Below are 72,089 nucleotides of genomic sequence, written 5' to 3' on the forward strand. Positions count from 1 at the left end.
GTTTCAAATGAGATGGAAGAGTACTGTAAATTTAGGGGTATTGTGCATAAAAGATGTTCCTTGTATCATCCTGAGGGTAATGGGACAGTAGAAAGATTCAATAAGTGCAGAAAGGAATGTATACAGTTGGAAGTTGCAGCTGGCAGGAATTGGAAAGATGGTCTTAAGAATTTTCTCCATGCATATAGATTTTCTCCTCACGTCACTACAGGGAAGGTACCGTTTAAAATTTTCAGGGGACGGAAAGCTAACACACGTTTGGCACCAGGTTGGGGGCGTTGGGGTAAGAATGAGTGTGTTACAAGGTGTGACGGAAATAGGGAGGAAAGGGCGAAAGAGGAAAAGTGCTTAGTGAAAAGAAAGGAAAACTTTGATAGGAGGAAAAGCACATGCAATGTTGAGGTGAAAGTGGGTGATAAGATTTTGATTAGAAACCCCAGAATTAGCAAGTCTGGAAGTAAGTTTATGGGTCCTTTTAAAGTGGTCAAACTCTTCAGGAATGCAGTGAGAATTAAAGATGGTAGAGTCTGGAATCTCAACCGTGTGGTTGTTTCAAAGAAAATGTAAACCAATTTTATTCCAGTTTACAGTTTGTTGTTTTGGTATTATATTTTCTTCCTGTATATAGTTTCTTTTGTTCTCATGGGTTTTGTAATTGTTCTAGAAAAAAGAGGAAGATGTGTGGTAGAGTGTAATGATAGAATGCAGCATTAGAATGTGAGGGATCTCATCTCTCTTTGGCACTGATGTGGCACTGATGTCATATCTGACATCAGAGTAGAGTGTGAGAGAGAAGGGATTCCGAGGAAGCGGTTGGAGCTGACTGTTGGCTTGACCAGATCTGTATGTGGCTAAGATACTCCTATTAAAGAAGCTACATTTTGTACCATCAAGATTCATCTTTATTACAGGGGGAAGCTCTGTGGTGGCCTGTGCCAGTGTGAGGGGAACGGACAGTCCCGAGGTCCCCGATGGGCCAGGCTGGTCATCTAGATCCAGTTGGACAGAGGTGCTGTCATCACTGTGGGCCTCTTCTGTTGGTGGTGTGGACATGTGTGGACCCTCCTGTCTGGTGACGTTGGGTAGGGGTCCTGCAGGGGTATAAAAGGATGTTTATTACATCTGTGTGTACCATGGTGTGCAATGGGTGGGTGACCGTGTACCCCAGTGCTTGCATTCCTGTGTGGGACCTTGTGTGATGATGGTTTAGTGGGGTGTATGGGTATGTGCAGTGGCCATGCTTTGGTGATGGATGTCCATGCTTTGGTGTTACATGCAGGGCTTGGGTTTGGGATGTGTGGTTTGTGATATTGGGACATACGTGAGGAGTTGGAGTGATGGAAGTGAGGGCAAGGGTGGGGGTATGTGATAGCATGCAGGTGGGTGGGGGATGAAGTAATGAAAGATTTGACTTACCAGAGTCCATTTCTCCAGCTACTCCTGCGAGGCCCTCAGGATGCAGTATAACCAAGACCTGCTCCTCCCATGTTGTTAGTTCTGGGGGAGGAGGTGGGGGTCCGCCGCCAGTCCTCTGTACCGCTATGTGGTGTCTTGAGACCACGGAACGCACCTTACCCCATAGGTCGTTCCACCTCTTCCTGATGTCATCCCTAGTTCTTGGGTGCTGTCCCACTGCGTTGACCCTTTCCCCGATTCTGCGCCATAGCTCCATCTTCCTAGCTATGGTGGTGTGCTGTACCTGTGATCCGAATAGCTGTGGCTCTACCCGGATGATTTCCTCCACCATGACCCTGAGCTCCTCCTCAGAGAACCTGGGGTGTCTTTGTGGGGCCATGGGGTGGTGTGGGTGATGTGTGTGGTGGTGTGTGTTGTGATGTGTGGGGTGATATTTAGAGGTGTGTTGTGTGAGGTGCGTGGATATTGTGTGAGTGATGGTGTAGAGTGCCTGTGGATGCTATTGTTCTTTTGGTCTCTCTCTGGCCTTCTGTCGCAATTGTGGTCGTAATGGTTTGTGGGTGATGTGGGTGTGTGTTTTATATTGTATTGGGTGTGTGGGAGTGGTGTGTGTATGTGTATCAGGTGTGTGTATTTGGAATTGTCCAATGTGGTTGTGTTTTGTAAATGTGTGTGTATTTTGAGTGCGGCGGTGTGTACTGCCAATGGAATACCGCGGTTGAAAGACCGCCGCGTGGATTTGTGGGTCGTGATAGTGTGGGCGTATTCCTGTTGGCGTGACGGTGGAGGTTTTGTTATCGCCAGTTTATCACTGACCTTTGGTGTGGCGGACTTGTGTGGGTGTCTGGATTTTGGCAGATTCCGAGCTGTGGGTCATAATGACTGTGGCGGAATTCCACGGCCGCGACGGTATGTTGGCGGTCTTCTGCACGGCGGTAAGTGGCTTTTACCACCAATGTTGTAATGACCCCCTATATGTCCTACCTTAACCATACACTGCACTCTGCCCTCAGGGCTAACTAGGGCCTACTGTAGGGGTTCCTTACACGTAAGAAAAGGGAAGGTTTAGGCCTGGCAAGTGGGTACACTTGCCAAGTTAAATTTACAGTTAAAACTGCACACACAGACACTGCAGTGGCAGGTCTGAGACATGATTACAGAGCCAGTGCTGCAGGCCCACTAGTAGCATTTGATTTACAGGCCCTGGGCACCTCTAGGGACTTACTAATAAATCAAATATGCCAATCATGGATAAACCAATTACATACACATTCTGTAAAGGAGCACTTGCACTTTAGCACTGGTTAACAGTGGTAAAGTGCCCAGAGTAACAGACACAGCAAAATCACAGTCCAGCACACATCAACAACCTGGGACACAGATGCAAAAAGTTAAGGGAGACCATTCCAAGGATGAAAAGTCTAACAATTACCTACTGGAAGTCACCAGTAGGTAGTTAGGATCTACTTTCCTTTGGAAATTCATTTTTTTGACATGGCTATATCTTTGTAACAGTTTGGTGAAGCTTCATAACATTTTCCAAAAACAATGTTCCTATAGGGCTTGTTGCACATGGGAAGTTTTGGGGTGATCCGTCAGATAGGGTTTGAGGCAAAGAGGGTGCGGGGATGAGAAAAGTGTGTTTCTCATGTTAATTCCAATAGGGTCTTTAGGCACGTCTACAGCTCGAACCACTGAAAGGAATTACACCAAATCAGCAGGAAGCTAGATCTTGGCACACAGCTCTTGCTTTGTGTGATTTGGTGTTATCCGTTCAGTAGTTTTAGAGATGTAAAAGGAAAAGATATATATATATATATTTAGCACCCGGGTGGTTCAGATCCTAGGAGCATACTAAATATAAAAAGAAAGGAGGGGGTGCACGGGCACCCCTCATAGGGCTCTTAAGAGCCCTTGGTACCACCACCTCCACAGTGCTTCATATATGAAATGTACAGGGCGGCCGTGTGGAACCACCTGGGTCTCGGGGACCACCACCTCCAGGGGCTTAAATGGAGGGGGACACATAGCCCCCCCCCCATCCCCCCCCCCTTGGGCTGTATGAAGCCCTTGAGACCTCCACCTACCCGGAGGCAAAAAACAAAATAGGCACCTCTCCAGGCCCATTGACATTTTATCAAAAGGGAGGGGGGCACATGCCCCCCCCGGGGCATTTACGGCCCCTGGTACCACCCCCTCCTTGGGGCTGGTCAACCCCAACAGGCTTGGGTGGTTGTAGGGGGTAGCTGCAAGGCGTGGCTGTAGGCCAGGCCCTGCAGGCAACACCCACTGCAGACAGCCAAAGGCTGTGAGCGGAGGTGACTGGATTAACGCAAAGTAATTAAAATTACTTAACATAAAACAAAATTATAGGAACTGCCCCAAAAAAAAAACAATGGAAATACTCTGTGACACACTATATTCTACAAATATAGAGTGCTAAAGTGTATTTTCAATCTTTTTATATATCATCATCATATTACCTTAATTTCGATCACCAAGATCATAAATATGAACAAACATAAATCCATCACAGGGTGTGACATGGAAATTTTAAAACCAATAAGATCATTATACAAAATGGACAAAACGTGTTCCCACACAGTCACTTCTTGGTAAACTAAAATTGTTCTAGAAACCCTGATTCAACACAGCAATTAGTACGTTTCATTTACTCAGTTGGATAAACCATTTCAATAGTTAAAAACCTGAATAAAAAAACTTCAATATTAAAAAAGACTTACATAATTTATTCTTTTGTGAGCCTTACAGAGCTTCGGAAAACAAAAAGGTCACATTCAACATTGAACAATAGATTAATGCAAGCTCCTGATAATGTACAATACGAAAACACTGATATAATCAAAATAGGGTGGAACATGAATTTTCCTCAAACCAACTTCCTTATTCGAAAAGTGTAAAGGTGGAAAAGGCAGTAAAGTGCGATCACAATTAAAAACGATTTTCCAAATGGGGTTTTCCAATCTAAAAAATCACAACTGGCACAACATATGCCAAGGGTGGTAAATGAATTTCCAACAACACAACTCACTTATTACTAATATATGAAAATGGAAAATGCTGTAAAATGCAATTACAGTTTATGAAAAATTTCTAAATGGGGTTTTCTGGGCTAAAAAAACACAGTTCATACAACATATACCAAAGTTTAGAGGCACAAGTTAGAAGGGTTCGACCCATGGTCTATAGAGTTTTCAAAACAGTAGATCAAAGAGCCAGCTTCATTAAGTACTTAGGTGCAACAACTGCTCACTGTCTTGGATACACTTGCATCCTCTATTCCATACTGACAACAAAAATTTAGCAATGGAGTAGTCCACCACTATACTGGTGCCACCGCTAAGGATCCTAAACTCCTCCATGTACCGTCTGGTACCCAAGTTCCTTCACTGAAGAACTATCTGTTTTGGGCTCTGTATACAATAACCTAGACAGAAAAATAGGATTTGGGTTAGGGATTCCGGAGTCCCTGCACAAGCAGGGCAAATATCATCCCCAGAACAGTCAATGACTACTTACTATAGTACCTTTCAGTTGGGAGAGTCTTGTATCTGAACAGGATGTACAATTACGTGCAAGAGCTTGTAGGAGGCTGGCCTGGATTGTAGTGGGTACCAGAGGTACTTACACCTTGTGCCAGGTCCAGTTATCTCTTATTAGTGTAGAACAGGTGTTTCTAGCAGCTTAGGCTGATAGAAGCTAGCTATGGCAAAGCAGCTTAGGCTGAACTAGGAGACATGTAAAGCTCCTACTATACCACTGGTGTCATATGCACAATACCATAAGAAAACACAATACACAGAAGTACTAAACATAAAGGTACTTTATTTTTATGACAATATGCCAAAAGTATCTCAGTGAGTACCCTCAGTATGAGGATAAGTTATATACACAAGATATATGTACACAAACCAAACTTAGGTAAGTAATAGCAAGAAAAGTAATGCAAGCTGTGTAAAATTACAGTAGATTGCAATAGGAGCACATAGGTATAGGGGCAACACAAACCATATACTCCAAAAGTGGAATGCGAACCACGAATGGACCCAAACCTATGTGAGCTTGTAGAGGGTCGCTGGGTCTGTAAGAAAACAGTGAGGGTTAGAAAAATAGCCCACCCGAAGTGCACCTACCACCTCCAGAGAGCACAGAGGTCGTGATAGGGGGATTCTGCAGGAAGAACCAATGCCAGCAATGCAACAACAGTGGATTTCCAGACCTGAGTACCTGTAAGACAAGGGGACCAGTGTCGAGAGTGGGCAGGAGCCCAGGAAATGCCAGCTGAGGGTGCAAGGAAGCTGCCACCTGTTGGAAGAAGCTTGGAGTTCTGCAAGAAAGAAGAGGACTAGGAACTTCTCCTTTGGAAGATGGATGTCACACGTTGCGATGAAGCTTGCAGAGGTGTTCCCACGCAGAAAGACTGCAAACAAGCCTTGCTAGCTGCAAGGGTTGGGGTAGAGGTTTTTGGGTGCTTCTGTGGCCCACGAGGGACCAGGATGTCGCCACTTGGAGGAGGAGACCGAGGAGGCACCCAGCAACTCAAGGAGCCCTCACAGAAGCAGGCAGCACCCACAAAAGTACCTGAACAGGCACTTAAAAGAAAAGTGAACTGGAGTCCACTCGAAGTCACAAAAGGGAGTCCCACAACGCCGGAGGACAACTCAGAAGGTTGTGCACTGCAGGAAGGAGTGTCGGGGACCCAGGCTTGGCTGTGCACGAAGGAAATCCTGGAAGAGTGCACAGGAGCCGTAGCAGCTGCAAATGACGCAGTACCCAGTAATGCAGTCTAGCGCGGGGAGGCAAGGACTTACCTCCACCAAACCTGGACTGAAGAGTCACTGGACAGTGGGAGTCACTTGGACAGAGTTGCTGAGTTCCAGGGACCACGCTTGTTGTGCTGAGAGGGGACCCAGAGGACCAGTGATGCAGTCTTTTGGTGCCTGCGGTTGCAGGGGGAAGATTCCGTCGACCCACGGGAGATTTCTTCAGAGCTCCTGGTGCAGAGAGGAGGCAGGCTACCCCCAGAGCATGCACCACCTGGAAACAGTTGAGAAAGCCGGCAGGATAAAGCGCTACAAGGTTGCTAGTAGTCATCTTGCTACTTTGTTGTTGTTTTGCAGGCGTCCTGAGCAGTCAGCAGTCGATCCTTTGGCAGAAGGTGAAGAGGGAGATGTAGAGGAACTCTGATGAGCTCTTGCATTCGTTATCTGGTGAGATCCCCAAAACAGAGAACCTAAATAGCCAGAAAAGGAGGTTTGGCTACCTAGGAAGGAGGATTGGCTACCAAGAGAGGTAAGAGCCTATCAGAAGGAGCCTCTGACGTCACCTGCTAGCACTGGCCACTCAGAGCAGTCCAGTGTGCCACAGACACCTCTGTTTCCAAGATGGCAGAGGTCTGGGACACACTGGAGGAGCTCTGGGCACCTCCCCTGGGAGGTGCAGGTCAGGGAAGTGGTCACTCCCCTTTCCTTTGTCCACTTTCGCACCAGAGCAGGGCTGGGGGATCCCGAAACCGGTGTAGACTGGCTTATGCAGAGATGGGCACCATCTGTGCCCATCAAAGCATTTCCAGAGGCTGGGGGAGGCTACTCCTCCCCAGCCTTCACACCTATTTTCAAAGGGAGAGGGTGTTACACCCTCTCTCAAAGGAAGTCCTTTGTTCTGCCTTCCTGGGCCAGGGCTGCCTGGACCCCAGGAGGGCAGAAACCTGTCTGAGGGGTTGGCAGCAGCAGCAGCTGCAGTGGAGACCCCGGAAAGGCAGTTTGGCAGTACTCGGGTTCTGTGCTAGAGACCCGGGGGATCATGGAATTGTCACCCCAATGCCAGAATGGCCTTGGGGTGACAATTCCATGATCTTAGACATGTTACATGGCCATGTTCGGAGTTACCATTGTGACGCTGTACATAGGTAGTGACCTATGTACAGTGCACATGTGTAATGGTGTCCCCGCACTCACAAAGTCCGGGGAATTTGCCCTGAATGATGTGGGGGCACCCTGGCTAGTGCCAGGGTGCCCACACACTAAGTAACTTTGCACCCAACCATCACCAGGTGAAGGTTAGACATATAGGTGACTTATAAGTTACTTAAGTGCAGTGGTAAATGGCTGTGAAATAATGTGGACGTTATTTCACGCAGGCTGCAGTGGCAGGCCTGTGTAAGAATTGTCACAGCTCCCTATGGGTGGCAAGAGAAATGCTGCAGCCCATAGGGATCTCCTGGAACCCCAATACCCTGGGTACCTCAGTACCATATACTAGGGAATTATATGGGTGTACCAGTATGCAAATGTGAATTGGTAAATTTAGTCACTAGCCTGTTAGTGACACATTTGGAAAGCAGAGAGAGCATAACCACTGAGGTTCTGGTTAGCAGAGCCTCAGTGAGACAGTTAGGCATCACACAGGGAACACATACAGGGCACATACTTATGAGCACTGGGGCCCTGCCTGGCAGGGTCCCAGTGACACATAGACTAAAACAACATATATACAGTGAAATATGGGGGTAACATGCCAGGCAAGATGGTACTTACCTACACAACCCCCCCCCAAACGAAGGACAATAAGACTAGCCATGACCTGATGAGTCTTCATTGTCTAAGTGGAAATATCTCTAGAGTCCATCTGCATTGGAGTGGGTACTCCCAGGTCTATGTTCCACTGTATAGTCCATTCCCTGTAGAGATATGGACCACCTCAACAATTTAGGGTTTTCACCTTTCATTTGTTTTAGCCAAAGTAGAGGTTTGTGGTCTGTCTGAACAATGAAGTGAGTGCCAAACAGGTATGGCCTCAACTTCTTCAGTGCCCAGACCACAGCAAAGGCCTCCCTCTCTATGGCAGACCAATGCTTTTCTCTAGGGGTCAACCTGCTGCTGATAAAAGAAACTGGTTGATCCTGGCCCTCAGAATTCAGTTGTGATAAGACTGCCCCTACCCCTAATTCAGATGCATCAGTTTGAACAATGAATTTCTTGGAGTACCATGGGATTTTTAGGACAGGTGCAGAGCACATGTCCTGTTTGAGCTCCTCAAAAGCTTTCTGACAGCTAGCTGTCCACAATACCTTTTTAGGCATCTTTTTACTGGTGAGATCATTAAGAGGGGCTGCTATGGAGCCATAGTTTTTAATGAATCTCCTGAAATACCCAGTGAGGCCTAAGAAGGCTCTCACCTGGGTCTGTGTTGTAGGGGGAACCCAATCCATGATTGTCTGGATTTTCCCCTGCAGTGGTGCAATCTGTTCTCCACCTACCAGGTGTCCCAGATAAACCATATTTCCCTGCCCTATCTGGCACTTTGAGGCCTTGATAGCGAGGCCTGCCTTTTTGCAGGGCCTCCAAAACTTTCCAAAGGTGGACCAGGTGCTCATCCCAGGTGGAGCTAAAGACAGCTATATCATCAAGATATGCTGCATGTTAGAAATGGGGTTTCTGGTTGGCTAGGGTATGCACCTCAGCCAGGCAGAACTTACCCACTCTAGTCAGGGCAAGGGAGTTACACGTCCAAGATAACCCCTGCTCACCCCCTTGGTAGCTTGGCACGAGCAGTCAGGCTTAACCCGGAGGCAATGCGTAAAGCGTTTGCACAACACACACATACATGTGACGCAATATCCCCACCACAAAGGAAACACAACACCAGATTATATGAAAATACACTGTATTGTACACAACATGATTATTAGACCAACATCACATAACAGTACTATCCTGCTACCTTAGCAGTTGTCAGAACGTTACACATTAGTTACTCTGCAAACTAGCAGTAGTCACACATAACACACAGGTTACTCAGTATTCTGCAACATAAGCAGTAGTCAGGAAACACGTTATCACATTAGCACACTTGTCATAAGAATATCATAAAACGCCCATAATAGGAACATTAGAAAATCTATGGCAAGTTAAGCAAACATATTAGCAAGTCATGCCCATAAAAGGAACATGTGCACACATATGTCAACACATCAAAGAACAGGTAGGCAATATAACAGAATGAATAAAGTCTGTAGAAAGAACTTTAAATTATCAGCATATTGGTCCATTTAACAGTACCTGGTAGAGGGAAGAGGCACCTCCAGTGCCTAAAAGACAAGAAAGAAAGGGGCCCCCAGCGCTCCTTTGCGCAGTGAGGGGGCCTCCTCAAAGTCCTGGGGGAGAGGGGGGCGGCACGCACCCCCTCGGTACGGCTGACGGGCCCCTCCTGGGGCCCGCGACCACTGGGGGCCCCCCGGGCCTCCACCGACCCTCCTGTGGGGGGCCAAGGTCACCCAAGGCTTAAAGGGGGAGGGGGGCGCCTCGCACCCCCTCCTAATTTCCACACGGGCCCCTCCGGGGGTCCCGTTAATCTCTGGGGTCTCCCTGGGCCTCCGGGGCCCTTCCTCAAAGGGAGACCCCGAATAAAAATGCTTCCGGGCCCGCGAGGGGGCCAACCCGTGAACCGGGGGCCAGGGCGAGCCTCCGGCGAGGCTGCCGCCCGGCCCGAACCAACAGGGGAGTCCTCCGGGACTCCTCCACGTGAGGGAGAGGCGTCCTCCTCTCCCTCGCCGTCCCTCTGACGTCGCGGCCCAAGGTGGGGCCTGCTGGTGCCCTGGGGGCGCTCCTCGGAGCGATCCCTACCCCGGGGGCACCGCGAGGAGCGCGCTGGCTCCTAAAAACACACAGAAGGTTGTCTTCGTGCCCTGGGGGCACTGGTAAACGCGCAATGCTCGCGTTATACCAATTTAACTTCTCCGGGCTGCGGCGGTGATTTTTCATCAACGAAGAAGCGCTTCACAAAGCGCTAGGGCACAGTTCAAAGCCCGGGCTGCGGCGGTGATTTCTCTGGGCATAAGAAAGGCGCTTTCAAAGCGCTACGACACCTCAACAGCCCCGGTTGCGGCGGTGATCCTCTGCAGCAGCTATAAGGAAGAGCGCTTTCCCTAAGCGCTAAAGCAACGCTGTAGGAGATCGGTGCAGGGGTCAGGGGCCACAGCACCCTGCCCCTGGGAACAACTTAAGCAAAAAGGAGCACAGGGCTGGTGGGCTCAGCTACAGGCCAGCACAAAGGGTGCAGATGGTGGCAGTTCCTCCTAGTGACCAGGCAGGTCACAGGTCAGCACAGCAGCAGCAGTCCATGGCGGTTTCCTGGTGAGTCCATTCATCAGCGTTCTGTGTCCAGTTCCAAGTTCCAAGAATGTTCAAATTGTGGGGAAAATTCCCCTGTACTTATAGTCAGTTCTTACAGTGTTTTACAGTGGTAGGGAGAGGAGGTTCCAGCCAGTTACAACTGGTTCTGGGAGTGCCCCCTCTCTCCTTTCAGCACAGGCTCCAAACATCAGTGGGGGGTTAACGACCCTATTGTGTGAGGCCAGGGCACAGCCTTTACAAATGTAGGTGTGCCCCGCCTCTCCCTTCTCTCAGCCCAGGAAGACTATTCAGTATGTAGATGCACCTCAGTGACACCTCCACCCTCCCTGTGTACAGGCTGTCTGAAAAGTATGCACAAAGCCCCAACTGTCACTCTGCCCAGACGTGGATTGGAGTCAAGCTGCAAAACACCAGAATCATAAGCACAGATAAATGCGCACTTTCTAGAAGTGGCATTTCTGTGATAGTAATAAAAAATACACCCACACCAGTAAGCAGTATTTATTATCACCATCACAACCATACCAAACACGCCTACGCTAGCCCTCATAAATCAGACAATACCCCTACACATAAGGCAGGGCATTTCTAATGCAATCCTATGAGAAGGCAGCACTCACAGCAGTGAGACACCAAGTTAGGCTGTTTGTCACTACCAGGACAGGCCATGCAATATGGCACATGTCCTGCCTTTCTACATACATGGCACCCTGCCCACAGGGCGTACTTTAGGGGTGACTTACATGTAGTAAAAGGGGAGTCCTGGGCCTGGCAAGTAAATTTAGATGCCAGGTCCCTGTGGCAGAAAACTGCGCACACAGGCCCTGCGCTAGCAGGCCTGAGACAGGTTTGAAAGTCTACTTCAGTGGGTGGCGCAAGCAGCGCTGCAGGCCCACTAGTAGTATTTAATTTACAGGCCCTGGGTATAGAGATACCACTGTACAAGGGACTTATAGGTAAATTAAATATGCCAATCAGGTATAAGCCAATCATACCAACTTTAGATGGGAGAGCACCTGCACTTTAACACTGGTCAGCAGTGATAAAGTGCTCAGAGTCCTAGAGCCAACAGCGAAAGGTCAGAAAAACCAGGAGGAAGGAGGCAAAAAGACTAGGGATGACCATGCGTATGGCCAAAAGTCCAACACAACCCCCTACCAGCCAAAATCCAGGGGAGAACAATCAATACCTTGATGTACTTTCCTGATTGGGGCGATAGAACAAGGACCCAGGCCCACAACAGCAGGGGCATGTTCCAGTTCTACGCCTTCCTGACTCCACTGGGATCTCTCTGTCAATGCGTCCCAGGCAGCCTAGACCAACCCACGGGGATTCTCTAGCTGCCAATGGCCAGAACCAGGCCCCAGGCCATCTAGGAGCCTCTGGTCTCTGAAACCATAATGAGTGGGGGGCGGTAGCCCCAGGTGCAAAGCAACCTGTCTCCACTCCATTTCTGATCGGTTCAGGGGCTCTACCCTGCCACTGATCCACCAACCTAGGGTCCGCACCCATAGGTTCTACAGGGGCTAGAGGCGAGGCTCTCCTCCCTCTACCCCTCCTTCTAGGATCCCGCCCTCCTCTCCTAGGAGGGGTATCACCAGAATCCACACTTGCCAGGGTGCTGGGTACAGCAGCCCTGCACAACTTTCTCGCCAGCCCAGGATCACTACCTGGCGACTGACCACCCAACCTAGGGACGACACCCTTGGGTTGCACCGGGGTCCAGGGCGGGCTTCCCCCTCCCTGACCCCCACTTCCAGAGTCCTGCATCTCCCCACCTCGGGAGAAGCCACCAGAAGTTTCACACAGGGGGGTGAGCACACTAACGGCCCCCCCAACCAGGTCAGAGTTTACCCCCTGAACCTGTCTATCTAGTCCAGGGACGACACCCTTAGACTGGACCATTGCCCAGCGAACCAGGACTTCCTTGGGAGCACACCTACCCCCTACCAGATCAGAGCTTACCCCCTGAATCTGGCAATCCAACCCAGAGTCACTACCCTGCGGTTGAACCACTGCCCGGCGCACCAGGACTTCCTTGGGAGCACACGTACTCCCCATCAGGTCAGAGTTTACCCCCTGAACCTGATCATCCAACCCAGAGTCACCACCCTGCGGTTGAATCCTTGCCTGGCGCACCAGGACTTCCTGGGGGGCACACCTACCCCCCATCAGGGAAACACTTTCCCCAAGGGCCACACAAGAGTCTGGCTGGCGCAGGTCTCCTGACCTCTGCCCATCGGACAGAGTCTGGATTCCTCCCAGCCCAGAAATGGTCTCACCAAGGTCATTCCTGGGGGGCTCTGCACTCAGAGCTGACCCCTGACCCTCCAGGTTCTCCACTGGGGCCCGCAGCCCCCTCTCAACCCTATGCCTGGATTTCCGCCTCCTCCGCTGTAGAGCGAGACTACCAGACACCAGGACCGGCGGAACGCTATCACCAGCCACCCGCCTAAATCCTAATGACAAAATGGGATCCTTCTGAACAGCTGGCCCTACGGCACAGGTTAGGCTCACCTCCTGGCGTTCACTCATGGAACCTTCAGGGGCCTGGGACGGTATCTTGGGCACCTTGGGCCTCAGCCCAGCCCCATTCCCTCTCCTCAGAGACGGGACATGGGGTCCCTCACCCATCCCAGTCCACTGGGACCTACCTGGGACACTCCATTCCTTTCCCACCACACCTTGTTGGGAAACACCTAGACCACTCTCATTAGGAACACCCCCTAATGTCACACCAGACCCTCTGGTACGCAACCAGAAGTCTGCCTCCTTTGCGAGCTCCCTGGGGTCAGAGAGCTCACACACTGACAAGTGTTGGCGTAACTCTGAAAAACAACAACGAAACAGGTGCTCTCTGAGAATCAGATTAAACAGCCCTTCAAAATTGTTTACTGTGCTACCCTTCACCCATCCATCTAGTGCAATGCAGCAATCCTCCACAAACTCCTCCCAAGACTGGTGGGACAGTTTCTTACCACCCCTAAACCTTTTTCTGTATTCCTCAGGGGAAAAACCATACTTCACAATCAGGGCGTTCTTCACAGCGGAGTACCCCTCCCTGTCACTCTCTTCTAGAGTCAGTAGGGCATCCCTCCCCTCCTCAGGAATAAAACTCCCTAGGCCAGTTCCCCAATCCTTCTCAGGGATCCTGCGCTCTACCAGAGCCTTCTCATATTCCTTTAACCACTGACGTATGTCACCCCCCTCTTGGAACTTAGGTACCAGATCTATGGGTATGTGAGGAACCTCTTTGCTACAGCACTGTACATTGCTGCCACCACTGGACTCCACCTGCAACGCTGGTGAGTCCAGAACCTTCAGACTGCGCTCTAGAGCGAGTCTTTCTCTGGCAAAGGCCCTCTCTGCCTCTGCCATTCTCTCCTGTACTAAGGCCTTCTCTACCTCAGCCCTTCTCTCCTCAACAGCTAGGCGCGCTAACTGCAACTTCAGGTCCCTCTCTTCCCGCCTATCTCTTAGCTCATCAGGCGTCAAGGAATGAGAGGTAGCCCTGCTTCTTACACTGGACCCAGCAAGGGACTCCCTATCACTGGGGCCTTCCCTGTCAACTGGCGTCCCCAACCGGTCATTCTCACCCTCCTGATCAGTCTCTCTACCACTCTCTAGGGATGAGGTCTGGGAGCCCTCCCATTGGGAACCCTCGCTACACTCAGGATCCTCTGGGTACCCCCTACGCACACTCCCTCCCTGGGTAAATGTCACAAACCTTTCAAAGAAATTCAGAGATCTCCTGAGGTCCCCTTCTACAGGCAGCCCTCTCTCTCTACAGAACCCCTCTAATTCCCCCTGCGTGTAAAACGGCAGGTCCTCTAAATCAAAGGTAAGCCCCATCTTGAAAAGGTACAAATAACTCAACTGTGACAACCACAATACCCAAGCGTGAGAACTGAAAACAGGAAAAATGACCAAAGAGAGAAAGTTAAGAGAAGCCAAACATGTGATGGTCTAAACGCAATCCTTGTAGTGAAATAATGAGTCACAATGGTATTGTGCAAGCGCAAGTCCTATCCTCACCGCTGACTTCCAATGTTAGAAATGGGGTTTCTGGTTGGCTAGGGTATGCACCTCAGCCAGGCAGAACTTACCCACTCTAGTCAGGGCAAGGGAGTTACACGTCCAAGATAACCCCTGCTCACCCCCTTGGTAGCTTGGCACGAGCAGTCAGGCTTAACCCGGAGGCAATGCGTAAAGCGTTTGCACAACACACACATACATGTGACGCAATATCCCCACCACAAAGGAAACACAACACCAGATTATATGAAAATACACTGTATTGTACACAACATGATTATTAGACCAACATCACATAACAGTACTATCCTGCTACCTTAGCAGTTGTCAGAACGTTACACATTAGTTACTCTGCAAACTAGCAGTAGTCACACATAACACACAGGTTACTCAGTATTCTGCAACATAAGCAGTAGTCAGGAAACACGTTATCACATTAGCACACTTGTCATAAGAATATCATAAAACGCCCATAATAGGAACATTAGAAAATCTATGGCAAGTTAAGCAAACATATTAGCAAGTCATGCCCATAAAAGGAACATGTGCACACATATGTCAACACATCAAAGAACAGGTAGGCAATATAACAGAATGAATAAAGTCTGTAGAAAGAACTTTAAATTATCAGCATATTGGTCCATTTAACAGTACCTGGTAGAGGGAAGAGGCACCTCCAGTGCCTAAAAGACAAGAAAGAAAGGGGCCCCCAGCGCTCCTTTGCGCAGTGAGGGGGCCTCCTCAAAGTCCTGGGGGAGAGGGGGGCGGCACGCACCCCCTCGGTACGGCTGACGGGCCCCTCCTGGGGCCCGCGACCACTGGGGGCCCCCCGGGCCTCCACCGACCCTCCTGTGGGGGGCCAAGGTCACCCAAGGCTTAAAGGGGGAGGGGGGCGCCTCGCACCCCCTCCTAATTTCCACACGGGCCCCTCCGGGGGTCCCGTTAATCTCTGGGGTCTCCCTGGGCCTCCGGGGCCCTTCCTCAAAGGGAGACCCCGAATAAAAATGCTTCCGGGCCCGCGAGGGGGCCAACCCGTGAACCGGGGGCCAGGGCGAGCCTCCGGCGAGGCTGCCGCCCGGCCCGAACCAACAGGGGAGTCCTCCTGGACTCCTCCACGTGAGGGAGAGGCGTCCTCCTCTCCCTCGCCGTCCCTCTGACGTCGCGGCCCAAGGTGGGGCCTGCTGGTGCCCCGGGGGCGCTCCTCGGAGCGATCCCTACCCCGGGGGCACCGCGAGGAGCGCGCTGGCTCCTAAAAACACACAGAAGGTTGTCTTCGTGCCCTGGGGGCACTGGTAAACGCGCAATGCTCGCGTTATACCAATTTAACTTCTCCGGGCTGCGGCGGTGATTTTTCATCAACGAAGAAGCGCTTCACAAAGCGCTAGGGCACAGTTCAAAGCCCGGGCTGCGGCGGTGATTTCTCTGGGCATAAGAAAGGCGCTTTCAAAGCGCTACGACACCTCAACAGCCCCGGTTGCGGCGGTGATCCTCTGCAGCAGCTATAAGGAAGAGCGCTTTCCCTAAGCGCTAAAGCAACGCTGTAGGAGATCGGTGCAGGGGTCAGGGGCCACAGCACCCTGCCCCTGGGAACAACTTAAGCAAAAAGGAGCACAGGGCTGGTGGGCTCAGCTACAGGCCAGCACAAAGGGTGCAGATGGTGGCAGTTCCTCCTAGTGACCAGGCAGGTCACAGGTCAGCACAGCAGCAGCAGTCCATGGCGGTTTCCTGGTGAGTCCATTCATCAGCGTTCTGTGTCCAGTTCCAAGTTCCAAGAATGTTCAAATTGTGGGGAAAATTCCCCTGTACTTATAGTCAGTTCTTACAGTGTTTTACAGTGGTAGGGAGAGGAGGTTCCCGCCAGTTACAACTGGTTCTGGGAGTGCCCCCTCTCTCCTTTCAGCACAGGCTCCAAACATCAGTGGGGGGTTAACGACCCTATTGTGTGAGGCCAGGGCACAGCCTTTACAAATGTAGGTGTGCCCCGCCTCTCCCTTCTCTCAGCCCAGGAAGACTATTCAGTATGTAGATGCACCTCAGTGACACCTCCACCCTCCCTGTGTACAGGCTGTCTGAAAAGTATGCACAAAGCCCCAACTGTCACTCTGCCCAGACGTGGATTGGAGTCAAGCTGCAAAACACCAGAATCATAAGCACAGATAAATGCGCACTTTCTAGAAGTGGCATTTCTGTGATAGTAATAAAAAATACACCCACACCAGTAAGCAGTATTTATTATCACCATCACAACCATACCAAACACGCCTACGCTAGCCCTCATAAATCAGACAATACCCCTACACATAAGGCAGGGCATTTCTAATGCAATCCTATGAGAAGGCAGCACTCACAGCAGTGAGACACCAAGTTAGGCTGTTTGTCACTACCAGGACAGGCCATGCAATATGGCACATGTCCTGCCTTTCTACATACATGGCACCCTGCCCACAGGGCGTACTTTAGGGGTGACTTACATGTAGTAAAAGGGGAGTCCTGGGCCTGGCAAGTAAATTTAGATGCCAGGTCCCTGTGGCAGAAAACTGCGCACACAGGCCCTGCGCTAGCAGGCCTGAGACAGGTTTGAAAGTCTACTTCAGTGGGTGGCGCAAGCAGCGCTGCAGGCCCACTAGTAGTATTTAATTTACAGGCCCTGGGTATAGAGATACCACTGTACAAGGGACTTATAGGTAAATTAAATATGCCAATCAGGTATAAGCCAATCATACCAACTTTAGATGGGAGAGCACCTGCACTTTAACACTGGTCAGCAGTGATAAAGTGCTCAGAGTCCTAGAGCCAACAGCGAAAGGTCAGAAAAACCAGGAGGAAGGAGGCAAAAAGACTAGGGATGACCATGCGTATGGCCAAAAGTCCAACACTGCACTAAAAGCCTCCAACCCTTGCAGGACTGTGTTCACCAACCTCTGTGGCAGGTGCATTCTTCAAACCAAAGGGCATCACTGTAAATTGGTAGTGCCCTCCTATAGTTGAAAATGCAGTTTTAGGTTTAGCATCCTCAGCCAATTTGATCTGCCAATACCCTGCAGTCAAATCAAAGGTGCTTAGATACTTGGCCGATGCCAGTGTATCTATGAGCTCATCTGCCCTGGGCATAGGGTGAGCATCAGTTTTTGTTACCTGAGTCTGTAGTCTACACAAAACCTCATCTCCCTTTTTCCATCTTTTGAGTGAGGCTTTGGTACAAGCACCACAGGACTTGCCCATGGGCTTTCAGAAGGTTCAACCACTCCCAGATCAAGCATTTTCTGAACTTCTTATTTTATGCAGTCCCTGACATGGTCAGGCTGCCTATAGATTTTACTTTTGACAGTCATGCTGTCTCCAGTATCAATTGTGTGTTCACACCAAGATGTGGTGCCTGGCACAGTTGAAAAGAGTTCAGACAATTGTCCAAGGAGATTTATGCAGTTGTCTTTCTGTTCTGCAGTCAGACAATCTGCCAAAACTACTCCCTCCACTAAGGCATCTTCTTCAGTGGAGGAGAAGAGATCAGGGAGAGGGTCACTCTCTTCTTCCTGTCCCTCATTTCTTGCCATGAGCAGGGTGAGATCAGCCCTGTCATATTAGGGTTTTAGGCGGTTGACATGAATCACCCTAAGGGGACACCTGGCAGTGCCCAGGTCTACCAGATAGGTAACCTCACCCTTTTTCTCAAGAATTAGATGGGGGTCCACTCCATTTGTCTTGGAGTGCTCTTGGGGCCACATGCTCCAATACCCACACCTTCTGCCCTGGTTGGTACTGGATCAGAACAGACTTCTGGCCATTCCATTGCTTTTGTAGCTCTTGGCTGGCCTGAAGGTTTTCACTTGCCTTTTTCATGTACTCTGCCAATCTGGATCTTAGGCCAAGTACATAGTCCACTATGTCCTGTTTGGGAGCTTTTAAAGGTTGTTCCCAACCCTCCTTCACAAGTGTTAGTGAACCTTTTACAGGGTGTCCTAATAGGAGTTCAAAAGGGCTGAAGCCCACTCCTTTCTGGGGTACCTCCCTGTAAGCAAAAAGGAGGCAAGGTAACAGGACATCCTATCTCCTCCTGAGTTTTTCAGGGAGTCCCATTATCATACCTTTGAGAGTTTTATTAAATCTCTCTACCAGTCCATTAGTCTGCGTATGATAAGGAGTGGTGAATTTGTAGGTTACACCACATTCCTTCCACATAGCTTTCAAGTATGCAGACATAAAGTTGCTACCCCTGTCTGATACATCCTCTTTTGGGAAACCCACCCTGGAAAAGATTCCCAGGAGGGCTTTTGCCACTGCAGGAGATGTAGTGGCCCTTAGAGGGATTGCTTCAGGATATCTTGTGGCATGGTCCACAACCACCAAGATAAACCTATTGCCTGAAGCAGTAGGAGGGTCAAGGGGGCCAACTATGTCAACCCCTACCCTTTCAAAGGGGACCCCAACCACAGGTAGTGGAATAAGGGGAGCCTTTGGTGTGCCACCAGTCTTGCCACTGGCTTGGCAGGTCACACAAGACTTGCAAAAATCTTTAGTGTCCTCTGACATCCTAGGCCAGTGAAACAGGGGGACAAGCCTTTCCCATGTTTTGATCTGGCCCAAATGCCCAGCCAAAGGAATGTCATGTGCAAGAGTTAGGAGGAACTCTCTGTACTGCAGGGGAATGACCAATCTCCTGGCTGCTCCAGGTTTTGGGTCCCTTGCCTCAGTGTACAAGAGGTTGTCCTCCCAGTAAACTCTATGTGAGTCACTGACATCCCCATTTTGCTGTTTGACAGCTTGCTGTCTGAGACCCTCTAATGTGGGACAGGTTTGCTGTGCCACACTCAGCTCTTCCCTGGCAGGCTCCCTCCACCCAAAAGCTCAGCAGTGTCTACTGCCAGCTCATCTGGTGAAGGTTCTGCACAGGGAGGAAATTCTTCTTCCTCAGAATGAAAATCATCTGTAGAGGGAGGGATAGTGGGTAGGGAATTACCCTTGCTACCCCTAGCTTTAGAGAGCACTTGGTCCATTGTTCCAGGATCCAAGTTACCCTGTCCTTTTTGCTTTTTGGCCTGAGCCCTTGTCAAAGCAAAAATATGCCCAGGAATGCCCAGCATTGCTGCATGAGCCTCCAACTCCACTTCTGCCCAAGCTGATGTCTCTAAATTGTTCCCTAGTAGACAGTCTACAGGTAAATCTGAGGCAACCACAACTTTCTTTGGACCAGTAACCCCCCGCCTCCCACCAGTTGAGATTCACAACAGCCATGGGGTGGCTAAGAGTGTTGTTATGAGCGTCTGTCACTTAGTACTGCTGACCAAGTAGGTGTTGTTCAGGGTGCACCAGTTTCTCTATCACCATGGTCACAATGGCACCTGTGTCCCTGTAGGCCTGAACCTCAACACCATTTATTAGGGGAGGTTGCTTGTACTTATCCATATTAAGGGGACAAGCAACCAAGGTGGCCAAATCAATAGCACCTTCAGAGACTAACACAGCCTCTGTGGTCTCCCTAACAAGACCAACCCCAACTAAATTACCAAAAGTGAGCCCAGCTACTCCCTTGGATTGGCTATTAGTAGATTTTCTCCCACCACCACTGCTATTCCTAGGGGCACTAGAATTTGCAGTAGGGGTCGTGGTAGTGGGAGGTTTGGTCTTTTTCTTTGGACAACTGGCCAACTGGCATCAACTGGCATCAGTTGTCCAATGGCCTTTGACTTTACACAAATAACACCAAGGCTTTTTAGGTTGATTTGAAGAGGATTTGGACCCACCACTCCCACCAGAGGACTTTTGTGGGCCTGATGAAGACTCATTTTTACTTTTGTCCCCACCCTTGTCAGAAGACTTACCATCCTTCTTCTTGCCATCCTTGTCACCCCCTGTTTGAACTTTTCTGTTCACTCTTGTTCTGACCCATTTGTCTGCCTTCTTTCCCAATTCTTGGGGAGAGGTCAGATCTGAGTCCACTAGATGTTGGTGTAACAAGTCAGACACACAGTTATTCAGAATTTGCTCTCTCAGAATAAGATTATACAGGCTTTCATAGTCAGAAACTTTACTGCCATGTAACCACCCTTCCAAGGCCTTCACTGAACAGTCAACGAGGTCTATCCAGTCTTTTGAGGACTCTTTTCTGGTGTCTCTGAACTTAATCCTGTATTGTTCAGTGGTTAAGCCAAATCCATCCAAGAGTGCATCCTTCAAAACTGCAAAATTGTTAGCATCACTTTCTCTAACAGTAAGGAGCCTATCCCTACCCTTTCCAGTGAAAGATAGCCACAAAATAGCAGCCCAGTGCCTTTGAGGGACCCCCTGTACCATACAGGCCCTCTCGAGTGCAGCAAACCACTTGTTCATGTCATCCTCCTCTTTGTAAGGGGGAACTATCTTGTGCAGATTCCTGGAATCATGCTCTCTAACAGGAATACTGCTGTTGCTGCCACCATGGGGTCCTAACCTCAATCTCTGTCTCTCCTTCTCCAGGTCTAAGGATTCCCTATCTAAGGCCAGCTGTTGATGTTTAAGCTTCAGTCTGGACTCTTCAACTCTCAACTTTTTGAGTTCCCTTTCTAACATATTGTTTTCAGGGTGAGTGGGTTGGGAATGCTTGGACACAGAAGATAAACTGGAAACAACAGAGGGAGATCTGTCCCTAACTGACTGAACTCTAGCAACTTGGCCTCTAGGAATAAAGACGTCCCTACTATGATAGGAACCTCCATTACTACCAACATTACTAGGTGTCCTGCTAAGGGGCAGATTTGGAGCAGAACCCTCCCCACCTCCCTCAAGGAGATCCCCTGAGTCAGAATGGGAGCCTTCTATTAACCTCTCATTTGAAGTGCCTGCTTGGGACTCATCATTCACAATAAGCATGTTGAATTGAAACTCTTTTGTAGGGTTCTTTCCTATCACTAAACCTCTATCTAAGCAGAGACTCCTTAGGCTCTTGTAATTTAAATTGTCATAAGTAGTATTGACCATTTTAAGAGCAGACTCTACATCAGACATGATAGTAAAAGGTTTAGAAATAGTGAGAAGGAAGAAAAAGTTTCAGAACTTTTTAAAGAAAAGAGAAAAAAACTGTTTCTAACTTTTTAGAAACTTTTAGAAGTTTTAGAATACTTTTCAGCACTTAGTAGAAAGTTTAAGAGGAGAAAAGCAAAACTTTTTGCTTAGGTGTACATACACTGAACTTGTTTTGTATATTATTCTCTTATGAAAAGTACACAGTGACAAAGTGGTAAGTAGTTACAAGTACTTATCCCACTGCTGCACAACCAGTGTAGGAGGCTGGCCTGGCTTGTAGTGGGTACCAGTTATCCCTTATTAGAGTAGAAGAGGTGTTTCTAGCAGCTTAGGCTGATAGAAGGTAGCTATGGAAAAGCAGCTTAGGCTGAACTAGGAGACATGTAAAGCTCCTACTATACCAATGGTGTCATATGCACAATACCATAAGAAAACACAATACACAGAAGTACTAAAAATAAAGGTACTTTATTTTTATGACAATATGCCAAAAGTATCTCAGTGAGTACCCTCAGTATGAGGATAAGTTACATACACAAGATATAGGTACAGAAACCAAACTTAGGTAAGTAATAGCAAGAAAAGTAATGCAAGCAGTGTAAAATTACAGTAGATTGCAATAGGAGCACATAGGTATAGGGGCAACACAAACCACATGCTCCAAAAGTGGAATGCGTACCACGAATGGACCCTAAACCTATGTGAGTTTGTAGAGGGTTGCTGTGACTGTAAGAAAACAGTGAGGGTTAGAAAAATAGCCCACCCCAAGACCCTGAAAGGTAGGTGTAAAGTGCACCTACCACCCCCAGAGAGCACAGAAGTCGTGATGGGGGGATTCTGCAGGAAGAACAAACACCAGCAATGCAACAACAGTGGATTTCTGGACCTGAGTACCTGTAAGACAAGGGGACCAAGTCCAATAGTCGCGACAGTGTCGAGAGTGGGCAGGAGCCCAGGAAATGCCAGCTGAGGGTTCAAGGAAGCTGCCACCTGTTGGAAGAAGCTTGGAGTTCTGCAAGAAAGAAGAGGACTAGGAACTTCTCCTTTGGAAGATGGATGTCCCACGTCACGATGAAGCTTGCAGTCGTGTTCCCACGCAGAAAGACCACAAATGAGCCTTGCTAGCTGCAAGGGTTGCGGTAGAGGTTTTTGGGTGCTGCTGTGGCCCAGGAGGGACCAGGATGTCGCCACTTGGAGGAAGAGACAGAGGGGGCACCCAGCAACTCAGGGAGCCCTCACAGAAGCAGGCAGCACCCGCAAAAATCCTGAACAGGCACTTAGAAGAAAAGTGAACTGGAGTCCACCCGAAGTCACAAAAGGGAGTCCCACGACGCCGGAGGACAACTCAGAAGGTTGTGCACTACAGGAAGGAGTGTCAGTGACCCATGCTTGGCTATGCACAAAGGAAATCCTGGAAGAGTGCACAGGAGCCGGAGCAGCTGCAAATCATGTGGTACCCAGCAATGCAGTCTAGCGTGGGGAGGCAAGGACTTACCTCCACCAAACTTGGACTGAAGAGTCACTGGACTGTGGGAGTTACTTGGACAGAGTTGCTGAGTTCCAGGGACCACGCTCGTCTTGCTGAAAGGGGACCCAGAGGACCAGTGATGCAGTCTTTTGGTGCCTGCGGTTGCAGGGGGAAGATTCTGTCGACCCACAGGAGATTTCTTCAGAGCTCCTGGTGCAGAGAGGAGGCAGGCTACCCCCAGAGCATACACCAACTGGAAACAGTCGAGAAAGCCGGCAGGATGAAGCGATACAAGGTTGCTAGTAGTCGTCTTGCTACTTTGTTACGGTTTTGCAGGCGTCCTGAGCAGTCATCGGTCGATCCTTTGGCAGAAGGTGAAGAGGGAGATGCAGAGGAACTCTGATGAGCTCTTGCATTCGTTATCTGTGAGATCCCCAAAGCAGAGACCCTAAATAGCCAGAAAAGGAGGTTTGGCTACCTAGGAAGGAGGATTGGCTACCAAGAGAGGTAAGAGCATATCAGAAGGAGCCTCTGACGTCACCTGCTGGCACTGGCCACTCAGAGCAGTCCAGTGTGCCACAGACACCTCTGTTTCCAAGATGGTAGAGGTCTGGGACACACTGGAGGAGCTCTGGGCATCTCCACTGGGAGGTGCAGGTCAGGGGAGTGGTCACTCCCCTTTCCTTTGTCCAGTTTCACGCCAGAGCAGGTCTGGGGGATCCCTAAACCGGTGTAGACTGGCTTATGCAGAGATGGGCACCATCTGTGCCCATCAAAGCATTTCCAGAGGCTGGGGGAGGCTACTCCTCCCCAGCCTTTACACCTATTTCCAAAGGGAGAGGGTGTTACACTCTCTCTCAGAGGAAGTCCTTTGTTCTGCCTTCCTGGGCCAGGGCTGCCTGGACCCCAGGAGGACAGAAACCTGTCTGAGGAGTTGGCAGCAGCAGCAGCTGCAGTGGAGATCCTGGAAAGGCAGTTTGGCAGTTACCCGGGTTCTGTGCTAGAGACCCGGGGGATCATGGAATTGTCCCCCCAATGCCATAATGGCATTGGGTTGACAATTCCATGATCTTAGACATGTTACATGGCCATGTTCGGAGTTACCATTGTGACGCTGTACATAGGTAGTGACCTATGTACAGTGCACGCGAGTAATGGTGTCCCCGCACTCACAAAGTCCGGTGAATTTGCTCTGAACGATGTGGGCCCCCACACTAAGTAACTTTGCACCCAACCTTCACCAGGTGAAGGTTAGACATATAGGTGACTTATAAGTTACTTAAGTGCAGTGGTAAATGGCTGTGAAATAACGTGGATGTTATTTCAAGCAGGCTGCAGTGGCAGCCTGTGTAAGAATTGTCAGAGCTCCTTATTGGTGGCAAAAGAAATGCTGCAGCCCATAGGGATCTCCTGGAACCCCAATACCCTGGGTACCTCAGTACCATATACTAGGGAATCATATGGGTGTACCAGTATGCCAATGTGAATTGGTAAATTTAGTCACTAGCCTGTTAGTGACACATTTGGAAAGCAGAGAGAGCATAACCATTGAGGTTCTGGTTAGCAGAGCCTCAGTGAGACAGTTAGGCATCACACAGGGAGCACATACAGGGCACATACTTATGAGCACTGGGGCCCTGCCTGGCAAGGTCCCAGTGACACATAGACTAAAACAACATATATACAGTGAAATATGGGGTAACATGCCAGGCAAGATGGTACTTTCCTACAGAGGTGGAGTAATTTTGTTGATTGTAGGCTTATACCGTGGACATAGTTCGATATTTATGAACTCCATTGTTGAACTTCCTCTCACTTAATCATAGGTTGAACAGCTACATATGCCCACTAAGTTAGTTTTTATGCCTGCTTTAGATGTTGCTCACATTTCTTCGGGGCAAGACCAACATTTCTGCAAACTCTGTTTCCCAAAAAATGCTTTTACACAGATCTAGCAACAGTCATACAGTTTTTACAGACAAATGTCTTACAACCTCTATTGTATATTCATACCCAATAACCTCACAGAAACACACTCAGGTGGTCATTCTGACTTCTGCCGTCTTTTCCTCAGACCGCCGAAGCTGCAGGCGCCAGAAGGCTGACCGCCATATTACGAGTACTGAAGGATTTCTGCCACAAGTTGGGTAGAAATCCTCTAATAGTCATGCTGGCGGTCTTAGGTGTGGAGGCGGATACACCGCCGGCCCCGCCCCACCTAAAGGACTCCACCAGCCATATTACTACCTGTAATACAGCCTGGTGGTGCCCTGATGGCGGTAGGAGCGCTGGGTCCCGTCACCTCAGGGAGGAGCACCTTGGTAAGTGTACTGGGCACTGACCTGAAAGGGGGGCAGTGGCCTCAGGGGGGACACTGTGTTTATCAATACCTTACAATTTAAAATCACCGGCTGCTGAGTTCTATGTGCATCCAGCTTTCAGGTGCCAATAAGAATATAAAGATAATTCTTGTGATTAATGTTCTTGCTAGAAAGAAAGATCAGAGTTTTGTAAGGGGCAGTTTTGACTTGCCTTAAAGTAGCACAGAGTGCTAATATGCCTGCTACAAAGAACAGATCTCTATTTTATGTGGATAGCTGAATGGATTAGTAAAACCAGCCTTTACCGGCGCTTTAAAACAAATTAAATGTATGTAATAAAAGGGTTATGGAGAGATGAGAGTCACTTTTGCCGGGTGGTAGTGAGGTAATCCGAGGGGGAATTCATGGGTGGGGGCAAAAGACATTGTTGCAGTTGATGCCACTTACGCAGAAGCTGGCCGCGCTGGAATATGTCCCTTTAAACCAAATCCAAGCACATTGGGATCATTGCTGTGCCAACTGGACGTCCCAGAAGAGATTTAAAGAGCTTATGTTCAACCGTTGTCAGAATTTTAGTGTTCGCACCCCCACAAAATTTCCAAGCCATACAAAGCAGACGCCAAGGGCCTTTACATTACATATCTCAAGACTTGGTGCCACTGTCTTAGATATTGTCCGTCAATGGATGTTGGCTATGCTCACTGTGTGGTGGGTTAGTAGAGTGTGGGTTTTTTGAAGATGGTCCAGTTTAAATTTGGTGTAAGTCTTACTGCTAAATACTCAAAATATGACAATTGAACATATTGCCCACATACATCTTTCTCTTATGATTGTTTTGATTTGCAGACCAGAAGTATTCAGCTGTAGCCCCTGCTCAACACAAAATACATTAAAGTTATTTAGCAGCTGTGTAACCCCCAACAGGAGTTAGAATAGTAAAAATAAGGCAGGCACTCTCCGACCCCCTACATTAGGAAATCACACCCATCCTTATTTAACTATTCATTCATTCAGTAGCTTTATTTCGGTAAAAATAAATACCATAAAAGCACATCACAATTAACAGTTTCGTGGTTTAGCAAAACAACAAGCTGTATAAAAGAGATTTTCGAACATAAGAGATTGAGCTACATAAAAAGTGTTAGGCATAAGCATTTTTCCTACTGGAAATTCATACCATATTATAGAGTTGTATAAAAATGCATAGTGGGTATTAAAAGTCAAATACAAACCTAGCCAAACATATCACATAGAATAAGAAATTTCTGTTTAAAAATATAAAAATATCTAAGCATAAAAAAGAAGAAAGAAATACATCTAGGCAATGTAAAGTGATAAGTGCATACAAAAATGGGTTCATCAATGACCGCTCCCCGCATCCATTGTTAGCTTTTCCTCTATTTCTTTGAGCGTATTAAGTCTATTATGCCAGATGGAATCTAGATATTTTGCCAGGCAGCAAGCCACTAAAACAGATGAGTCAGATTTAAAAATTCTCAAAGCCAGTGAACAGTTTTTAAAACCCATTTTCCTACATAAAGGAATAATCCAACGGACTCTCTGTTTGTGGTATGCGGGGCATTGGAAAAGGATGTGGGCTATAGATTCTTCTCTGGCACAACCCATCGGGCACATCTTAGAAGTGCAACTAGTGTTAGACCATTTATATGTAAGGGTACGCAGAGGAAGAGAGCCTATCCTGAATCTAATGTACAATGCATGTGCATGTGGGGAAGAAACTATGTCCATATATTGCACAGATTCATAGTGGCGTTTGAATTGTAGGAAGTTACCCGTCATGGAAGATGGCGAGACAGCAGACAATTGTAAAAGTTGGACATAGAGCCAGAATGCGTCCTTTAATGTCTGTGTTGCATTTTTGGGGATAGATAGCGGGTCCTTCCAGTAAGACCCCAAACCAAGTAGTGAGAAGATCCGTTCTACGTATACACACCGCTTGATTTTTGGACTGGTGTTGTTGGCCATCAAATTGACTAGCCCACATCTATAGGGAGCAAGGGAGTCTAGTGACCATAGACGAATCCAATATAACAAGGGCCTAAGTGCAGTGATCTGGCTGATGGGGTGCAGGTTTAAATCCATTCGAATTGGGAGCATTGGGGTGCTGGAAGGAACTCTTAGCAACGACCTTAAGAAGGAGTTTTCCACCTTTGTCAGATCGTCTAAACTACAGTGGCCCCACAGTTCGGCTCCATAAATGGCCCCCCCTCTTGCTTGTGATTTGTAAATTGTGACAGCGGGCGTCATGGCAAAGCTAGGAGATCTAGCTGCGAATCTTACAATGCCACTCGCCTGTTGTTTCAGTCGGAGGGTGGCCTTCTGGATATGACAGTGCCACTTATGCGAGGTAGTCAAAATCGCTAACTCTTTCCAGCGTGGCACCCTCTAAATAGATAGGTCGTCGCATCCTGCCTTTTTTATCCCCAAACACCATACACTTGGTTTTTAGTCGATTAATTTCAAGGCCATGGTCATTACAGAAATCCATGAACCTCGAGAGCAGGGTTGAAAGACCTGTGGCAGTTTGGGATATCAGCAAGGTGTCATCTGCAAATAGGAGGCAGGGGATCTTCTGCCCTCCTAGTTTGGGGGCATCATTGGAACACTCCATAAGATAAGGAATACATGCATTTATGAAAAGGAGAAATAAGGAAGGGGCAAGCACACAGCCTTGTCTTACGCCGCGAGCGGTAGGAAATTTTTCAGTTAATTCACCTTGACGGCCCCATCTGATTCTTCCATAATTACCAGTATAGAGATCTCTGATAATATTTAGAATAGAGCAAGGAACTCCTGTTTTAGACAAGACCTCCCACAGTTTGTAGCGGGGTACTAAATCAAAGGCTGATTTTAGGTCAACAAATGCTACATATAGATGACCTAAGTCTACATCAACAACTTTCCATTTGATGGAGATAAAACGGAATATCTGATCTATTGTACTGATTTTTTCTCTAAAACCAGCTTAGAGGTGATTTAGGATTTGGTTTTCTACTATCCATTTACTCAGCCTGCTCAACAATTGGTGACAAAATATTTTTTGAAGATTGTCGAGAAGGCTGACCCATCAGGGGAATTCCTCTCTCCTTTCTTGTGTATGGGCACAATAATTGCCTCTTTCCATGATTCAGGGTAAGTTCTGGTAATCAAAATGGCGTTGGAGAGCCTGTTAATGTATGGACTCCAGATGTTCTGGTCCGCTTTAAACATGTCAGAGGGAATCCCATCCGACCCTGGGGCCTTTGCTGCTTTCTGGGCAATAATGGGCAGCACAGTTTCATTCAATGTGAAGGGAGGCAAAGAGGGCGTAGGCTCACCCAAAGTTGTCGACTCTCCCAGACTTGATACATCACTGGCCGGTGGGGGGCTATACAGTTCCTTGAAATGAAAGAGCCAGGCATCAGGAGTAATATGAGACTCCAGATAGGGTGCTCGGTTCTGATCGCTGCAAGAAACCAGAAACCAGAACCGTTTGGAGTCGTGGACCATAGCTGCCTCAAGTAAATTGCTCCAAAGCCCCTCTTCATACTCAAGTTTGCTTTTGTTGCATGTAGAGGCATTCTGACGTCTAGCATTAATAATACCTAGTCTATCCTTTGTCCTTAACACATTGACCAAAGTATTTTTAGCCTCCCTACACCTCTTGTTAAACCATTTAGAGTGAGGTTTGGTACGGGAGTTAGTCGGTGGCCTAGGACATTTAGTAAACAACTCTTTCAGAGTAACAAAGAGGTCCAGATGGAGAGACAATACTTCGGTTGGAGCAAAAGTAAGGCTTTCATCAAATAGCTGGTGGGAAGAAGTTAAAGCACACAATTTTTCTCTAAGCTTATTTGATTGCTCAAAGGAGTCCCATCTTACCGTACGCCTATTGCTAGACAACTCCATAGCAGTGGAAAAAGCAGGAGGAAATACAGCTCCTGCTAAAAGAGATCTCTTGTACGTGATCTGAAGAGGGGCATGATCGCTAGTGTGGAGGTTGCCCACTTCCACGTCTAGTATGTAGTGCCAAGCTCTTAAATCAAAGAAAATGTAGTCCAGCTTATTACTATATAGGCCCTTGAAGAAAGTTGGTCTGGCAGGAGTGTCAGCTGGATAGCGGCCATTACCAAAACGGAGGCCATGGCATATCATAAGGTCTATTATCTGTGAAGCCCCGACACACAATTTATATGGATTTTGCTGAATGGAATGAGGAATAAGAAAAGAAGGGATGTTCCATACACTATCTTCAAGCTGCATAACCTCTATGTGGTCTGCGTTAATTTCAAGTTGGACATTAAAATCTCCTGCTATTATAATGTGGTATTTAAGACGGAGGTCCGGGATTAAGGTATTCAATAGCTCGATAGTAGTTGAGCGATGGTTAGAAGGTCCCGGCCTACTGTAGATATTTATACAAAGAACAGGAGAGCCTGAGACTGGATGGACGGCAACAGCCAAAATATCGGAAGAATCCACATATATCTACTTTATTCCTCCCACCTCTGTAGATTTTACCCAAGTAGTTAAACCCCCTGCCACCCTATCTGCTAAGGATGGCTTAGCAGGTTTAAAAACAGAACTAAACCCCTGTCTGTACGTACAATGTGTTGCCCAAGTTTCCTGAAACATGCAGACATTAAAATTTTCGACAAATGTCCCCCAATCAGTATCAGCGAGTTTGCCATTAATGCCGGCCACATTCCAGGACAGACGTTTTGATGTTTCCTGAGGGGTAGGACAGCTTAAATTCATGGTAATGTCATCTGGAGAATAGCTGTAAATACAGTAGGTTTCACCATGAATGAGTTTGTGAATTTGTTAATAGTTTCAGGTTGCAGATCCGATGGAAGAGCGACGCCCGGACTGGATGAATCAGGTGGAGAATCAATAGCCACTGGATCTGAGCTGAAAATGGAAGTGCAAGGGTTAGTAAAACATAGTCAGCCAATGTCCGAAGTAGCCCCCTGAAAGTCGAGATCATGTACTGTTTGGCCCCTTGGAGCAAGTCCAGAGCTGGTCATAGGAACCAGATCAGATAGTGGATCTCTTCGAACCTGGTGGCCTGGTGGTCTAAGATCTTGAATGTTTGCAGAGCGGTCCGAGACCAAGTTAGCTGTTCTGATAAAAGAATTCGGCCGCATGTGACCAACAGTAGGGCAGCTAACAGTGAGAAAAATAGCAGAGGGCTTCCTGCTTGTGGTCCGTGCTTCCATATCTAGGAGACCTGCTACCAAATGGGGATTTTTGAGATTGAGTTTTATAAAATCACTGCGACCAGGAGAACTAGGGGAACCATTAGCTCGTTCAGCAGATAAAATGTCATCATGAATGATTGAACCACAACCTCTGACATGTCTCAGCCAGTGCGAGACCTTGTTGGCTAGTGAAGCTTTATCTTCTCGCATGTTTGGAGGCAAAAGTGGGACATTGCACATATATATATAGTTGTTATTAGTTAAATTAGAATTTTGACGGGAAGCTTTGGTGGTGTCCCATTTAAAGGGAACATTAGAAAGAAGAGGAATATTACTTCCGAGAGAGGACATACGCTGGTTATCAGGACACTGATCTTCTATAAGACTTGCTGCACTTGCTGGCAGTGGCAAGGGCCCAGTTGGCAGGATGCCTTTTGCGAGTGGATGTTTAGTTGTCATAGTGTTTGGCTTGGGCTCACAAGTAGGGAGAAAATGTTTATTTTTGAGGAGAGTGGTAATTTCAAACAGTAAGGATCTCAGCTCACCTACTTTGCTCTTAAGGCTAGACACTAGTGCTAACAAGTCGTTTTGCAGGGGAACACTCTCTGTGCGTGGCAAAGTCGTGGGAGATGGTTGATGGTTATCCAAATCGTGGGGGGCCAGAGGAGAAAAACGGTTAAAACAACTAATTATAGGATGTGTTGCATAGGCTCTTGGTGCTTCTGAGTCAGAGTGAAGTACAGAGAGAGCGGGAGGACTACTGAAACTAGTGGGGCCTTGACAGGCTAACGGCTGGTGAGATGAAGCAACAGGTTGTGAATTGGAGGCAATATGCGATCTGGATGTTAGAAATGGGATAAGAGTGCCAGATTTTAGCTCCTTTTGTTGAACCCTTTCCTTGTTATTTAGGATCTGTTCTACCTCTTCTATCAGATCGTCTATTTCCTTAGCAACACAGTTAGTGTGGGGTAGCGAAGCCTTGTTGGTTTTGGGTATTTTAGATTTAACAGAGCCCGATACCGGGCTATCTTTTGCCTTGCGCTTCCCCATTGGAGAGTGACACTACAACACAATGTAAAAAAGAGATTTTGAAGTACTGCCCTGCACTAGGTGGTCTGGTGTCGTACCTTAGAGCCCAGAGGGGGGGCCCAGCCCAGCCTCCTTCGGTCTCTCACGGGCCCGCCCTTGGCCCGGGCTTTGCCCGTGCGCGTCCCACGCGCGTCCCGCACAGCGGTGTTGCGCGGTGCGCTTAAGAGCGCCCGCGATTAAATCCAAGTGGCCCCAGGTGTGGGGCAGCAAGCAGCAGACGAGGGGAGCCTGGGACTTGGAGTCCCACCAGGCTCAGGTCAGTGGCAGAGAGCAGCGGTGTTGCGCGGTGTGCTTAAGAGCGCCCACGATTAAATCCAAGTGGCCCCAGGTGTGGGGCAGCAAGCAGCAGACGAGGGGAGCCTGGGACTTGGAGTCCCACCAGGCTCAGGTCATTTAACTATTCAACCACCCCAGTAATATACAATGAAAACAGGGTATGCACAAGGCCTTTCCTTACTCCACTTTTGATCCTGAAGGATTCTCTCAGTTCTCCATTGACTTTCTACCGGACTTGGGCATAATTGTCAGAATGTAGCCACACCAAGATATATAATGAATTTGCGGGAAACGCAGTGCCTCTGGGTTCCTCCACAACTCGCCTCTGGGGAATAAATTGAAGGCAACACATAAATCAACAAACACAACATACAAATTGCCCCTGTTGATTACTAATGTCTTCTGAAAAAAACAAAGTAAAATGGTAAACCTAGCCGATAAGGCTGACATTACTTCTCAAGCCCAACTGGAAGTTGGATAACACCTAATTCTCAAGAATCTAGTCTTGTGAGTGAGCAAGCGCTTATTTGCGAAAAATCTTATATAAAAAATCTAACAAACTAAAAGGCATGTTGTTCCCCTGATCCCCCTTTTTAAAGACTGGAATTATCTCTGCGATTTTCCAGGAAGGAGGAATCTCCATACCTGAGAAGACTGGATTAGATAAAAAGTTGATATAAGGTCCCCTCACCTCCAGATTTGCCATATACAAATCAATTGGAATCTTGGCATGCCCAAACAAGGCAGGAATTAATGGTTGCTAATGTTTCACTTAAGTAAAATTTCAAAATGCTTGAATAGTTCAACTCGAAAACTAACAAGGAATCTTCACCCTCCTGTCACTGATCTGTGGTACATGAGTATCAGCTACTGAAATTGGTAACCCTCTCTTGTGCTTTGACACACAACTCCAGATCTCTCTTAGGGCCTTTTGCACAAACTGAAGCTAGTTTCCAAAAAGATTTATTATCCTTAGCTAACAGTGTGCACCTCTCCAATTCAGACCTACATTTTGATTTGGCCACTGCTAATAGTACTGTTTTTGCTGTCCACCATTCTTTAGCATAACAAGCCACCTCCTCAGATTTATAACTAACAGCCCCGATATCTTGAGATAGTAGTCCCCTTATTTTCGAGTAAAGCTCTTCACGATTTTCCTGCAGTATAGGTGTTCTAAGCTCAGGGGCGAGGGCATTTAAGCCCTCACCTACCACCTTAACCTTCCTCAGGACAGATGTCTAGACTGGGGCGGGCTCTCTGTTTGTGGTTTGTGGTATGCGGGGCATTGGAAAAGGATGTGGGCTATAGATTCTTCTCTGGCACAACCCATCGGGCACATCTTAGAAGTGCAACTAGTGTTAGACCATTTATATGTAAGGGTACGCAGAGGAAGAGAGCCTATCCTGAATCTAATGTACAATGCATGTGCATGTGGGGAAGAAACTATGTCCATATATTGCACAGATTCATAGTGGCGTTTGAATTGTAGGAAGTTACCCGTCATGGAAGATGGCGAGACAGCAGACAATTGTAAAAGTTGGACATAGAGCCAGAATGCGTCCTTTAATGTCTGTGTTGCATTTTTTGGGATAGATAGCGGGTCCTTCCAGTAAGACCCCAAACCAAGTAGTGAGAAGATCCGTTCTACGTATACACACCGCTTGATTTTTGGACTGGTGTTGTTGGCCATCAAATTGACTAGCCCACATCTATAGGGAGCAAGGGAGTCTAGTGACCATAGACGAATCCAATATAACAAGGGCCTAAGTGCAGTGATCTGGCTGATGGGGTGCAGGTTTAAATCCATTCGAATTGGGAGCATTGGGGTGCTGGAAGGAACTCTTAGCAACGACCTTAAGAAGGAGTTTTCCACCTTTGTCAGATCGTCTAAACTACAGTGGCCCCACAGTTCGGCTCCATAAATGGCCCCCCCTCTTGCTTGTGATTTGTAAATTGTGACAGCGGGCGTCATGGCAAAGCTAGGAGATCTAGCTGCGAATCTTACAATGCCACTCGCCTGTTGTTTCAGTCGGAGGGTGGCCTTCTGGATATGACAGTGCCACTTATGCGAGGTAGTCAAAATCGCTAACTCTTTCCAGCGTGGCACCCTCTAAATAGATAGGTCGTCGCATCCTGCCTTTTTTATCCCCAAACACCATACACTTGGTTTTTAGTCGATTAATTTCAAGGCCATGGTCATTACAGAAATCCATGAACCTCGAGAGCAGGGTTGAAAGACCTGTGGCAGTTTGGGATATCAGCAAGGTGTCATCTGCAAATAGGAGGCAGGGGATCTTCTGCCCTCCTAGTTTGGGGGCATCATTGGAACACTCCATAAGATAAGGAATACATGCATTTATGAAAAGGAGAAATAAGGAAGGGGCAAGCACACAGCCTTGTCTTACGCCGCGAGCGGTAGGAAATTTTTCAGTTAATTCACCTTGACGGCCCCATCTGATTCTTCCATAATTACCAGTATAGAGATCTCTGATAATATTTAGAATAGAGCAAGGAACTCCTGTTTTAGACAAGACCTCCCACAGTTTGTAGCGGGGTACTAAATCAAAGGCTGATTTTAGGTCAACAAATGCTACATATAGATGACCTAAGTCTACATCAACAACTTTCCATTTGATGGAGATAAAACGGAATATCTGATCTATTGTACTGATTTTTTCTCTAAAACCAGCTTAGAGGTGATTTAGGATTTGGTTTTCTACTATCCATTTACTCAGCCTGCTCAACAATTGGTGACAAAATATTTTTTGAAGATTGTCGAGAAGGCTGACCCATCAGGGGAATTCCTCTCTCCTTTCTTGTGTATGGGCACAATAATTGCCTCTTTCCATGATTCAGGGTAAGTTCTGGTAATCAAAATGGCGTTGGAGAGCCTGTTAATGTATGGACTCCAGATGTTCTGGTCCGCTTTAAACATGTCAGAGGGAATCCCATCCGACCCTGGGGCCTTTGCTGCTTTCTGGGCAATAATGGCCAGCACAGTTTCATTCAATGTGAAGGGAGGCAAAGAGGGCGTAGGCTCACCCAAAGTTGTCGACTCTCCCAGACTTGATACATCACTGGCCGGTGGGGGGCTATACAGTTCCTTGAAATGAAAGAGCCAGGCATCAGGAGTAATATGAGACTCCAGATAGGGTGCTCGGTTCTGATCGCTGCAAGAAACCAGAAACCAGAACCGTTTGGAGTCGTGGACCATAGCTGCCTCAAGTAAATTGCTCCAAAGCCCCTCTTCATACTCAAGTTTGCTTTTGTTGCATGTAGAGGCATTCTGACGTCTAGCATTAATAATACCTAGTCTATCCTTTGTCCTTAACACATTGACCAAAGTATTTTTAGCCTCCCTACACCTCTTGTTAAACCATTTAGAGTGAGGTTTGGTACGGGAGTTAGTCGGTGGCCTAGGACATTTAGTAAACAACTCTTTCAGAGTAACAAAGAGGTCCAGATGGAGAGACAATACTTCGGTTGGAGCAAAAGTAAGGCTTTCATCAAATAGCTGGTGGGAAGAAGTTAAAGCACACAATTTTTCTCTAAGCTTATTTGATTGCTCAAAGGAGTCCCATCTTACCGTACGCCTATTGCTAGACAACTCCATAGCAGTGGAAAAAGCAGGAGGAAATACAGCTCCTGCTAAAAGAGATCTCTTGTACGTGATCTGAAGAGGGGCATGATCGCTAGTGTGGAGGTTGCCCACTTCCACGACTAGTATGTAGTGCCAAGCTCTTAAATCAAAGAAAATGTAGTCCAGCTTATTACTATATAGGCCCTTGAAGAAAGTTGGTCTGGCAGGAGTGTCAGCTGGATAGCGGCCATTACCAAAACGGAGGCCATGGCATATCATAAGGTCTATTATCTGTGAAGCCCCGACACACAATTTATATGGATTTTGCTGAATGGAATGAGGAATAAGAAAAGAAGGGATGTTCCATACACTATCTTCAAGCTGCATAACCTCTATGTGGTCTGCGTTAATTTCAAGTTGGACATTAAAATCTCCTGCTATTATAATGTGGTATTTAAGACGGAGGTCCGGGATTAAGGTATTCAATAGCTCGATAGTAGTTGAGCGATGGTTAGAAGGTCCCGGCCTACTGTAGATATTTATACAAAGAACAGGAGAGCCTGAGACTGGATGGACGGCAACAGCCAAAATATCGGAAGAATCCACATATATCTACTTTATTCCTCCCACCTCTGTAGATTTTACCCAAGTAGTTAAACCCCCTGCCACCCTATCTGCTAAGGATGGCTTAGCAGGTTTAAAAACAGAACTAAACCCCTGTCTGTACGTACAATGTGTTGCCCAAGTTTCCTGAAACATGCAGACATTAAAATTTTCGACAAATGTCCCCCAATCAGTATCAGCGAGTTTGCCATTAATGCCGGCCACATTCCAGGACAGACGTTTTGATGTTTCCTGAGGGGTAGGACAGCTTAAATTCATGGTAATGTCATCTGGAGAATAGCTGTAAATACAGTAGGTTTCACCATGAATGAGTTTGTGAATTTGTTAATAGTTTCAGGTTGCAGATCCGATGGAAGAGCGACGCCCGGACTGGATGAATCAGGTGGAGAATCAATAGCCACTGGATCTGAGCTGAAAATGGAAGTGCAAGGGTTAGTAAAACATAGTCAGCCAATGTCCGAAGTAGCCCCCTGAAAGTCGAGATCGTGTACTGTTTGGCCCCTTGGAGCAAGTCCAGAGCTGGTCATAGGAACCAGATCAGATAGTGGATCTCTTCGAACCTGGTGGCCTGGTGGTCTAAGATCTTGAATGTTTGCAGAGCGGTCCGAGACCAAGTTAGCTGTTCTGATAAAAGAATTCGGCCGCATGTGACCAACAGTAGGGCAGCTAACAGTGAGAAAAATAGCAGAGGGCTTCCTGCTTGTGGTCCGTGCTTCCATATCTAGGAGACCTGCTACCAAATGGGGATTTTTGAGATTGAGTTTTATAAAATCACTGCGACCAGGAGAACTAGGGGAACCATTAGCTCGTTCAGCAGATAAAATGTCATCATGAATGATTGAACCACAACCTCTGACATGTCTCAGCCAGTGCGAGACCTTGTTGGCTAGTGAAGCTTTATCTTCTCGCATGTTTGGAGGCAAAAGTGGGACATTGCACATATATATATAGTTGTTATTAGTTAAATTAGAATTTTGACGGGAAGCTTTGGTGGTGTCCCATTTAAAGGGAACATTAGAAAGAAGAGGAATATTACTTCCGAGAGAGGACATACGCTGGTTATCAGGACACTGATCTTCTATAAGACTTGCTGCACTTGCTGGCAGTGGCAAGGGCCCAGTTGGCAGGATGCCTTTTGCGAGTGGATGTTTAGTTGTCATAGTGTTTGGCTTGGGCTCACAAGTAGGGAGAAAATGTTTATTTTTGAGGAGAGTGGTAATTTCAAACAGTAAGGATCTCAGCTCACCTACTTTGCTCTTAAGGCTAGACACTAGTGCTAACAAGTCGTTTTGCAGGGGAACACTCTCTGTGCGTGGCAAAGTCGTGGGAGATGGTTGATGGTTATCCAAATCGTGGGGGGCCAGAGGAGAAAAACGGTTAAAACAACTAATTATAGGATGTGTTGCATAGGCTCTTGGTGCTTCTGAGTCAGAGTGAAGTACAGAGAGAGCGGGAGGACTACTGAAACTAGTGGGGCCTTGACAGGCTAACGGCTGGTGAGATGAAGCAACAGGTTGTGAATTGGAGGCAATATGCGATCTGGATGTTAGAAATGGGATAAGAGTGCCAGATTTTAGCTCCTTTTGTTGAACCCTTTCCTTGTTATTTAGGATCTGTTCTACCTCTTCTATCAGATCGTCTATTTCCTTAGCAACACAGTTAGTGTGGGGTAGCGAAGCCTTGTTGGTTTTGGGTATTTTAGATTTAACAGAGCCCGATACCGGGCTATCTTTTGCCTTGCGCTTCCCCATTGGAGAGTGACACTACAACACAATGTAAAAAAGAGATTTTGAAGTACTGCCCTGCACTAGGTGGTCTGGTGTCGTACCTTAGAGCCCAGAGGGGGGGCCCAGCCCAGCCTCCTTCGGTCTCTCACGGGCCCGCCCTTGGCCCGGGCTTTGCCCGTGCGCGTCCCACGCGCGTCCCGCACAGCGGTGTTGCGCGGTGCGCTTAAGAGCGCCCGCGATTAAATCCAAGTGGCCCCAGGTGTGGGGCAGCAAGCAGCAGACGAGGGGAGCCTGGGACTTGGAGTCCCACCAGGCTCAGGTCAGTGGCAGAGAGCAGCGGTGTTGCGCGGTGTGCTTAAGAGCGCCCACGATTAAATCCAAGTGGCCCCAGGTGTGGGGCAGCAAGCAGCAGACGAGGGGAGCCTGGGACTTGGAGTCCCACCAGGCTCAGGTCATTTAACTATTCAACCACCCCAGTAATATACAATGAAAACAGGGTATGCACAAGGCCTTTCCTTACTCCACTTTTGATCCTGAAGGATTCTCTCAGTTCTCCATTGACTTTCTACCGGACTTGGGCATAATTGTCAGAATGTAGCCACACCAAGATATATAATGAATTTGCGGGAAACGCAGTGCCTCTGGGTTCCTCCACAACTCGCCTCTGGGGAATAAATTGAAGGCAACACATAAATCAACAAACACAACATACAAATTGCCCCTGTTGATTACTAATGTCTTCTGAAAAAAACAAAGTAAAATGGTAAACCTAGCCGATAAGGCTGACATTACTTCTCAAGCCCAACTGGAAGTTGGATAACACCTAATTCTCAAGAATCTAGTCTTGTGAGTGAGCAAGCGCTTATTTGCGAAAAATCTTATATAAAAAATCTAACAAACTAAAAGGCATGTTGTTCCCCTGATCCCCCTTTTTAAAGACTGGAATTATCTCTGCGATTTTCCAGGAAGGAGGAATCTCCATACCTGAGAAGACTGGATTAGATAAAAAGTTGATATAAGGTCCCCTCACCTCCAGATTTGCCATATACAAATCAATTGGAATCTTGGCATGCCCAAACAAGGCAGGAATTAATGGTTGCTAATGTTTCACTTAAGTAAAATTTCAAAATGCTTGAATAGTTCAACTCGAAAACTAACAAGGAATCTTCACCCTCCTGTCACTGATCTGTGGTACATGAGTATCAGCTACTGAAATTGGTAACCCTCTCTTGTGCTTTGACACACAACTCCAGATCTCTCTTAGGGCCTTTTGCACAAACTGAAGCTAGTTTCCAAAAAGATTTATTATCCTTAGCTAACAGTGTGCACCTCTCCAATTCAGACCTACATTTTGATTTGGCCACTGCTAATAGTACTGTTTTTGCTGTCCACCATTCTTTAGCATAACAAGCCACCTCCTCAGATTTATAACTAACAGCCCCGATATCTTGAGATAGTAGTCCCCTTATTTTCGAGTAAAGCTCTTCACGATTTTCCTGCAGTATAGGTGTTCTAAGCTCAGGGGCGAGGGCATTTAAGCCCTCACCTACCACCTTAACCTTCCTCAGGACAGATGTCTAGACTGGGGCGGGCTTGGCCACCCATTCCAACCAAAAAGCTTTGACATTATTGGTATTAGAAAGGTCTTCGATATCTGGTTAACTAAATTCAGACGTTTCTCTGCTATCTGCCCACTAATGTCAGGCATAGAACATTGTGGCCACTGTCTGTCCTATCCATTACTACCATATCCATCAAATAGGGCCAAAGGCTTCAACGAATTAAAAAGTAATACATTTGACTCAAGTCACCCAGTCTGAAAATGTTTGCTTACCATCCCTGTCCTGTCATTAGCGGCTCGCAAATCACAATTCGTGCTAGTGCCAATACCTCTGCTGCTCTAGGAGAGAATTTCACATCAGGAAGATTGATTTGTGGAATCTTCTAATAGCTTTCCTTTTCCACAAACAAATCTTAGGGTTACTAACATAGGTTCCCCAGCCACTAGTAAGTAGCTCTTTCTGGGTAACTCAAGAAGATTATTCTCCAGTTCATTAATTGCCTTGGACTCTGCTTTATGAGATTCCACCAAATTATAGACATGACAGAAGTATCATACTAATTGCTAATACATTAAGCAAGTCGATGAAAATACAACTAGTTATGACTGGAGCAAAGTCTTGACCCAGATTGCTAACCCCCTTCCCCTGACTTTCCCTGAATGTATTGTATTTATAGAACAAGACATGTATCCATTCTTTAAAAAAAGGCGATAGAAGTAAACTCTGTAATAAAAGTCAATTTGTTCCATTAAACTCCATTGGTTCGAGTGCCCTGCTTTTTAGTGACAACACCATTCGCTTGGACACCCTGGGGTCTGTACTTAATCAAAATGTGAATACTGGCATTACAGGATGTCCATAAATCAATAGTCAATAGATCATCTACCAACTCTTTGTCTCTAAATACTATCATCACTGTGGTATAGGGGTCCCCTGCCGAAACAATCCTGTTGTCTCTAGTTATTTCACTTCTGATAAATTGATTAACAGAACCTCACCTCCTGTAGCCAATACAGGGCTTTATTTATTAGGGAGTCCTGCTGTTCTCTTGCACTGCCTTCCATCTTTGGGACCTGAGTTAGATAAACAGCTGTGCTCTTTGTATTTTCCATGCTAAAGGAATAGATCCCATTGTGGACCACACACTTGCATAGTGAGGTTGGGGACATTGTAATCACTGTATCACAGGGTCGTACCATCTCTGCCTGAATCTACCAATCTGCCAATCCAGACTCCTATTGGCGTCAGATTCCCTCTCACAGAGTTTGTAGGGTAATCACCCCTCCTTTATATCACTTCAAAAGGGTATTGCAAGGGAGTAATCAGAGTTGTGGGGGATTAAAGGTTTGCGCACAATAAGGGTCAGGGACTGTGAACTCTGGAACCAATAAATATACCTCCTGACACAGCCTTTCACCTGTTCCCCCACCCGCCCCTCCATGGGATCTCACTTCATGTCTAGCAATATTCTCTACTAGAACTCCACACACCTTAGTTTTTAAACTTTCAAAAATGTTAATGGCAGAGACTTCCTCCCTCAACCCACAAATTGTTTCCATTAGGCTTTCAAGTGTCCTCAAAACCCCAAGGTTATCTCCACTATCCATATACATACCCCTCCTCTCATGTGGTGCTTACTCTATACACAAGGAGGAATAACAGTTTTGGCATTGTATTGTTGCATTAACTTGTTTGAGCAAATGGGCGTCAGAGGTGCAGTGACACACAGGAGACTTATGAAGATTTCCAGTTGGTGATACTATAGTGGCATGAGTCGTTACTTTGCCAAATATTTGCAGAATACACTTTTTACTTTTATTTATAGATGGAGATGGGGGTGGTAGTGAAAATATTTGGGCCAAAGAGGAAATGTGGTTAAGAATGCCTTCGCATTCTACCGGCGGATAATCAATGCTATTTATTACCTGCCGTTTATGATGTTTTTTTAGTTTTGGTGGGGCCAGATGCTCCCTCCTGTGCCTTCCTTTTACCCATACTTAAGCTAAATTTATGATGGTAAGCGGAACAGAACATCACACCTTACCAACACGTAGACACGACAGTCTTACAGGACTTTAAAACCCAATACAGGACACAGAGCAATGACCCAACCACTTCCCACTAAAACCACAACAATGAGCAAACAAATAAAAACAAATACAATATTGCATAGCCCCTCATGATCACCAGTAGGAGCATGGAAAGGAGCAGTCCAATAAATTAATGTACATTGGGCACTGTGAGTACAAAGTCCAACCAGTACCTTGCAATGATCATTAGCAGGGTGGCCCAGCTCAACCTCCTCCGGGCTCTGATGGGCGCAGGTGAGCCTGCTCTTGGCCCAGTCTTCGCCTGGGCCAAGTGCATCCCACGGGGCACAAAATTGCAACATGGTTTATAAATTTCACTGGAGTAGCCCCACCTCAACTAAGGACAGTCTGGGCCACGTACTGTGTTCAGATGTGGGCAATGATGTAGTGGTATCCGGAGGGGCATGAAATTGAGGCATGTTTTACAGTGCTCCCTGGAGTAGCCCTCCTCACCCAAAGACAGTCTGGGCTCTGTACTCCACTCTGATGTGGGCAATGATGTAGTGGTATCCTGCAGGGTGCAAAAACTCCACTTCAATGAAGTAGCTCCTCCTCAACCACGGACAGTCTGGGCTCTGGAATCTCTCCAATGCGGGCACTGATGTAGTGGCATCCCACAGGGCACGAAAGTGTAACATGCATTGTACTGCTCCCGGGAGTAACCTCTACTCAACCAAGTGCAGTCCGGGCTCTGTAGTCCACTCCGATGTGGGAAATGATGTACTGGCATCCTGCGGGGTGTGAAAGTGCAACATGCTTTATAGCGGTCCCTGGAATATCCCTCCTCAACCAAGGGTCATGTGGGCTCTGTAGTCTGCTTTGATATGGGCAATGATGTGGTGGTTTCCAGCAGGGTGCAAAAGTGCAGTGAACTTTATAGCGTCCCCTGGTGTAGCCCCTCCTCATCCAAGGGATGTCTGACCTCTGTAGTCTTCTCCAATGTGGGCAGTAATGTAGTGCGGCCCTCAGGGGATGAAAATGCAACATGCTTCTTAGCACTCAATTGAGTAGCTGCTACTGAACCAAGGGCAATATGGGCTCTGTAGTTCACTTTGATGCAGGCAATGATATATGGGTGTCCTGCAAGGGAACAAAAGTGCAACATGCTTTTTAGAACTCCCTGGAGTAGCCACTCCTCAATCAAGGTCTGGTCTCTATAATGCACGCCAATGTGGGCACTGGTGTAGTGGACCCCCATGGGCAGGGAAGTGCAGTGTGCTTTATAGGACTCACTGGAGTAGCCCCTTTTCAAACAAGGGCAATCTGTAGTCTGCTCTGATGCGGACAATGATGTAGAGGTGTTTTATACTTTCAAATATGCACCAAAAGGTGTACAGAGTAGAATGTTAATTAATAAAAATTACTGCACTCCACTGTACGCCACGCCACTCCACTCCACTGTACCCCACTCCACCCTACACCACCCTACTCTACGCTATTAAACTGTTCACCACTCTATTCTATTATAATCCAGTGCATTCCACTTTACACCTGTATACGATGCAGCTTGCAACTGTGTGCCATTCCTCGGTACTCAACTCCACTGTACGCTACTGGACTGTATGCTATTGCTCTCTGCCCCACCTTAAGGTGCACTACTACAGTCTATGCTATTCCACTGAAAGCCACTCCACTATATGGCCCTCCATTGTACTGAAATGCAGGATATGCCATTCTATCTACTACCATCCACTATACGTTATTACTCTTTCCAACAATAAATTCTATGCCATTCCACTAAATGCCACTCCACTGTACGTCACTACACTCTACGCTTCTACAGTTAACCCTACTTCACTGTATGACACTATGCTTTATGCTACTCCACTATATGTCACTTCACTCTACGTCATTAGACTTACCTGACTAACATGAACTTTATTCCACTCAACACTACAGCAGTGTAAACTACTCCACTGTATGCCACTGCACTGTATGCTATTATACTCTACCCCACTCCACTTTGAGGCATTACACTATGAACACGGCGGGAAACACCGCTGACCGCTGTGGCGGCGGTGAACAGAAGTCCGACATTGGCGGTGAATGGAAACCCGCCATATGATGAACAAAAATCCCAACCCCGACAAAAATCACCAGATCACCACTCCCTGCCATGACCCTGTTGGTGGGAATTCCGGACCTCCCCACCCCGCCACTGCCGAGCACACCCACATCCCGCCCTCCAAATAATGATGCACGAATCACCTTGGTGGACAGTGGAGGCCGGACGACCATTGGCTGTTTCAACCGCCACGGGAGGCAAGTGGACTTAACAGCAAAAAGTGCACACACTGGATAAGCATGCAACCCACACAAATGGCACACATCCACAACCTCATAAAACACCCTTGGACATACCCCACAATCCTTTGCAACAAAACCAGGCCAAGAAGACGGAGAGCACCAGAGGCAGACACCGAACGCCACCATCCACAAGACGCACACTGACCCACAGAAGAGCAGCCTCACCGAATTCCCAGCGTAGAATACCATTCACCACACACACCATGTCACCCCCCAAACATCCACGCTTCACCGAAAGGGAGTTAAGGACCATGGTGGACGAGATCCTGAAGGTGAAGCCACAAATATTCGGGCCGAGGTGCAGTACACTCCCATCGAAGGGAAGATGTAGCTATGGCAAACCATTGTGAACAGGGTCAATGCAGTGGGAAACCATCCACGCATCAGGGACGACATCCGGAAGAGATGGAACAACCTGCAGGGGAAGGTCAGGGGCAGTGCATCAAGGCACCACATTGCAGTACAGAAGACTGGGGGAGGACTGTGAGAAAGTAGCCTCTTTCTAACCTTGTTACCCCCACTTTTGGCCTGTTTGTGAGTGTATGTCAGGGTGTTTTCACTGTCTCACTGGGATCCTGCTAGCCAGGACCCAGTGCTCATAGTGAAAACCCTATGTTTTCAGTATGTTTGTTATGTGTCACTGGGACCCTGCTAGTCAGGACCCCAGTGCTCATAAGTTTGTGGCCTATATGTATGTGTTCCCTGTGTAGTGCCTAACTATCTCACTGAGGCTCTGCTAATCAGAACCTCAGTGGTTATGCTCTCTCATTTCTTTCCAAATTGTCACTAACAGGCTAGTGACCATTTTACCAATTTACATTGGCTTACTGGAACACCCTTATAATTCCCTAGTATATGGTACTGAGGTGCCCAGGGTATTGGGGTTCCAGGAGATCCCTATGGGCTGCAGCATTTCTTTTGCCACCCATAGGGAGCTCTGACAATTCTTACACAGGCCTGCCACTGCAGCCTGAGTGAAATAACGTCCACGTTATTTCACAGCCATTTTACACTGCACTTAAGTAACTTATAAGTCACCTATATGTCTAACCTTTACCTGGTAAAGGTTAGGTGCAAAGTTACTTAGTGTGAGGGCACCCTGGCACTAGCCAAGGTGCCCCCACATTGTTCAGAGCCAATTCCCTGAACTTTGTGAGTGCGGGGACACCATTACACGCGTGCACTACATATAGGTCACTACCTATATGTAGCTTCACAATGGTAACTCCGAATATGGCCATGTAACATGTCTATGATCATGGAATTGCCCCCTCTATGCCATCCTGGCATAGTTGGCACAATCCCATGATCCCAGTGGTCTGTAGCACAGACCCTGGTACTGCCAAACTGCCCTTCCTGGGGTTTCACTGCAGCTGCTGCTGCTGCCAACCCCTCAGACAGGCATCTGCCCTCCTGGGGTCCAGCCAGGCCTGGCCCAGGATGGCAGAACAAAGAACTTCCTCTGAGAGAGGGTGTGACACCCTCTACCTTTGGAAAATGGTGTGAAGGCAGGGGAGGAGTAGCCTCCCCCAGCCTCTGGAAATGCTTTGTTGGGCACAGATGTGCCCAATTCTGCATAAGCCAGTCTACAGCGGTTCAGGGGACCCCTTAGCCCTGCTCTGGCGCGAAACTGGACAAAGGAAAGGGGAGTGACCACTCCCCTGACCTGCACCTCCCCTGGGAGGTGCCCAGAGCTCCTCCAGTGTGCTCCAGACCTCTGCCATCTTGGAAACAGAGGTGCTGCTGGCACACTGGACTGCTCTGAGTGGCCAGTGCCACCAGGTGACGTCAGAGACTCCTTGTGATAGGCTCCTTCAGGTGTTGCTAGCCTATCCTCTCTCCTAAGTAGCCAAACCCTCTTTTCTGGCTATTTAGGGTCTCTGTCTCTGGGGAAACTTTAGATAACGAATGCAAGAGCTCACCCGAGTTCCTCTGCATCTCTCTCTTCATCTTCTGCCAAGGAATCGACTGCTGACCGCGCTGGAAGCCTGCAAACCTGCAACATAGTAGCAAAGACAACTACTGCAACTCTGTAACGCTGATCCTGCCGCCTTCTCGACTGTTTTCCTGGTGGTGCATGCTGTGAGGGTAGTCTGCCTCCTCTCTGCACTAGAAGCTCCGAAGAAATCTCCCGTGGGTCGACGGAATCTTGCCCCTGCAACCGCAGGCACCAAAAAGCTGCATTACCGGTCCCTTGGGTCTCCTCTCAGCACAACGAGCGAGGTCCCTCGAATCCAGCAACTCTGTCCAAGTGACTCCCACAGTCCAGTGACTCTTCAGTCCAAGTTTGGTGGAGGTAAGTCCTTGCCTCACCTCGCTAGACTGCATTGCTGGGAACCGCGACTTTTGCAGCTACTCCACCCTCCGTGCACTTCCAGCAGAAATCCTTTGTGCACAGTCCAGCCTGGGTCCACGGCACTCTAACCTGCATTGCACGACCTCCTAAGTTGTTCTCCGGCGACGTGGGACTTCTTTGTGCAACTTCGGGTGAGCACCATTTCACGCATCCTTGTAGTGCCTGTTTCTGGCACTTCTCCGGGTGCTACCTGCTGCTGAGAGGGCTCCTTGTCTTGCTCGACGTCCCCTCTACCTCCTTTGTCCAATTTGCGACCTCCTGGTCCCTCCTGGGCCGCAGCAGCGTCCAAAAACGCTAACCGCACGATTTGCAGCTAGCAAGGCTTGTTGGCGTTCTTCGGCGGAAAAACACTTCTGCACGACTCTACAAGGCGAGTGGGATCCGTCCTCCAAAGGGGAAGTCTCTAGCCCTTTGCGTTCCTGCAGAAACTGCAGCTTCTTCAGTCCAGTCGAAGCTTCTTTGCACCCGCAGCTGGCATTTCCTGGGCATCTGCCCATCTCCGACTTGCTTGTGACTTTTGGACTTGTTCCCCTTGTTCCACAGGTACCCCAGATTGGAAATCCAGCGTTGTTGCATTGTTGGTTTGTGTCTTTCCTGCATTATTCCTCTAACACGACTTCTTTGTCCTTAGGGGAACTTTAGTGCACTTTGCACTCACTTTTCAGGGTCTTGGGGAGGGCTAATTTTCTAACTCTCACTATTTTCTAATAGTCCCAGCGACCCTCTACAAGGTCACATAGGTTTGGGGTCCATTCGGTGTTCGCATTCCACTTTTGGAGTATATGGTTTGTGTTGCCCCTATCCCTATGTGTCCCCATTGCATCCTATTGTAACTATACATTGTTTGCACTGTTTTCTAAGACTATACTGCATATTTCTGGTATTGTGTATATATATCTTGTGTATATTTCCTATCCTCTCACTGAGGGTACACTCTGAGATACTTTGGCATATTGCCATAAAAATAAAGTACCTTTATTTTTAGTATAACTGTGTATTGTGTTTTCTTATGATATTGTGCATATGACACTAGGTGGTACTGTAGTAGCTTCACACGTCTCCTAGTTCAGCCTAAGCTGCTCTGCTAAGCTACCATTATCTATCAGCCTAAGCTGCTAGACACCCTATACACTAATAAGGGATAACTGGGCCTGGTGCAAGGTGCAAGTACCCCTAGGTACTCACTACAAGCCAGTCCAGCCTCCTACATTGGTTGTGCAGCGGTGGGATAAGTGCTTTGAGACTACTTACCACTCTTGTCATTGTACTTTTCATAAGAGAAAAATATACAAAACAAGTTCAGTGTATATACACATAGCCAAAAAGTTTAGCATTTCCTCTTTTCACTCTTTTCTAAGTGCTGAAAAGTACTTCTAACTTTCTAAAAAGTTCTAAAAAGTTTAAAAAGTTTTTTTTCTCTGTCTTTCTAAAAGCTCTGACAAACTTTTTTCTCTTTTTCTATCACTCTAACTCTCTCTAAAAATGTCTGGCACAGGCCAAAATGTTGATCTGTCCAAACTTGCATATGATCACCTTAGCTGGAAAGGAGCAAGGAGTCTCTGCATAGAGAGAGGTTTGAGTGTAGGGAAGAATCCTTCCTTGGAATTGTTACTTAACATGCTTAGAGAACAAGATAAGGCAAGAAGTGCCCCATCTGTTGAAAAAGTAGCTAATGGTTCCCAATCTGATCCAGGGACTCCCCCAGGAAAAGATTCAGGAAATAAACTTCCTAGCCTGCCCATTACTAGACAGTCTAGCATAGTTGGTAATGATGTTGGGTCACACCATACAAATAGTGTTGTCTCACATCATAGAAAAAGCATTTATTCACACCACAGTGGTACTGATGTTTCTGTTAGCCAAGCTGTTAGGGTGCCCTCTGTAAGGGACAGGTCTCCTTCTGTCCATTCTCACCATACTTCTGTTTCAAGGCATGTCCCTCCCACCCACCCTGATGACAGATTGTTAGAAAGGGAGCTCAATAGATTGAGAGTGGAACAAACCAGACTGAAGCTCAAGAAGCAACAGCTGGATTTGGATAGACAGACTTTAGAAGTAGAGAAGGAGAGACAGAAACTGGGTTTAGAAACCCATGGTGGCAGCAGCAGTATTCCCCATAGTCATCCTGCAAAAGAGCATGATTCCAGGAATCTGCATAAGATAGTTCCCCCTTATAAGGAGGGGGATGACATTAACAAGTGGTTTGCTGCACTTGAGAGGGCCTGTGCTGTACAGGATGTCCCTCAAAGGCAGTGGGCTGCTATTCTATGGCTATCATTTAGTGGAAAAGGTAGGGATAGGCTCCTTACTGTAAAAGAAAATGAAGCTAATGATTACAAAGTTCTTAAGAATGCACTCCTGGATGGTTATGGCTTAACCACTGAACAATACAGGATAAAGTTCAGAGAGACCAAAAAGGAGTCTTCACAAGACTGGGTTGATTTCATTGACCATTCAGTGAAGGCCTTGGAGGGGTGGTTACATGGCAGTAAAGTTACTGATTATGACAGCCTGTATAACTTGATCCTGAGAGAGCATATTCTTAATAATTGTGTGTCTGATTTGTTGCACCAGTACTTGGTGGACTCTGATCTGACCTCTCCCCAAGAATTGGGAAAGAAGGCAGACAAATGGGTCAGAACAAGGGTGAACAGAAAAGTTCATACAGGGGGTGACAAAGATGGCAATAAGAAGAAAGATGGTGAAAAATCTCAAGATAAGCATGGGGATAAGGGTAAAACCAAAGATCCCACTTCAAATCTTAAACACTCTTCAGAGGGTGGGGATAAAACAAATTCTTCCTCTTCTTCTCAACCCACACACATTAAAAAGCCTTGGTGCTTTGTGTGTAAAAACAGAGGCCATAGGCCAGGGGATAAGTCCTGTCCAGGTAAACCCCCTGAGCCTACCACCACTAATACATCAAGCTCTAGTGCCCCTAGCAGTAGTGGTACTAGTGGTGGGACTGCTGGCAACAGTCAAGCAAAGGGTGTAGTTGGGTTCACTTATGGGTCCATCATAGAAACTGGGGTAGTCAGTCCCAAGACAGTTTCTGTCACACCTAGTGGCATTGGCCTTGCCACACTGGCTGCTTGTCCCCTTACAATGGATAAGTACAGGCAGACAGTTTCAATAAATGGTGTTGAGGCCTTGGCCTACAGGGACACAGGTGCCAGTATCACTTTGGTGACTGAAAACCTAGTGCACCCTGATCAACACATCATTGGACAACAGTATAAGATTATTGATGTCCATAACTCCACTAAGTTTCTTCCCTTAGCTATAATTCAGTTTAGTTGGGGTGGAGTTACTGGCCCTAAGCAGGTGGTGGTATCACCTAGCTTACCTGTAGACTGTCTCTTAGGTAATGACCTAGAGGCCTCAGGTTGGGCTGATGTAGAGTTTTATGCCCATGCAGCCATGCTGGGCATCCCAGAGGAATTGTTCCCTCTCATTTCTACTGAAATGAAAAAGCAAAGGAGAGAAGGCCTGAAAACTCAGGATCCCTCTCCATCAACAGGTAAAAAGGGTGTCACAGTATCCCCTAACCACCCTACCATTCAGGATACCATTCCTGTGGTGGGAGAAACCTCTCCTGGGGTGGCACCTGTTCCAAGGGAATCATCAGTTGGCAAAACTGTACTCCCTGAGGTGGAAGTACCTCTCTGTGGGATAACTAACATTGGTGAGAAAAAGAGCACCATTTTAGTTAACATGGAGCATCCCTCCAACCCTCCCAGAGAAACTTTAGTGCAGAAACCCTGCACTGCCTCACAACACTTAGGACAGCATCCCTGCCCTAGTGTGGAGCTCATAGGACAGCATCCCTGCCCTGCTCCAACCCAAGAGAAACAGCATCCCTGTTCTCTCTTCCAGCCATATGGACAAAGTTTTTGCCCAGCTATGGCTTTTCTGAGACAGCATCCCTGTCTGGCATTTCCATCACTACAAATAGGTTCAGTGGACAATTCCCACTGCTCTAAACTAAAACTTACTGATAGAAACTCTGAAAATACATCTTCACATTGTTGCTTAGCTAAAAAACTTCAAACAGGGTGGTTTACATCCCCACAGGGAAGTAACCATATAGTGGATGATAAAGGGAGTAACCAGTCTATTGCAGAGCTACTCTCTACTTATCACCACTTAGACAATAAAGTCTCAACTGGCCAAGGTTAGCCTTATTGTCCTTCGTTTGGGGGGGGGGGTTGTGTGAGAAAGTAGCCTCTTTCTAACCTTGTTACCCCCACTTTTGTCCTGTTTGTGAGTGTATGTCAGGGTGTTTTCACTGTCTCACTGGGATCCTGCTAGCCAGGACCCAGTGCTCATAGTGAAAACCCTATGTTTTCAGTATGTTTGTTATGTGTCACTGGGACCCTGCTAGTCAGGACCCCAGTGTTCATAAGTTTGTGGCCTATATGTATGTATTCCCTGTGTAGTGCCTAACTGTCTCACTAAGGCTCTGCTAATCAGAACCTCAGTGGTTATGCTCTCTCATTCCTTTCCAAATTGTCACTAACAGGCTAGTGACCATTTTTCCAATTTACATTGGCTTACTGGAACACCCTTATAATTCCCTAGTATACGGTACTGAGGTACCCAGGGTATTGGGGTTCCAGGAGATCCCTATGGGCTGCAGCATTTCTTTTGCCACCCATAGGGAGCTCTGACAATTCTTACACAGGCCTGCCACTGCAGCCTGAGTGAAATAACGTCCACGTTATTTCACAGCCATTTTACACTGCACTTAAGTAACTTATAAGTCACCTATATGTCTAACCTTTACCTGGTAAAGGTTAGGTGCAAAGTTACTTAGTGTGAGGGCACCGTGGCACTAGCCAAGGTGCCCCCACATTGTTCAGAGCCAATTCCCTGAACTTTGTGAGTGCGGGGACACCATTACACGCGTGCACTACATATAGGTCACTACCTATATGTAGCTTCACAATGGTAACTCCGAATATGGCCATGTAACATGTCTATGATCATGGAATTGCCCCCTCTATGCCATCCTGGCATAGTTGGCACAATCCCATGATCCCAGTGGTCTGTAGCACAGACCCTGGTACTGCCAAACTGCCCTTCCTGGGGTTTCACTGCAGCTGCTGCTGCTGCCAACCCCTCAGACAGGCATCTGCCCTCCTGGGGTCCAGCCAGGCCTGGCCCAGGATGGCAGAACAAAGAACTTCCTCTGAGAGAGGGTGTGACACCCTCTCCCTTTGGAAAATGGTGTGAAGGCAGGGGAGGAGTAGCCTCCCCCAGCCTCTGGAAATGCTTTGTTGGGCACAGATGTGCCCAATTCTGCATAAGCCAGTCTACAGCGGTTCAGGGGACCCCTTAGCCCTGCTCTGGCGCAAAACTGGACAAAGGAAAGGGGAGTGACCACTCCCCTGACCTGCACCTCCCCTGGGAGGTGCCCAGAGCTCCTCCAGTGTGCTCCAGACCTCTGCCATCTTGGAAACAGAGGTGCTGCTGGCACACTGGACTGCTCTGAGTGGCCAGTGCCACCAGGTGACGTCAGAGACTCCTTGTGATAGGCTCCTTCAGGTGTTGCTAGCCTATCCTCTCTCCTAAGTAGCCAAACCCTCTTTTCTGGCTATTTAGGGTCTCTGTCTCTGGGGAAACTTTAGATAACGAATGCAAGAGCTCACCCGAGTTCCTCTGCATCTCTCTCTTCACCTTCTACCAAGGAATCGACTGCTGACCGCGCTGGAAGCCTGCAAACCTGCAACATAGTAGCAAAGACGACTACTGCAACTCTGTAACGCTGATCCTGCCGCCTTCTCGACTGTTTTCCTGGTGGTGCATGCTGTGGGGGTAGTCTGCCTCCTCTCTGCACTAGAAGCTCCGAAGAAATCTCCCGTGGGTCGACGGAATCTTCCCCCTGCAACCGCAGGCACCAAAAAGCTGCATTACCGGTCCCTTGGGTCTCCTCTCAGCACGACGAGCGAGGTCCCTCGAATCCAGCAACTCTGTCCAAGTGACTCCCACAGTCCAGTGACTCTTCAGTCCAAGTTTGGTGGAGGTAAGTCCTTGCCTCACCTCACTAGACTGCATTGCTGGGAACTGCGACTTTTGCAGCTACTCCGGCCTCCGTGCACTTCTGGCGGAAATCCTTTGTGCACAGTCCAGCCTGGGTCCACGGCACTCTAACCTGCATTGCACGACCTCCTAAGTTGTTCTCCGGCGACGTGGGACTTCTTTGTGCAACTTCGGGTGAGCACCATTTCATGCATCCTCGTAGTGCCTGTTTCTGGCACTTCTCCGGGTGCTACCTGCTGCTGAGAGGGCTCCTTGTCTTGCTCGACGTCCCCTCTACCTCCTTTGTCCAATTTGCGACCTCCTGATCCCTCCTGGGCCGCAGCAGCGTCCAAAAACGCTAACCACACGATTTGCAGCTAGCAAGGCTTGTTGGCATTCTTTCGGCGGGAAAACACTTCTGCACGACTCTACAAGGTGAGTGGGATCCGTCCTCCAAAGGGGAAGTCTCTAGCCCTTTGCGTTCCTGCAGAAACCGCAGCTTCTTCAGTCCAGTCGAAGCTTCTTTGCACCCGCAGCTGTCATTTCCTGGGCATCTGCCCATCTCCGACTTGCTTGTGACTTTTGGACTTGGTCCCCTTGTTCCACAGGTACCCCAGATTGGAAATCCAGCATTGTTGCATTGTTGGTTTGTGTCTTTCCTGCATTATTCCTCTAACACGACTTCTTTGTCCTTAGGGGAACTTTAGTGCACTTTGCACTCACTTTTCAGGGTCTTGGGGAGGGCTAATTTTCTAACTCTCACTATTTTCTAATAGTCCCAGCGACCCTCTACAAGGTCACATAGGTTTGGGGTCCATTCGTGGTTCGCATTCCACTTTTGGAGTATATGGTTTGTGTTGCCCCTATCCCTATGTGTCCCAATTGCATCCTATTGTAACTATACATTGTTTGCACTGTTTTCTAAGACTATACTGCATATTTCTGGTATTGTGTATATATATCTTGTGTATATTTCCTATCCTCTCACTGAGGGTACACTCTGAGATACTTTGGCATTTTGCCATAAAAATAAAGTACCTTTATTTTTAGTATAACTGTGTATTTGTGTTTTCTTATGATATTGTGCATATGACACTAGGTGGTACTGTAGTAGCTTCACACGTCTCCTAGTTCAGCCTAAGCTGCTCTGCTAAGCTACCATTATCTATCAGCCTAAGCTGCTAGACACCCTATACACTAATAAGGGATAACTGGGCCTGGTGCAAGGTGCAAGTACCCCTAGGTACTCACTACAAGCCAGTCCAGCCTCCTACAAGGACCGCCACTAACACCACCAGAATACACAGGATACTGGTGAAGGATCCCTGGACACTGATGAGCAGCCCAACCCAGGAAACCACTGTCACCCCTACCACCTAGTCAAGACCAGCCGCCCAGGGCAAGCGTCCCCACACCAGTGTATCTAGGCCACAGACTGGTGGAACACAGGTACAGAGGCCACAGTCGCCCACTCCCAACACGCAAGAAGGCGATGGCCCCAGTACAAGTGGTACTGCCAGACCTGTGTAGGGGACAACGGCACGGGGCTTGGGCAAGTGCTAGGGTCTCAGTGGGCCAGGGGGAGGCCACAGAATGGATACAGCAGCCCAGTACGTGATATCAGAGGTATTGGGGGCCTACCAGCATACCCATGACAGTTTGGCACAGATAGTGTCCACCCTGGAGCACAGTCAGAGGATGCAGCAGGAACACCACCAACAGGCCATGGAGCAGTGGAAACAGCACAACACCACAATGACCACCATAGCAGGAGCACTGCTGCAGCTGGTACAAACCCAGTCTGACACCCACACAGGACTGGAGGCCCCCACTACAGCACCGGACACCCACCATGAGATTACACCATCAGCAGAAACATCCCAGGAACTTCTCTCACAGGAAACCCAAGGGCCTACCATGTCATCCCCTCAAGATCAACAGCAGGCCCCCAAACGGACCCTCAGGCCAAGATATGGCACTGGAACCCCAGCAAAGAACAAGACCCCCTTCAAGAAGTAACTTAGCAACAATCTGCCCAGCAACCATCCCACTCAATCAGCCACCACAAAGTGCTAAGAGGCAAAATGAACTAATGTAAGAAAAGATGAACCTATCAATGCTACCAACAAGGCTGCCACCATGATGGCTTTGAGGACACCCACCCCTTACGACTTGCCATCACTGTAAATAGCACTATTCACTCCCTGCAACCAATAAAACACATATCACACCTGTAACACTGTCCCCTGTGTTAAGATGTGAACAAAGTGAAGTATGGATGCAACTGGCAGAGAACTACTTTATTGCCAAATCTTTGCATGCAGAGAGGCCTGTGTGCCTAAATGTGGGCCCTAGGTAAATGCAGAAAATATCAATCTGTACCATGTAGAACTGAACCATGTTTCACCTATCATTATCAATCCCCCATATGACTGAGCACACTGAGAGTATGTGCCACAAACCACAAAGTCAGCCCAAAGTCCCACACAGTTACTGGAAGTAGAGTTGTATCAGTTGGGTCCTGGAATTGACATCTTCCCCTTCCTTATCATCACCATCACTCTCCCTCTCCTCCCCTCTCTGAGGTAGCTGGTCAGGACATACAGCACCCTCCACCTCCAAGAGGGGGATAGAACGTCTCACTGCCACGTTGTGCAGCATGCAGCAGGCCACCACTATTCTACACACCTTTTCAGGCCCATAGCCCAGGGAACCCCCAGAGATATGTAGACAACGAAATCTAGCCTGCAAGAGACCTATTGTGCGCTCTATCACCCTCCTAGTACGTCAATGGGCCTCATTGTAATTCATCTCTGCATCCGTCCGGGGATTCCTCACTGGTGTCAGGAGCCAACAAAAGTTTGGATAGCTCGAATCACCTAGAAAAAGGTGTAATACAGAGCAGTCATTGTTAAGCCTCTTAGTCAGACAGTCTGGCTGTCTGATATGTGTCAGTTAGTGACAGACACACTTACCTATGATCCACACTCTGTCCTCTTGGAGTTGTTCCATCCTCTGTGGCACACTACTGTTCCTCAACACAAAGGAATCATGGACTGAACCTGTGAACATGGCATTCACATGTGAGATGTACTGGTCTGCAGTACATACCAATTGGATGTTCATGGAGTGAAAGTTTTTTCTGTTTCTGTACACCTGTTCACTAACTCTTCGGAGGATGATCGGAATGTGGGTGCCATGGATGGCACCTATCACATGGGGTATGTTAGCAAAGGCATAGAATTCAGACTTGATGGCAGGGAGGTCAGTACTTTGGGGAAACCTCACATAGGACTGCAGGTGTCGTACAAATGCATTTAGAAATCTTGTCAGTACCATGCTGAACTTTGGCTTTGAACATCTAGCACCCATGCCCACTGTCACTTGAAATTAGCCCGTGGACAGGAAATGGAGTGCAGAGAGCACCTGAACTTCAGTAGGGATGGCATGCTGATTACGATTTCCCAGAGTTAGTGCAGGATCCAGTAAAGCACAAATTCCTGAATTGTTGCACGTGTGAGTCTGTAATTGATTATGATCTGATGCTCCACCATGGTCCTCATATCCACAAGTGGTCTGTACACCGACGGTGCCCTTCCTCGCCACAAGGGTCGGTACCTACGAGGGTTAGCAAAAAGATGTGATGAACACACATACATAGGCACACATTGTCATAAATTGTGCACTGCATATTTCATTGTAGTGACTCAACATTAACTGCTTCTTGACAGATCTATATCTATACCTCAATGAGGGAACAGTGTTTTTCATGTGTGGTATATTACGGAATGGTCACATGCATAGGTGCTTCATGTGGCTAGAAGGGCCTGCATTGTGCACATTATTATCTATATATGCGTACTTACTGCCAAAATGTCTGCCCACTGTAATCCAGGCCTTTCGTTGTGAAAGTGACCTCATACCGCTAGTGGTTGATGTCACAGCGTAAGGCGGTGTTTACCTCCGTACGTACCGTCATTGGTTAACATGGATGCCAATGGGGAATCCTGGCGTATCATGATCCCCGCCTGTGGTGACGGTACACACCGCCGCAGTACGTACACAATATCATCATCTATTATTCACTTGACTCCCTGATCTAGTGCGGAAAAGTACTCCACTGTGTGTACTGCTGTGGCCTGCCTCTGGCAATGGGTGTGGTTCGTGTTGCAGGGGAAAGGGCCCCGGCCTTCACCCAGGAGGAACTGGAGAGGCTATTGGACGGGGTCCTGCCCCTGTACGCAAAACTGCACGGACCGCCAGAGGTACAGGTGAGTCTGGGTTTGGGGGGCACTGTTTGGGTGTAATGAATGGTGTTGAATGGACATATGTGTGCACCTCTGAGCCTGCATGGGCCGTGGTACATGGCATGCTGCATGCGTACTGCCTGTAAGTCTGAGAGTACTGTCCATCCCATAGTGGACAATTAGCCAGCTGTACCTATCTTGCAAGTGACTGACCACTGTGCTCCATATCTGTGTCAACCTTTTAGGTAAGCGGCCACCAGAAGAGGGCACTTTGGCATGCCATCGCCAAGGAGGTGCAGACCCTGGGGCTCTACAACCGCCAGAGCACCCACTGCAGAGAGAGGTTGGAGGATCTGTTGCGCTGGGCGCCAGTCACAAGGGGGTGAGTACTCATGCCACAGACTTCAGTCTGGAAGGATGTCTGTGTGTGCATTAGGGTTCATGCTGCTTAGAGGCAGGGACTCTGACTGGTGCCAATGTACATTATGGTCCCCAAAGGGTGTAGTGGTGTCTTTGTCAGGTCTCCCACGCGTCGCCTCCTTAGATAATCCCGGGGATGGGTGTAGAGCAGTATTCTGGTCAGTAGTCATGGGCATGGCCATGGGCACAGTGAACGGTGCTGCCTGTTGGGGGTGTCTTCTGGGTGGGTGTATGTCTGGCCATTATGTACCTCCATTCAGCTATTTACAAGTGTCTCTCCTGTTTTGTTTTCCCATCCCTGTTCTCTTCTGTTGGTTTGGTACAGCAGCAACATCTGGCGAGGGAGCTGAGGCACCGGCAAGTGGGGAAGCAGTGTTCCACGGATCCTCAGAGGTAGAGAAATCCGACATACAGGGGACCAGTGGGTGGGAGAGAGAGGGGAGTACCACGGGGGAGGCAACTACTACTGGAGGTAGTGACTCCGAGACCTCCTCCAATGGGGGCTCCCCGGCGGTGGCGGACCCTAGTGGCCACACCACTACAGTGACATCTTCCACCAGCCCCCATTCCATCACCACCCTCCATTCTGCTTCCCACCGAGTTGTCCGTGCCCGCTCACCCAGAAAGGTGGGCGTCGCCTTCTCCCCAGGCACCTCCTCCCCTGCCCCAGTCAACCCTGCTGCCCGCAAACAGAGGAGGCTGTTGACCTCCTGAGAACCATCTCTGTAGATCAGACAACCATTGTCAATGCCATTTAGGGGCTAGCATCAGAGGTGCAGCAGACAAATGTCTATCCGGATGGTATTCACTGTGCCGTGTCTGCCCTACAGAGATCTTTTCAGGCTCTGGCCTCCTCTTGGACGGCAGCCAGATTCCCTGGACATTCCGTCCCCCCTCCAACCTCCTCTACCCCTTCCAGCACCCCACTCCCTTCACCCATCCAAAGCACACATTCAGACACGCAGTCAAGTACATCAACACACAAGAAGCACACTTCTAAACACAAGCTCCACACCTCCCACCACAAGCATTCACACAGCCAACAGACACATGCACACACAACAACATCCACTTCCCCCAGTGTGACCACCTCTTCCGCCTCCCTGTCTGTCCCCTCTACATCCACACTCTCATGCACTGCACCTTCAGTCACTGTTGCTGCTCCTCTTCCTGCACTCACCACAATAGCAGACATCTATACATGCACCCCATACACCACACCTGTACTCACCACAACTACTGTAGTTGACACATGCAGCACACTCACCAGACTTGAGAACACCCACACAACATACATCCACACTAGCTGTCTGTCTTCTCCCACTGTGTCCACCCCCTCCTCCAAAAACACACAAACACACCCAGACACCCACCCATCACACATCCACTGCACCACATCATACTGTCCAGTCACCTGCACCCACTACACGCACCCCTACATCACATACACCCACTGCCTCTGCCTCCACTCCCACGCCCTCATCCAGGAACACCTCAATTGGTCCGAAGAAACGTTTCCTCTCCGTGCTGACCTCTTCCAACCCACTGGCCCACCCGTCTTGTCGCTAAGCGTGCTCACCTCCTTGCCCTTGCCACTCCTTCCACTTTACAGCCCACCCCTATCCACCCCTCACATTCCTGTGCCCCTTCTCCAGAGAAGAAAAAGCCTGGGCAGAGCCTAGTCCGTCTGGCTCCACCCGCTCAAAACAGCCCCCCACCTTCAAAGGACAAGCCCACACCCCCTCCACCTTCCTATCAAAAGTCCAAAGCCCACCCCCTTCGCAAATCCCCACCCCAACCACCGCCTGCCCATGTTCTGTGAGGTGCCTGGATGCCCTTTTGTTGCCCCATTAGGTGGAGTACTATGCACTTGTGGGAGTCAGGTTGGGTCCGTTGTGGCCCATGGCACTTGTAGCCGTACTGACTGACCATTGGCCCTGTTTAAAGTTTTCGTCTATGTGAGCTTTAATCAAATATTTCTGTGTGGCCTGTGTTTTGGCGGCACACTGTTTTACCATGGTCTTTCGTTTCATTGTTTATGGGTGTGGGGTATTTGTATGTACTATGGTCAAGTTGAATTTGCCTTGTGTCGGGTAAGTACCTCTTGCTGTGGGGTGTATGACGTGTGCTGCTGTGAAGGGTTGGGGGGTCGTAGCTGGGTGGGTGGAGTGGGTGGGTATGTAACTGTGCCCTTCCCTCCCTTGTTTCGTAGGTTGCGGTACTTACCATTGTCGTCTTCGTCGGCGGTCTCGGACGTGGAGGTATATGGCAAGGAGCAGGGCTGGCATGATCTACAGCTCTCTGTCCATGTCTGCTTCGGCGCGTTGTGAGGGCCTCCGGTGAGTGTTTCATTGGATTTGGTTAACTTCCGCCTGGCTTTGCGTGGCAGTGGTTCACACCCCGGAACTGGCGGCAGACTGGTGGTTCATTATATGATGGGCGGTTTGGGCCTTTCCGTCGGCCTGTGGCTCTGCCATCGTCGTCAGCACTCCACTACTGGCGGTGGGTGGTTTTCTAGATGTCTGTGTTTCGTTTGGTTCATTATTTGGCGGTCCGGACCGCTCTTCTGTTTGTGGTTTTTACCGCCACCGCCGGCAGCGTGGGACGGACCGCCTTGGTCATAATGAGGGCCTTAGTGTCGTTAGGTGAGTGTAGAGATAAGACTGTATATGGAGGTGCACGAGTTAGCGTAATTGGAAGGTGGTGCATAAGTAAATATGTGAGTTGTAAGTATGACATAGTAATTTGGAAGTGGTGTATAAATGATAAATGTAAGACATAACATGAACGTTTGAATTTCTGATATCTGTGTACATTTATCTTAGATCATTACTCAGAAAGCATGCTTTTGTTGATTTGGTGTCAATCGCTCATTAGTTTTTATGATATGTGTTTTATGAAGCTGCTGAGTGGGCTCTAAAATGCTGATTAAGATCACGTATCATAATCCTTGCCATCAAATATTGTTTTTTTTTTATAAGTATGACTGGCTAGACAAGGGCTCTGAACTTTTTTCCTGCCATTGTTTAAATTGCAAATTGACTGTGATTCACAATTTTACCACACCAGTAGGGGCCTGAGATGTACATAGTGGCATTGAAAATTCAAGTCCCACACCAGGAAAAACATAAAAACAAGGCTGCCTCTCTCCAATCAAAATTTATCATGGTCCCCAATGCTGCCATTTTAAGTGCCTGATTTGCTGACCATTTGTGAATGATTTGTGAATCGATTATGATTTGCAAGTTTCATGTGGTGGAAATAAATGTCATAGACGAGAGAGACACAATAGCAAGTGACTAACCCCAGGGCACAGGTTGTAGGGACTTAAAAGGTTTCTTTACCTAATACTAATAAACACAAAGTCACACAATTATTTACACAGGATAGATAGATAGATAGATAGATAGATAGATAGATAGATAGATAGATAGATAGATAGATAGATAGATAGATAGATAATTGGGAGTAAAGAATAGTAAATACATAATTATATCGATATAATTACCTTCCCTGTATTTTAGTTCTAGATATTTAGGTCACAGTATTCTTAAATGACAATATCTATATCTATGATATTCTGATATGCAACCAAAATTGAATGAAGGAAAGATTTTTAATGTATTACTTGGAATAGGGGTGATGTAAATAACCTTTCAACCATTCAATCAAAATAATCTTTTGTTGTTTTAAGAAATTGTGGAGGACAGAAGATTTGGTATCTTCAGAAAGTTATTTCTAGTCCCTAAACTAAGAGAGCAATAGGAATTAGCACGTCTTTAGTTTACACTATTGTTAAATTTCCTAAATAGGTTAGGTCTATTTTAAAAGTAACTAGGATGTTATATAGATAGCCATACTGTGTACAGTAAATCAAGATGGGCCACTGATATGTGATACATTACAAGAATGTCCCCAAGCGTGCTATCTAATGGGTCACAATTATGTAGGGTTAGCTAGAAATAATCACTACTGTCCATCCTAGTGTAAAGATGACCCACTGTTGTACCACAGATAGTCAGTGTCTGACAAGGAATGCCGGCATTATGGCAAGCATGGGCCAATCTTATTGAAGGAGGAGAAAGGATATCACCTAAAATGCAATATGGAGAGGAAGGGCCACTATTACGCCAGCAACAGTGAAAATGCCATCAGGTATTGCCGGAATGTGGCACCAGGAATTATCATAATATTGCAAGTATGTGCTACAATTATGCAAAAGTTAGTCAGAATGTGTCAGGATTTTTTGTTTCTGAAATCTCTTCATCTACTCTTCTGTAATCACTGAGAGATGCCTTCAAACAAGAGACGAAATAGACTTGCAGTTTTTGTTCTCACAAGGAGTTGTCCATAGAGATTACAATCCCTATAGCACTTGTTTGTTTCACAAGTAGCTGTCAGTAGGCAATACAAACTCTATATTACTTTTTCCTTTGCAATAGCCATCCAAAGACAGTATGCAGCCCACAACATACTGGCCTCATGTGGTGCGGTACCCCAAGCCTCATGAGGGCTCATATCTTCCGGAGCAGGGGACAATGGAAGGGAGTGCAGGGCCTGGGAGCTGCCTGGAAAGAAACTTTATGTCCCAGAAGAATGTGTTTCATGAATACCTGAACAAAGACAAGAAAGGCAAAAACACAAGCACAACCAGGGCACTCCGAATAATAAGTCCATGATGAAGAAAGTTGCTGAATTCTTTATTCCTTTGTATTGAGAAAGATCCAATCAATGCTCAGAGATAGTCATATCCTCATGTTTGAGAGAAAACACATCAATGTTCAGAAACAGCCAACACGTGGTTCATCCACACGGACTTTTTCAAGGCTGGAAACAAGAAAAAATGGGATCTCTTAAAACTTACAAAAACTACCATCCGGTAGGTATGAAATACGATAATAAACCAACTGGAAAACAAAATAAAAACAAAAATGTTCTTCTATGAAGTATATAGCCCATAGGCATGACAAGAAATCTAGAATAGAGATACTCCCATGCTGGAGAATGTTAGAGAAATCTTAACGAAAATCGCCACCAAACAGAGCCGGTGAAGAGAGAAGAGAGGTGGGAAAAGATAAACACATTAATAGGCGAGAGTAAAAAGATCACCATGTGGATATTAGGTACAGTTAAATGTGATGTTTCCCAGAAGTAAAATTGAAATAATGATACCGAAAAATCACTCTAGGAAAGAGTTACCGGTGCTCCCGCAAAACTAAACTTAGGAACTGTTGTTGAGAAAGGCTAAATGCTACGGTCCTTATGGAATGAACCCCCAAATGGGTCATGTGAAAAGGAAGAAGGCCCATGAAAAATGTGGACTAAACTATAAGGTCCTTGCTGGAAATAACGTGCGAGAAAAGGGAAGAGAGAGAGGCTGATTCAGTCATACCAAAAGGATGATTGACGACAGCAGTGTCCAGAGCCGTCCCTTAATGCATAGGGAAGTAATGGTCCTTGAAGATATAAGGACTGTATGGGTTGAAGGCATCCGAAAAAATACGGGATGGCACGTGTACGGGCCCTGATAAGCCCACACCCGTATAGCAGAAAACAAAAGAGAAAGGCAACATTCGGGTAAGAGGAGCCTGCCATACAAAGAGGCGTCGATAGCGATAAACATACTATAACTAAAGAAAAATCTAACCCTATGAGAAGGTATTTACCATTACAACATTAAGGGATGAGCTACCCAGAAAATGCGTGAGGCCCAGGTATAATACTAAAAACGTGTGAATGGAAAAGCATATCTATTGAAGTGAATCAAAAGTAAACAAGAACAAAGGTTATAACCAAAGCTACAAATGACCAACAAAGTGATAAGATAATCCCTACACAATGCGTAATACAGCCTAAAAGGAAGCGTCCTCATTGTTAAACACGCGCCTCTATGTTTAAAGCGAACACCTGTAGGTATAGGAGACAATGGGAAACCCAGCTATAAAAAAGTTCAAAATATCTCGGGAAAACGTACCCGTCATAAAACAGAAAGGATATGCCCTCCCATAGAAAGCCTTCCTGGCTTGCTGTCCGTAACCGCTCCTACGCGAGTGGCACGGCAGCATGTGTGGCCCCTTAACTGACCTCTCAAAGGCCCCGAGAGTCAGGGATAATAAGCAGATGCGGCTTGCGCGTGATAACGCTGCAGGTTCGTGAAGACGCGCCCCGGTTGGAACTGCCGTCTATAATACCACGCGCAACATAGAAAAAGGACAAAGATCTAGATGTGGAAAAAAACACCTATCCTTGACTAGACAGCACTTATGAGGCGCCATGTTGGGTGTACTAAGTAACTGCCAGGGCATAATAACAGGCATGAATACGATGAATAATAATTAATGACGTAGACTACGTCAGCGGAGGTTATTGATATCATTCAGCTATGTGGGCCAATATAACTATGGTAATGTAAAAAAGATCTAAACCAAATCAATGGAAGGGCACAAGGGCACTCCATAGCTGTGATTGAGTGCATAAAGTAGGTGGGTGGAGAGGAAAATAGGAGAGATATGTGATACATAAGAGACAGGAAATAAAGAGAAGAAGAAAAGAAGGAGAAAAAAGGAGAAAGAGAGAAAAGGAAAAAACAGGAAACAATGGACAAGAAAGGCTACATGTCTCATGAGCCCACTGCACACTCACAAGATTTGCCAAAAGTTGCAGCAGTCAAGTAATTATAGTGCATAAGTTTTTCATGGGACAAAGTATCTTTGCTAGGCAATTAAAATTCAAAGCTGCTGTGGCCAGGACTTGTTTATTGAATCCTGTCATCTGCTGTTCTATGAAATCTATGAGAGACTCTTGAAACAAGAGAAGTATCTCACATGGAATAAACTTTCTCTTGTTGCACATTAGAATTAAAAACACCATTGCACTTGTTTGTTTCAGAGGGAGTCATCATTAGGGAATACGAACTCCATATCACTTTCTGTTTCCCAAGGCTTACAATTATTCTTTGTTTTTTGTTTTCACCAATAGTCATCCTTAGGATTACTTACTGTAATGCACTGTTTAATTTGTTTACATTTGCCATGAACTATTAGCAAATTTGCAATTTCAGTGGAAGTGTATTTCACAAAGTATTGTAACATCAAAGACAGTGAATACATATATAACCAGGGATATAAACAATAGAAGCAATATTAACAAATGCTTTTCATGTTATTGTTATTCTGTCGTCATCTTTAACACAATCCAAGAATGAAAAGTTATTTCTTCATATTGAAGGTATCTGGTCTCATCAGCAAACAAAATTGTGTTCCTGATTGCTATTTGTTTACTATATTATAACTAAACTGAATTTCAGTTCAGAAGAGTTTCAAATTATAATGTAGAGTGGAAATACAGAGTGTGTCGGCAGATATATCATAGACATGAGAAATTGGATTGTTGGTTGAGGGGGGTGTGAGCTCTTCTAAAGCAACAGCCACAATCCTTGTCAGGGTAAGTCACTAACTTAACATATGTTTAATTCTCTGGTACTTTGCCACAAAAGCATTCAGGCTTAACTAAGTGGCAATGTGTAAAGTATTTATGCAGCACTTAAACAGCAATAAAGTGAAAACACAACACAAGAAAATACCCACACCAATTAAGAAAAATAGAGTACTTTGTAATAAATTATTTGAAACCAAAATGACAAAATTCAGTCAGAAGAACTGTAGTTAGATCAGAGCACCAGACTTGGACATCTGGTTGCGAAAGCCTGGGGCAAAGTTGAAAGTCAAGGTCAAACGGGATAGAGTGTGGTTCGGATCCACAAAGTAGATAGGGTCTGGTCCCCAGCTACATTCAGACTTAAAAAAACATTGAAAAAAAACTGTCTTGAGAAGGTAAAGCTCAGCTTGACAAGACAGCCAGGAGGTGTCGTCGTCGAGGAGCCGCTGGATGAAGTCCCTGTGAAGATTTCTTTATTCTGACTTATGGCCTGATTTAAAGTTTGATGGAGGGGTTACTCTGTCAAAATGGTGATGAATATCCGTCCGCTGAAATATAAATCTCGTTATATCCTTTAGGATTTATATTTAATCGGATGAGATATCTGTCACTGTTGTGATGAAGTAACCCCTCTGCCAAACTCAAAATCAGGACCTTCATCTCTTTTTGAAAGTTGAAAATCTGGGCACCTTTAGCACCACTTCCAAGGATCCCAGAATGAAGGGACACCACTTGGAGATTCCTGAACCACTCAGACTTGGACCAGCTGCAGGTCCAACTTGGTTGGGGCCTTTCTGCCCTAAGGCTCTGACCAGTAGGCCAGCCTTGGAGTCACTCCGGAAGTCCTAGGTTCAAGCAGAGAAGCAGGTTTCGAGCAGCAGGGCAGTCCTGTAAGGGCACAGAGCAGGATTAAGGCAGCAGGGCAGTCCATGTGGTGCAGTAAGACAGTCCTTTGAAGTACACAGCCACAGGCAACAGAGCAGTCTGACGAGAGTCCCCTGCTGGTCCATAAGTGAAGTGAAGATTAGGTCTGAGGGTCCTCATTTTATAATTGGTGTCACCTTTGAAGAAACTTATAGATATCCCCACCCTCACAGATGGTGTTTAGAATTTCCTTTCTCCCTGCCATGATCCCAGGATGTGTGAGGGGACAAAAGACTAGTGTGACATTCTTTGTTTGTGAGCTAAGGCACCTGTTTTGAAGTGCAAGTGGGGCGATGTAGAGCTCTGCCCCCATCCCCATCCTCCCACGATCGCCCATCCAGCCAACACTTAATTTCCATATTGTGTGGCTGTCTGAGGGGAATACACCTGGTGATAAAACCCAAGAAACGGACTGCAAGCACCAAATGGTTAGGACAAGGAATGACAACTTTCTAAAAGTGACATTTTCAGAACTGTGACTTACCATTAAAGGCAATTTCTTAGACACCAAGCATGCCATTTCCATTTCTTCCCAACCAGAAGTTATTACTTATTAAATGTAATAAGGTAATCCAATGTTATCCTATGGGAGAGATAGGTCCCACAACTGTGAAAAATGAATTTGAGTTTTTCACTACCAGGGCATGTAAAACTCAACAGTACATGTCCAACTTTTTATATACAATGAACCCTGCCCTATGGTCATTTAGGACCCACCCTGCAGGTGAGTTATAGCTATGAAAAAAGAAGTTGTAGACTTGGTAAAAGGTTTATTTTTCCAAGTCGAAATAGCAGTTTATGACTGCACACAGACCCAAGACATGTTTAAAGGGGCGACTTAAGTGGGTGGCACAATATGTGCTGCAGGCTCACTGTTAGAAATGGGGTCTTTGGTTGGCAGTCAGGTTACCCCCTGTCCAAGCAAGGATCCTCACTCTAGTCAGGGTAAAGGAGAATCACACTTAGTTAACCCCCGCTCACCCCCTTGGTAGCTTGGCACAAGCAGGCAGGCTTACCTTCAGAAGCAATGTGTGAAGTATTTATACCTACATACACAGTAACTCAGTGAAAACACTACAAAATGACACAACACAGGTTTAGAAATATAGGTCATATATATCTAAACAGAACAAGACCAAAACAACAAAAATTCAACATACACAAGTCAAGTTGTGAATTTTCAAAGAATAAAAGTCTTAAATCCTTTAGAAAACAGCAAGAACATTGTTAGTGTACAAAAGTACCTGGGTAGCGTCAAAATAACACCTCACGGGCAAGTGTGCGTTGGAAAAGGCCAGTGATGTGTTGATTTGTCACTCGCAAGTGAGACCGTGCATCGTTCCTCCTCTGGTCGCATCTGCGTGCGTCATTTCTTCTCACCCACAAGAGAGGGATGTGTCAATCTAGACAGGCACCACAGGTCCAGACAGGCTTTGCATTGTTTTTTCTGCACTCAGCAATGTTGCGTTGAAAATCTGGTCACACAGTATCACAAAACCATGCTGCGTGGGATCTGTGTTGTCATCAGTCTTCGTTAGCAGGTGTTGCGTGTCGTTTCTCCAGCCGGGTTGCATCGGTGTTCCAGCCACAATGCAGGCGGAGCGTTGATTTCAGCTGCGAAGCCAGCAGCACGTCGTTTATCAGCCACGTCACGAAATGTGCATCGAAAATGTTCCCGCATGGCAGGAACTCGATAGGACACCACTTTGCACTGTAAGAGTGTCAGCAGAGAGTCCAGGTGCTGGCAGGGAAAGTCTTTGATGGCCCTGAGACTTCAACAACAGGAGGCAAGCTCAGTTCAAGCCCTTGGAGATTCTTCACAAGCAGGAATGCACAACAAAGTACAGTTTTTATCCCCTTTCACAAGCAGAAGCAGCAACTGCAGGATAGCTCCCCAAATCACAGTCACAGGCAGGGCAGCACTTCTCCTTAGCTCTTCAGCTCTTCTCCCTGGTAGAGGAAGTGATCTGGAAGTGATCTAATTTTCAGGGGGTTGGGTGCTCTTATACCCCTTTCTGCCTTTGAAGATGGCCTACTTCAAAGGGAAGTCTCTCTTGTTTGTGAGATCCTGCCTTGCCCAGGCCAAGCCTCAGACACACACCAGGGTGTTGGACACTGCATTGTTTGAGGGCAGGCACAGCCCTTTCAGGTGTAAGTGACCACTCATCCCCTCTCTCCTAGCACAGATGGCTCATCATGATATGCAGGCTACACCCCAGCTCCCTTTGTGTCACTGTCTAGAGAGAGTTGAAACTAACCCAGACATGGAATCCACAAACAAGCAGAGTCACAGAATGGTTTAAGCAAGAAAATGCCTACTTTCTAAAAGTGGCATTTTCAAACACACAATCTCAAAACCAACTTCACTAAAATATGTATTTTTAAATTGTGAGTTCAGTGACCCCAAACTCCATATATCCATCTACTCCCAAAGGGAATCTGTGCTTTATTAATATTTAAAGGCAGCCCCCATGTTAACCTATGAGAGAGATAGGCCTTGCAACAGTGAAAACCGACTTTGGTAGTATTTCACTGTCAGGACATATGAAACACATTAGTATATGTCCCATCTTAAGCATACACTGCACCCTGCCCATGGGGCTACCTAGGGCCTACCTTAGGGGTGTCTTACATGTAAGAAAAGGGAAGGTTTAGCCTGGCAAGTGGGTACACTTGCTAGGTCGAATTGGCAGTTTAAAACTGCACACACAGACACTGCAGTGGCAGATTTGAGCCATATTTACAGGGCTACTAATGTGGGTGGCACAACCAGTGCTGCGGGCCCACTAGTAGCATCTGATTTACAGGTCCTGATCACCTCTATTGCACTGTACTAGGGAACTACAAGTAAATCAAATATGCCAATCATGGAAAGCCAATTACACATACATTTTACATAGGAGCACTTGCACCTTAGCACTGGATAGCAGTGGTAAAGTGCCCAGAGTAGCAAAAACAGAGCCCAGCACACATCAACAACCTGGGAACCAGAGGCAACATTTTAGGGGAGACCATGCCAACCATGCCAAGGATGCCAAGTCTACCACCCAGTAATACCATTTAATTTTCTGGCCCTGGGTATATTGTGTATCAGTTTACTAGGGACTTACAAGTAAATTAAATATGATAATCAGATGCAAGCCAATATTACCATGTTTTAGAGAGTGAGCATAAGCACATTAGCACTGCTCAGCAGTGGTAATGTGCACAAAGTCCAACAAAACCAAATTCAGCAAAATAGGAGGGGAAAAGGGACAAAGTTTGGTGGAAGACCACTCTGAGGCTGACAGGTCTAACAATAGACAATACTCTAAGGTATAATCTCTCAATTTAAACTATAGTTGTATTAAAGTTCTCATTTTTATATAAAACTATACATAGTGCCGATTAAGTCTAGCTATGAGCCCCGCATTTCGCAATATTCTGAGTCTGTTTCTCTGTTGCCCCAATCCCCTTTCCCTAGGTATACACACTGTAGTAGTGTGGGTTGACTGTTGGCTTTGCGAAGAGTGGAAATTACCAACATTCCAGTTGTTTTTTTCATTTCATGCTCTTGTAACTTATCTCCTGCAGCCTGTTGGCACTGTAGGTGGTCTTCCTATCGCCCCCACCTCCAAGGGGGTATGTTGAGCAGTGGAAAAGAAAATGCTTCATAAGTGACAGCTTCCTCTTGTCCTGTCCTGGTCTGTGTACCCTCTAACAACAGACCCAGGAGTAGGGCATATGAATTATAAAGAAGTGCATGGTGCACATAAATGCCCGAGTGCAAGGTGCAGCATAGTGGCCAAGGTGAGAGCATATAATGCATGTTGATAGCACAGAGTACAAGTTGAGAATCGGAAGTAAAAGTTGGAAAAACAATATATACAGAAGATACAGAGTGTGAGTCGGGAGCACAGGTGTAATGAAGAGTAAAGGGCACTAGGAAAAGCAAATGGTTCAAGGGGGAATGCAGGGTGCAGTAGGGAGCTGAGGGATGCAGTGCAAGGGGGTACAGATACATGAGGGGGACTAGGATGTAAATGAGCATGCAAAGTGATGACAATTAGCATGGTGCAGTGCGAGGTGCAAAGAGATGAGTGCAGCGTCTAGGGGGTATTCATGGTGCATGAGAGAGGGAGAAAGATGGAGTGAGAATCTCAAAACAGAAGAGCTGAAGCAGTGAAATTGTTGTGACAGGAGACAAGCTAAAGCTGCCTAGGTTTTGAGGCAAGGAGGAGGCATTGCATGATGCAAGGTTGGGGTAACACAGAGCTGGAGTGCATTGCTACTGTCAATATACATTTGGGGTATTATGTGCGAGTGTCTCATCCTTCACACTGAAGAGATTCAGCGTAGTAATAAAATATACCCTTGTGCAAAGAAGTCTGAGCGAAGGTCAAGATGTTTGTTTTCTGTACTAATCTCACAGGGTGGGTACTATGTTCAAGCAGTGAGTCATAGAGCATGAGAGTAAAACAGGAGATTCATGGACCCTATAAGGGAGAGAGGCATCAATGAGGTCAAAGTTCAACAATAGTTTTAATGATTTCTCTAAAAGGTATTTAGGATGTAATATGCCAGAATTTTTACCTTTGCAAAGGCTAATTGTTGAGATGTGCAGTTCACAGTGAGTGAGGCTTTCTATTGATGAAGCCACCCCTTAAGAGGCATAAACACCTTACGGGGTAAGCCTGCTATCATTTGTAAAAAGCATACAATATAGAGAACCATGAAAAAGAGGATGTTCTGGGGTAACATACTTTTTGGTCAGGCTCCAGACAGTTTAAGCCAGGATACAGATCTCACGCAACACAACATAGTACCTTTATGTTTGTTGTCTTTAATCATTAGAATGCTTGTGTGAGCCCTCTTTAGACATTGGCTTATTGAGCTGTCTGCCTCTTTCCAGATGTTGCTCTGCTCATTCCACCCTGTCAATCTGCAGAGTCCTCTGTAGATTCCCTGATGTTTCTGCCAATAAGTGCTTCTCTCAATGCAGGGCACCCAACTTCGGCGACATTCTGTTGAAGCTAGGGTCAGCAAAAGGTTATTCCTCTAAGGCGGAGGTCTTCAGACATTTTTGCTCTGAGCCCCCCCTAAGCAAAATGTTTTGAAGTCAGGCTCTCCGCCTCCAAAACCTTATGACAAGAATTGGGTTAGCGGGAGCGAAAGGGCTGCAGGAGTACTTTTTCTAACCACACTAAGTATGAGACTTCTATCACACCAAATGCATCAAACAAAAACAGTTATTGACCCAAAAATACTGCTCCCCATAACTAGGGTTTTGTGAGCCTCTCGCACTCCAGGACCCCAATCCAAATACACTTGCTGCATTAATGGTGACTGCAGTCCTGGGTATCAGGCTTTGTCCTCTGCCTCATATCCCTTCGCCACCAGGCCTGATCATCAATCCAGTCTTGAAATAGGTTTTCTGTCTCTTTCAGAAAAATGAGCTCCTACATGTTGTCTCCCTTTGGCTTCTCTCGGTCCCAATGCTAGAAAGGAAAACAAGTTCCTGTGCCCCTTTTTTAAAGTGAGACAGTCATAAATAATGCTGACATTGAGGGGCCTCTGACTGAAAGTGAGGGCAGGGTGGTAGTACATAGATTTACATAAGAAACAAACCTTCTTAACAGCTATTAATTGATTGAGTCACTTGAATCCAGGGCCACTGGAATGATACGTTTCTGGGGCAGTAGTGTTTTCCTCATAATTATGGGTTTCCCCATTGGCTATATAATCCATCATCAGCTGCATAGTCTTCAGATTTTATCAATTTTTTTTTATTTTATCTCACATAGATCAGACACTACTCAAAACATGGCAACATGTGTTCTGAAACAGTAGAAGACCCTTCATAAAGGGTGATTGGTCATCTTGCAGTTGCTTATTGCTGTTTTTGGGTGTTAAACTGGTACTAATGAGGATTAATATGTCCCATAAGTAAAAATGACACAATAATGAAGGAATACTAACCACAAAATGTGCAGCATTACTCCATATAATTTACCTTTTTTTGCATAAGTGAGTCAACCCTGCTGTCTAATGTGTGCCTCTCCTTCCATTTAACTCCTGTGGCCCTGATTAAAGATTCATGGTGACAAAGATTTATTCTTTTTGAGAGGTAATGTAGGGATGTTATCTGCTGAGTTCTGGAATAATGGAGATACTTCTACACATGCTTGTATTAGGTACAGTCTGACTGCTTATTAATAAAAACTATATTTTGCAGGAACTTGTTTTATCTCAAGCACTGCATCATTTTGCAACAGCCTAGCTTAGACTGTGTGTAATGCAAGGTTAAAACAATAACTTACTGTTAGAAATGGGGTCTTTGGTTGGCAGTCAGGTTTCCCCCTGTCCAAGCAAGGACCCTCACTCTAGTCAGGGTAAGTCAAGCACAATCCAAATAATCCTGTGCCCACCCTCTGGTAGCTTGGCACTGAGCAGTCAGGCTTAACTTAGAAGGCAATGTGTAAAGTATTTGTGCAATAGATCATGCAATAGCAGAGTATAACACCACGAAAATACACCACACAGTGTTTAGAAATAAAATATAATATTTATCTGGTTAAATGCAGGTTAAAGCGATTAACATTTGATAAGTACACTTTGAATTATCACTGTAGGAAATTATAAAAGAAGTCTTTAGTCTTTAAAAAGTAACAAATGTCTCTTGCAAGCACAAAGTACCTGGTTTGCGTTCAAATTCTCCGCAAGGGGCCACAGAGGAGGAGAAGCGTGGAAAACGGGGATGTGTGTGTAAATTTTTATTGTGCACACAGTTGATGGGTCGTTGAGTTTTCACGCAGGGAAGGCTTTGCGTCGATTTCTGGCACGCTGATCTGGATC

This window comes from Pleurodeles waltl, chromosome 7, assembly GCF_031143425.1.
Source record: "Pleurodeles waltl isolate 20211129_DDA chromosome 7, aPleWal1.hap1.20221129, whole genome shotgun sequence".
Classification (NCBI taxonomy): domain Eukaryota; kingdom Metazoa; phylum Chordata; class Amphibia; order Caudata; family Salamandridae; genus Pleurodeles; species Pleurodeles waltl.